The 60,948-nt window shown below is 32.2% G+C and overlaps 4 protein-coding genes across 4 annotated transcripts; all 4 read left to right on the forward strand.

Annotated features, from left to right (window-relative positions):
* Nucleotides 1–33,205: 33,205 nt before the first annotated feature.
* On the forward strand, nt 33,206–33,881 carry LOC107919540 (RNA-binding protein 12). The gene has a single exon (XM_016848984.2). The coding sequence runs from the start codon at nt 33,283–33,285 to the stop codon at nt 33,628–33,630; it is 348 nt and encodes a 115-aa protein (XP_016704473.2). The 5' UTR covers nt 33,206–33,282; the 3' UTR covers nt 33,631–33,881.
* Nucleotides 33,882–36,804: 2,923 nt separating this feature from the next.
* On the forward strand, nt 36,805–37,155 carry LOC107919677 (vegetative cell wall protein gp1). Its single transcript, XM_016849080.2, has one exon. It carries the CDS (start codon nt 36,805–36,807, stop codon nt 37,153–37,155), a length of 351 nt encoding a protein of 116 aa, XP_016704569.1.
* Nucleotides 37,156–40,697: 3,542 nt separating this feature from the next.
* Nucleotides 40,698–44,847, forward strand: LOC107920605 (pentatricopeptide repeat-containing protein At5g09450, mitochondrial). The gene is made up of 3 exons (XM_016850399.2): nt 40,698–40,885; nt 41,063–41,315; nt 43,703–44,847. Exons 1-3 carry the CDS (start codon nt 40,851–40,853, stop codon nt 44,594–44,596), a joined length of 1,182 nt encoding a protein of 393 aa, XP_016705888.1. The 5' UTR covers nt 40,698–40,850; the 3' UTR covers nt 44,597–44,847.
* A 2,739-nt stretch (nt 44,848–47,586) lies between these two features.
* LOC107918962 (uncharacterized) lies at nt 47,587–49,837 on the forward strand. Its single transcript, XM_016848522.2, has 2 exons — nt 47,587–48,804; nt 49,365–49,837. Exons 1-2 carry the CDS (start codon nt 47,698–47,700, stop codon nt 49,758–49,760), a joined length of 1,503 nt encoding a protein of 500 aa, XP_016704011.1. The 5' UTR covers nt 47,587–47,697; the 3' UTR covers nt 49,761–49,837.
* Nucleotides 49,838–60,948: the final 11,111 nt, after the last annotated feature.

Genomic DNA, 60,948 nt, shown 5'->3' on the forward strand with positions numbered 1-60,948 from the left:
TTTTTGTTTAATTCTGGTTAACGGAGTTTTTCCTAACACGTCACACAACCTTTTGACACGAAGTAGGATGACAACCCAAGAACCCTACCCCGGTTACTCAGTCAATCACGTTTTAAGCTGTAATCATAACCACAGAGGCATCAAAATTTATTATTATCATGAAACAAAATTTTAATTTGGAGGACTAGCAAAAACAATCAAGTGTCAAAAATAATTTTCGGCAGCTCCCTAACAGTCATGAATAGAAATTTAACATGCAATTGTATTAAGTGTCCTCTTTGCATTTAAATTTAATCGATTTTCCTATAAGCAAGATAGGGTTAACTCTATTAATCATAACTATTTTAGCCTAATAGAAATAAAACAGTGGAGATGAAATCAATCTATCAAAATCATAACTAGCTCAGTAGACAAGAATCATGCTCACAGGTCAAACAGTGGGCGATTTCTGGTTAAAGTCTTGAGCATGAAACGAGGTAGGATATACTATAAATAAATGTGGGCAAAAATGAGCACAAGGTAGCAGCAACAGTAACACAATAGTAAAATCAACAAATAAAATGACAGAAATAATGAGGAATGTCTCCCTCTGCTTAAAACACATTGCCCTCGATGTGAAAGAAAAAGGAAAACAGATATGTGAAAAAAAAGTTTTAGAAAAAATCCCCATGTAGACACTGTCGTTCATGCATAGCTGCAAGGAGGAGAAGGTTTGGCGTTGTATGGAGGAGAAGAACGAGGGAAAGCCGTTCGTTAACTAAGTTAACGTGTTGGGGCACTGAGAATCGACGCTGGTGGCTGTTGACGGCAAATGAGGGTTTGGCGACGGCACGGCTTCTTGTCCTAACCATGGTGGTGGGAAAAAATCGGTGGTAGGGATGAGGGAGAAGGGGAACGACGGTTGGAGGGTTATTTGAGTGAAAATGGGGAAAAGTTTAAGGTTTGAAGGTGTAGAAGAAAGGGTGTTTGGCTATAAGGTAGGTGTTTGGCTATAGGGTAGGTGTTTGGATGCATATTTTGGGTAAGTATAAAGCAGGGATGTGCTATTCCTACTTGGAATAGGGATAAACTAAGGGGTGTTTGTGAAAGCATGCCAATTTTTAAGTTTTTTCCCTGCCGATTTACCTAGACAGAAGAAAAGAAATTTATTAATATCCAAATAAAATAAAGTAATAAATAATAAAATAAAATAAAAATAAAGAAAAATAAAAATTGGGTTGCCTCCCAACAATCGCTTGTTTAACGTCATTAGCTTGATGCCCCAACTAGTATTGGGGTTGTTCCAGCTGAATTCTTTCGTTCGTATAGGCTTGGGAATTCTCATTTGTTACCACATCCACCATATTTGGGTTCAATTGTCCTTGCGCCTCTTGCTTTGGTTTCGCTTTTTCCTCTAAGAAAATCTTATGTGTGTCTGTCAAGGGGTTAATCCCTTTTAAGTCGGCAATAGTCTCATCATTCTCCAAAAATACGTATTTGAGATGCTCGGAAAGTGGTTTGAATTCCAGATTTGGTGCCTGCACAACTGAAGGTAGAAGTTTAGTGTTCATCGGAGACAACAATTCATTAACAGATTTAAAATCATCAAACATCATTTTAGGTTTATCTCTATGAGATGACTCAAAATTTTCTTCTACTAATGAGTCAATTATGTCGACATGGTTTACGTTCAAAATTTCACTAGGATGACTAATAGCACCATAAACGTTAAATTTTACGATCTCCCCATCAAACTCCATCGTGAGGGTTCCGCTACGTACGCCAATCTTAGTATTTGCAATACTAAGGAAAGGTTGCCCCAACAAGGTGTCTGAAGACCTAGGAGCAATATCCTCTTCTATTTTTATCACATAAAAGTTTGTAGAAAAGATAAGTTCATTGACTTTCACTAATACGTCCTTAAAGACTCCTTCGAGATGCATAATAGATTTATCTGCTAATTGAATGTTAACACCTGTTTTCATAAATGGAAAAAGGCATTACATTTATGGAAGCTCCGAAATCACACATAGCTTTTTTAATTCCTAAGTGACCTATTTTGCATGGTACTGCAAACATGCCCCTGTCTTTACATTTTGCTAGAATCTTTCGTTGCAACACCGCAGATACATTTCACCAACACTTACACTTTCATTTCCAGTCAATTTTCGATTGTTTGTGCAAAGCTCCTTAAGGAACTTGGCATATCGCGAAATTTGTTTGATGGCATCCAATAATGGTATGTTGATCTTGACATTTCTAAATGTTTCGAGGATCTCTTTTTCCTCCTTACCTCTTCAATGTTGGTTCAATAGTCCTGGAAACGGAGGTTGAATTAACGGCAATGGAGGTTTTGTTCGGACCAGTTCATCATTCTCCTACTTTTTCTAGGAAGAATCTTGACCAAGATTCCTGCCAGGATTTGGTTCGAGTACTTTTCCACTTCGCAATGTCACTACATTTGCGTGTTGTCTTGGGTTAGGTTTCGTTTGTGGTAGCAACTTTCCTTGTGAGTTCATTTTCTCAATGATGTGGTCAACTCTTTTATAGATGCCTCAGGTTTCTGTTGAAAATCCTTTGTTTCTTTTTGGAAATCAACAGTTTTTCGTTGTATCTGCTATTGGAAATGAAGCACATTAGCTACTAATTTATTGACCATGGTTTCTAGAGAGGTACCTGAATCTTGCGCTTGTTATGAAAATCGATTTTGGTATGGTTGGTTATATTGTAGGTTTGCCCCATAACTCAAGTTAGGATGGTCTTTCCATCCTGGGTTATCTGTATTTACATATGGGTCATATCGCCTTTGGGGCGGTCCAGGAAAGTTCCCCATAGTATGTTCGGGTATTGCATATAGTATTGCCTTTAGGCCATAGTATTGTCACACAAACTAGGGCATGCATCAGTTGTATGTTCGGGTATTGCACAAATTCTGCACAGTCGGGCTTGTCCTGTTTTTACTGCAAAAAGAGAATTTACAATATTAGTAAGTTTATCAACTTTATCTTTTAAAGTTGAATTACTTAGCTGGTGAACCCTTCTATTGGGTTCAAGATTGGCTCAGAATTATTAAGTATTTGCAGCCATCGTGGAGATCAAGTCCCTTGCCTGTTGGGGGGTCATGTTGACTACTGCCCCTCCACTAGCAGCATCTATTATATTCATTTCCATGGGCTTCAAGCCCTCATAGAAGTACTGGAGAAGAGACTGTTTTGTTATCCCATATTGTGGGCAACTTGTGCATAACTTCTTAAATCACTCCCAATAGTCATAAAGAGACTCCACATCTTTTTGCCTTATCCCAACAATTTCCCTCCTTAATTCAACTACGCGTGATGTTGGAAAAAATCTGTTGAGAAACAAACGGGAAAGATCAGTCCAAGTTGTAATAGACCCAGGGGGTAGATAAAATAACCACTCCCTAGTAGAGTCTGCTAGGGAAAAAGGGAAAGAATGTAATTTGATCTGATCCTTAGTTACGCCCTGAGGTTTCATACTAAGAAAAACCATATGTTTTAGATGTTTGTGGGGATTTTCATTTTGCAACCCCTGAAAGTCGGCAGTAACTGGATTAATCTTGACTTTAGTTCAAAATCAGTATCCATAGTAGGATATGCAATGCATAACAATAGTTGTTTTGCAGGAGCTTCAGCCATTTGCCGGATTGTTTGAGCCATAGGTTGATGTGCTAGATTCGGGTTTTCGTTAACCCTAGCATTAAGCATTTCTTCTGGTGGATCGACTCTTAGTCTTTCGTTCTCCAATGTTTGAGTAGGGTTTTTGTTAACCCTAAACTTAACTTCATTGCCTGCTTCTATTTCCGGCGGTGGGTTACTCTGAGTCCCTACCACCTTTGATTGCTTTTTACGTAGCCTTGTTTCCTTGTGATTAGCTTTCGCAGTCTTCTTTATTTCTGAATCAAACATAAGAATACCTAGAGCAGATTTGGTCATAAGAAACAAAATAAACAAGATTAGTATACTAGTCCCCAGTAACGGTGCCAAAATTTGATTCGTCGTTGAGAGCACCAAAAATAACCTATCCCTATAAAATAACGAAAAGAATAGTATAAGGGAAGTAGGGTCAAATCTTCAAGGACTAGATTTGCACAAATTCCTGTTCCTCAAGATCTCGGGCAGAGTCGTGCCCAAGAAAAATGGCGTACTTGGAAAAAAAAAATTAAAAGTTTGGATGAATTGAAATTGCGCAAATTGAAATTGAAATTATAAAAATAAACAGAGTTGAGAAAAGAGAGTTTTTGATGGAGAGATTCCAGCCTCCGGTTATCTTGATCCTTCTTGGGTTAAATCCTAGGCTTTTAGGTGATCTTTCTTGAACAGAATAAGCCAGTTATAGTGGAAGAGGACATCTACAACCACCAGCTCCACTTAGATTTTAGACTTATGATTTAGAGGAACTTGACTCTAGCCAACCGTCACTTTTGTGCGACCATCTTACACTAGATCATCATTTCTCAATGGTGAATGTCACGCCATTTTGTCTCTTGGGTTCAACAACCGCTGACACAATAAGCTAAAGAATCGACTGTGCAACCTTCCCAAAACATACAAAGGTCGCCTTTGCACAAGATGAAAAGATCACTTTTGTAAAGACATGGACGGAAGCGTCAGTCCCGTAATGCAGAGAAACGATGAATACTCGTTGAGAAGGCTAAGTGTGGATTCTAAGCCTTATGAACCTTTTTTGAGGAATCTTGACAACCTTTGGCTAGATGAATTTAGTGGCTCATGCTTTTTGGGAAAAAAACTTAATAAAAATAAAATTTTATTGAATAAATGAAAGGAACAAATGCTAGAGCTTTTTGGGAGAGGGAGTTTTTTTTTAACAGAAAAGATCGAGTACAATTTGTGTCACTCCACCCCCTATTTATAGTACTCAGAAAATCTAGTTTATTCGTATCTAAATTCTAAAACATAAATAAAGATAAAAGCTAAAATTAAATCTAAATAATAATATTAATAATAATTCTAATAAAATTCAAATTTAAATAGAGTCTTTTGTTCATAAATTTCTTCTTTGAACTTTTGCCTCCCAAGTCTGCCACACGTTGCATTTTTGGCACCACTTCTTTCCTATTTCGCATGCTGGCCTATTTTATCTTTAAATTCATGCTTTTTCCCCCAAATTTCCTTTTGCCTTCAATTTAGTCCCTACAAGATACAAAACCATAAATAGCTCAAATTAGTAGGGTCATACTCAAAATAAATATGTAATTAATACATAAAAATATGACATTCCAGAGTATTATCAGTCTTTCGCTGTCTCCGGATATAATGACCATCGTAATAAAGAGGGTGAGTACTCACAATTTGAAGAAAACAACAAGTTGTATAGCTAATTTGAAGTTGAATGTGAGAAGAATAATGATGATTTAATGATTTTTCTTTAAAATTGGAAGGTGTTGAGGTGTTTGGATAACTAAAAAATCACTAAGGATGAGTTAATTTTGAGAGAAAATATCAGATTTGAACTTGCGGAAAATTTTGAATGTAAAGGTAAATTGGAGGGAAGGGACGCCGGGTTTTTAAAGAAGCAAGGAAGATGAATAGTTATTTTTAAATTAAGGGAAAATTACCTTTTAAAGACTCTGTTTTCCCTTGTTTTTCAAATCAGTCCTTAGTCTAATTAAAACACATTTTTCTCAATTATTTTCAAACCGATCTATTTTAAGTTATTTTATAATCGATCACCTGATCCTAATTTTCACAACCTAATTTTAGACACAATAATTATTTAATAATTTATTATTACCATTGTTATTTAATTAATTATTTTATCCTATTTTAATCTCTATGATATTAAACCCAATTTTTTCACTCGAGCTTACAACCAATTACCCAATTCTACTAACCCGATTTTTGGGATGTGACAAGAAAATTAAAAGCTCATAATATCCTTTTGGATTAACTCCCGTATAGCTTGAGGAGGTTCAAAAAAAACCTGTAGATTGGTAAAATTTATACCAGCTTGCTTAGCCATGAAATCCGCAACTATATTATGGTCTCTAGGAATATGATGGATACAGACTTTCTAATTCCTTTTTAATAGTGTATGGATGACACGTATTTCCATAAGAGGGCTATCAATAAGTTTGCTAGACAAAATTAATTTCACCAAAAGATCATTATTAGATTCAAGTTCAACCTGTCGGTATCCCTTTTCCCAAGTCAGACGTAACCCTTCAAGCATACACCTCGCTTCTATCCTGAAAACTTCAATTTCTCCCCAATATCATCGAATAGCCACACAACCAATTACCATCCTCATCTCTAATGATTCCTCCAATTGTAGTCGAGTAAGAACTAAGCGAAACTACATCATTTGTATTGAGTTTAACCCATCCGCTCTTCGACACAGAAAATTTTAATTATATAATACTTATATTTATTATTTGATTTATATATAAAAATAAGTAAAAAAATTAATCCATGGAAAAGGTAGTTGATTGGTTTAATAATTTAGATTTAATTTAAGAATCAATTTATTAAACTCAACCTTCTATGAGATAATTTTTGAATTTATGATGAATTAACTTATTTTCTTATATTCTTAATTTATTTTTAGTATTTTTATTTTCTATTAATTTGAAGTATTTTACCATTAATATATAATTTGAAAATTGAGTTATAATTTTTTTATTAAAAATGGTTCACAAATTGAACTTAACAAAAGAAAACATTTTTATTTTATAAAAGATACAAGAGTCAATAACTCATTTCTTTTTTCAAATTGACTTTTTTTTTTCTCTAAGTTGAGTACAAAATTAACTTGATGAAAAAAAAAAGCAAATTAATTTACTGATCAACTTGTCGGAACTCAGAGTAGCTGAATCTTCAACTATATATAATTTTTATGGTTTAAAAGAGTAAAAAGTCCTCAAATTTTTTTTAAGGAAAAAATAATAAAATTCTTATTTTTTCTTTTTGCATTCAATTGGGTACTTTAACTATCAAAATGCATAAAAAAAAGGTCATTTGATTGTTAACTTTAACAATTAACCGTTAAAGTTAACTTTCTCTAATTTTTTTCAATTAAAGCCACCACGTTTCATAACCACGACGTGATATGTGACAGAGAAATGATAAAAAAATAAAAATCAATAAAAGTTATAAAAATTATAAAAATTGTTAAATTTTAATAAAATTATAAAAATATTTAAAATTAGAAAAAAATTATAAAACTCGTAAAAAAATATAAAAACTGTAAAATTTTATAAAAAGTGTAAAAAATTATAAAATATATAGAAATATAGAAAAAAGAATTTATAAAATTTTATAAAGTCGTAAAAAATTATAAGAAAATGTAAAGCAATATAAAATTCATGAAAAATAGTATAAAAATTATCGTTCCAAAAGAAGCATTTTATAAATTTTATTGATTTTTATTTTTTATCATTTTTTGCCACATGTCATGCTGTGTTGCGACAAATGATGGCTTTAACTGGAAAAAAAGGGGGTTGTTAACTTTAGGTCAACGGTTAAAGTTAATGGTTAAAGGTTTTTTTGATGCATTTTAGAATTTGTTATGATTTTTATAAAATTTTATAATTTTTAATAATTTTTTATTAAAATTTAATAATTTTTTATATTTTTTTATTTTTTATAATTTTTTTCCACATGCCACACCGTGGTTGTGACATGGGGTGGCTTTAATTGAAAAAAAATAGGGCAGTTAACCTTAACGGTCAACTGTTAAAGTTAATGGTTAAATGGACTTTTTGTTGCATTTTGACAGTTCAATACCCAATTGAGTGCAAAGAAAAAAAAGCAGGGGTTTAATTGTTTTTTTTGAAAAAGTTTGAGGGCATTTTTGATTCAGTTTGAAAATTTAATTATCCAATTAAGTGAAAAAGAACTGGAGCTTAATTGCGTTATTTGAAAAATTTTGGGAGCTTTTTTATTCTAAAAAATATGATGACTTGGATTAAGTTTTTATTTATTATATTCGGACAATTTTAATATGTTTCCTATCAATATATAATTTGAAACTTAATTACAATTTTATCCAAGATATTAAGGAAAACACTTTCATTTTATAAAAAAAAGATGAATTGAGGGGCACGAACCTCCGATTTAGCAAAGTTTCCCAAACATGTTATGTATGATACTAGTATTTTCAAAGTTGAAGGTGTAAATAAACTACACTGTACTTGTCAATTGAGATAGGTGAATTCAGTTTAAACGATTTTGACATCATTCCAAATTTTAATTGATTTTGTGTTTGAGCCTTTTGATTTTAGATAATTCAAATTTAGTAATCAAAAAGCTTTTATCTTAAAGTACTCTTCAACTATGAAACACTAAATTGTTACAAAAATAATTCCTTTTTACTCCCTTTAACTTCATTTTGATTTTTTACAAAACACTTTATGTTATACTATAAATATTATTACATGCGTACGCGTGTTGAAATTACGTATTTAGAACACAGATGCATGATTCAAAATAACATTCAATCAACAATGAAATGTATTGTTTGAAACCAATAAATAATAATTTATGAAATATATACGATATTAAAATAAAAATATTAGATTGAATTGTGAGTAAACCAAAATTTAAACATAAAAATTCAGCATATTAAGAATATTAAATGATACAATTGTTTATCATGATGTTTTCATCAACCCTAATTTGGTGTCAAGTTACTTTGTGACACAAACTCCATCAACATCATTATTAACACTAGAAACTCTATCACACGCGTATGTGTGTGGAAAGTACATATTTAGAACATAGATGCATGTTTAAAAATAACATCCAATAAATAATGAAATATATAATTTGAAACTAATTAATCATAATAACACATGAAATATGTACGATATTAAAAATAAAAAATTAGATTGAATTGTGAGTAAAACGAAATTTACACACATAAATATATCAGTTTAACAATACTAAATGTAACCCCACACCCAACCCAGTCGTCGAATCCAAATGCATAATATTGCATTTTGTTGCCAAAACATCACAAACTATCTCAGAACATTTCAAATAGTGACTTAGCATTTAAATATAATAAATCTCATACATTCTTGATTTTATATAAAAACATGTTTAATAAATGTAAATTGGTCTCATTAACTGTTTTGGGTTTATACGGAGACAAAAAATGAAGTCAGGTATCGTGTCCAACTCGATTTAATAAAATTTAGCGTTGTGCCTTGAGACATTGAAAGTCATGTCTCGAAACATGTTGTAATGACTTGATTTCAATCCATTGTTAGAAAAAAATACGGTTTTGAAGCTGGATTTCATTAATTGAGTTAGTGAAAATTTTAATCAAAGAGTTGCCATTATTAATGTAAGATTTTATTATTGGATGGTCGACTAATTAAATTGAGAAAGCCGTTAATTATAGTACAATGGACAAATTTCACTCAATAAAGACTAAAGTATTACAAAAAAATAAATATTTAACAATAAAATTTGTCATACTCTTATTTGTCATTTTACACATATAAACTTTCACCTATCAATTAAGTTTTACCAAACACGTTTAAATAAATAGTTAATAAAATCAGCTGATCAAATCAGTTAATAGAAAGAATTGGTCAAGTCAATTATTGCAATCAGCAATAAGTTATTAGTCAATTGCCAAAGATAATAGTTTAAAATTTTAGTTCTCATTTTATTCCATATTTAAAAGAAAAAAAAACACTTATTTTGAAAAAAAAAATGAGTTACAACTAAAAGAAAAAAAAACATGTGGCATAACTTTATTAGGCAGCTAGATTTTTAGTTGAAAGTCATTTTTTATAAAATAAAAGTGGGTTTTTTTAATTTGGATAAATTTTTAGTTAATTTTTCAAAACCATATTATTAATTCGAGAAATATGAAAAATAATATAATATAATATAATATAATATAATATAATATAATATAAATTATAAAAAATAAAAAATAACCTAAGTCATCATAATTTCTTTTATTCATAAAATAAAAATGAATAAATTGGATTAATAATGTAACATCCAAAAATCGGGTTAGAAGAAATGAGTTAGCGGAACCAAGAGTGGTTTCGCCTTGATTTTGAATTAGAATTTTGAAAGTTTTGTAAAACCAATTGATTTGATTTAGTGGTTAAGTGCTTTGAATGTGTGTTTAAAGTCTTATGTTCAAATCTCTCCTTTAGAATTTTTGTTATTTTTTTGTCTTAACCTATATCATTGATCATCTGGCATAAATTCTATTTTTGATCAACTGATCTTAAGAATGAGCTTGTTGGTTCAATAGTTAAGCTTCTATGTACCCTTTGGTCTTGTGTTCAAATTTTTGCGTAAGTAATAAGAAAATACTTTTATATTATTCCGTAAATTAGTTTAGTTTTTTTTTATTAACTTCCTTCTCCTATGTTCCAAAAAAAAAGTTTACCTCTCCTATTTATTTTTTTATTTTTGCTTTTCTTCTGAAAATTTCTTTCGTTTTGCTATCTGGCGTGGAATTGATCCCGTGCGGGCCTTGATCTTTTCTCTCGGTTCTGTTCTTAACGTCGGTAAAAGTTCAATTGGTTATATCACTAGTATGGTGGTTTTCTTGTTGGTTTCTGAGTTCTATAGTAAAGGACAATTCTTCCTTAAGAGTTTGTAATTGATTGTTTGAATCAGGAAAGGACCGAACAACGTCTAGCGTTCCTTCAACTATTTAAGAATCGCGTGTCTGTTGTCTGTTTGTCGGTAAGTTTAGTTTGGGGTTTTGTGTTGAAAGTTCTTTGACCTAGTTTTGGTTTGGATGCTAATTCAAATGATTTGATTCGAATTAATCATCTGATTCGGTCATTATAACATTGTTTTTAGGTTCGAGAATCATCTTTGTGGCTTCCATATCAAAACCGTACCAGGTGTGTAACAAAAACCCTACTTTCTACGTTTGGTGAAGGTTGGAAAGCATGGCTGTCAACGCCTATAACCGTGTGTCAGACCGTGTGGTAGGCCGTATAACTCGCTAATTGGAATTACAGACATACTGGCTAGAGACACGGGCGTGTGTCCAGGTCGTGTGAGAAGATCCTTGGGTCTTGAGTCACACGTTCAAGCCGTGTGAATCCACATGGGCGTGTGGGCCAAAAATCGTTATTTTTCCCTAGGATCATAAACGTCATTTGAATCGAACGTAGGCCTTCCCTAGGGTTTGTATTGTAACACCCCAAACCTAGCCTAGACGTTATGGCCGAATCTGGCGATGTCACATGGAATGGGATTTGAAGACAAGATTGTCAAGTTAAAACTGTTACAGTTAGTGAGCTTTTATTTAATTCGGAAAAAAATAAATACTAGTTGATTTGCTTTAAAACTTGTCTCTTAGCAGAAGCTTTTGTAACCAATTAATTTAGTGAAAATTGTTTCTATTTATGAAAACCTTAGTTTTTAGAAAAACCGTGTTTTGTTTAGTTGCAGTTTTAAAAAAAATCCTTAAAAATAGTATAAAGTCTCAAATTTAAAGCCAACTAGTCCATAGTCCAAAAGTTACATCAAAAACCCCAAATAAGTAATAAATTATAGACATTAACGGAAAAAAATCTAAAATTTATGTATGGCCACTGTCGAATCCTCCGCTGCACTGACCATCAAGTCTGGGGATTACCTGTACAGATTAAATAGAAAAAGGGTGAGTTTTCGCAAACTCAGTGTGTAATCCCCACAGAAAACATGCACACAGATATTCAACAGCATTCAATTAGATACAGTCTGGGGCCTGGGCCCATCAAATAATTAGTTTGGGCCTTGGCCCATGTTAGATACAGAATGCAGATACAGTAGATCAGAATCCTACCCACCAGCTTCTACATATCATCTCCGTCCAACCCCACACACGATGTGGGGATTAAATCAACCCACCCATCCCTACACACCATGTTGTTCCAAAATGCAGCACATAATCAGAAGGTTGCAGCTGGGCTGCCAGATAAGAGGCTTAATAGCCTTTCAGACACTTTCTCCAAATAACATCAACCCACCCCGATGCAATACAACATGCAAAATGTGTCATGCCATTGTGCAATTAATAGTACATACATTCAGATATCATAAGTCATACTCGGTATAAAAATCACTCGGACATATCACACATATAGGGGTCTAAGTAAAGCTTATCGACCTTACAGTAGGTCCATAGTCGACTTGGGCGACCCGTGCAACCTTACAGAACTTTTCAGAAAAATGGGCTCACACGCCCATGTGGCCTGCCCGTGTAGGCCACACGCCCGTGTGGCCCACTCGGCCCAAATTGGCCTTGGCCGCGTGATCCATTTTTAATGTAACCCATGCTAGCTAAATATTCATATATGTTTTCACTATTTACTTATATGTTCCTTCAAAGGTGTCTACTTGACTCACTGTTACTAAATTATTTATATCTTGAGTTAAAGAATTCCCAATTAAGGTCTGCTTGATGTCTTTGAAACTACACTCAAATAACTTTCTACCATAAAATTTTTAAAATTTTTGGTTTAGCCAATAAGTACAGTAAAATCTTCAATCTTACCCCTGTTCTGCTGTTTGACAGCTTCGACCTTTCTTTCCTAAAAATTAATTATCTCTTAGTACAAAATTTGGATGATAATACCATTTGTTTCTATTCAAAATAGACTCATTAATAATTTAAAAATGTAAATTTTAACCCCTAATTATTTTTATTCAATTTTTGATGATTTTCCAAAGTCAGAACAGGGGAACCCTAATTCATTCTCACATTGTCTCACAAAACTTATTATCTCTCACGATTTACAATTTCATTACTTACACTGTTTCTTCTATGAGAAACTAGATTCAATAATCTTTAATTCCATTTTTTTCATCCTCTAATTCGATTTTCACAATTTATGGTGATTTTTCAAATTTAGCCAACTTCTATTGTCCAAACAGCAAGCAATTTCAGCTTTTCACCGAATCCCATTTTCTGCGTTTCGGGTACACACCTGGTTTTTTTTATGCTAAAATAGTCCCCGAGCACTCCAAAGTCTATAGTTGAACAAATAACACTAATTTAATCTCACATAACGTGATTCCAAATCGAACTCATATCGAGGTTTTAACCCATAAGTGACTAAACCTTACCTTCAACCGACGAACAGTAATTCCCACACAAACTAAGACTCCGATTGGTGATTACGAGCCCTTGAATCCTCCCCCAATTGGCATAAACAAAACACTTCAGAAGAAAGTTAACAAACGGAGGCAAATCACTTATATAACACTTACCAAATGATCGAAGACAAACATGGAGTGACACGAGGCAGAGTGGGAAAAGAAAAGTCAAGAAGATGAAGGATGAAAGTGAGCAGAAATTCGGCAGCAATGAAGAGAAAAACGGCAAGAGGGTGGAAGGATTTTGGGGAAAGGAAAAAAAGAAAAAAAAAGATGAACAGAATATTTGATAACCACCCCAATCCCTTATTTCTCTCCATCAAACTCCCCACTAAATCCACTACTCAGATTTTTAGTCCATCTCAAACTCTCCTGGACACAAGAGCAAAAATAATTCCCATGCCAAGATTCGAACAAAGGACCTCCTTTACACCAACACTCCACTTATCCACCAGACCAGCAGGCTCATTCTGTTAATTATTTGCCAACTTTTACTTAAAAGCCTACTAACCAAGGATAGGGCTTATTTATAAAAATACCAAAATTTGCCCAAGTCCTGGCTTGAACTTGGGACTGCCCAAACACACCCAGAACACATAACCACTAAAGAAGATAGGTATTTTGTGCCACACATTCACAATACCCAAAATTAAAACTTTGGGGCGTTACATGTATGATCTGAAATAAGCTATAAAAATTGATATTTGATGAAATGTTGATGTATAATTCGTTATCTGGTCGTATGTCTGATATGATATAAGCTAAGTAAGTATGATATGTTAGCGTATAATATGCTTTTGTTGGGACATGTTTAAGGTATGTGATTTATTCAGGTATGATTTGTGCTTTGTTAATTTTGATGATTCGTTTTTGTGTATTGTGTTGGATGAAGACATGTGATATCTGAATATGTTATTGTGTATGATACTGATTCTGATATGTAACCATGCATGTGATTTCATGGCAAGTCTAATATGAATCATTAAGATGTGATCAATCTGTCTTGCAAAGTGTGGATTCCCATGCCTTCTGCTTCTGTTATTGTACGACAACACGTCCTACATACTTATCATTCTAATTCTAAATATGGATCTGCTTCAGTGGTTAAGTGTCTTGGGTGTGTGTATGAGGTCTTGGGTTCAAGCCCTACATTTGGAAAATTTTTGTTATTTTTTATCCTAGCCTTATCCTTGGTGGGTTGGGTTATATTTTATCTTTAGTTAACTCATATTAGAATGAGCCTGCTGGTTCGAGTGGTAAGGAGTTAGTTCGCTGGAGGTTCTATGTTCGATTCCCTGTGAGAGCATGGCTAATATTTTTGTTTTGGTTATGAGATGGAGGTTGGGTTGAAGTGAAATTCTGATGTGGTTAAGAGTTAGTGGGTTAGCGGGGGAGTGAGAGAAATTTTGGGGATATGTTGTCATATCTATTTTTTATTTTATTATTTTAATTTCCCAAAAATCTCTTTCTTTTTTTTGACGTTTTCTATTCCCGTATTTGCAAATTCTATTTCTTTTTGTTTTCCCTCAATTTTTCTCATCGCCCGTTAACTCCTATCATTGCTTTTTTAATTTCGTTGGTTCTCGCTCGATTAAGGTAAGTAGGGTTTCATCTATTGGAGTTTTCATTTTATGTAAGGTGGATTATATCCTTCCGTGTTGGCATATTTGTGTAATCGTGGAATCTAATTTTTTTTGCGATTATTTTTGTGTAGGAGAAGGCTATGAGCAGTTAGTTTTGCTCTATTTTCCTGAACGGTGTTAGTGGTGGTTTTCATCATTGGTAAGTAGAGTTTTTTTGTCAGATTTTTGTTGACGAATTCGTAAATTAACCGCTAAATCAGTGTTTGGTATTTTGTTCCTAGGTTTCGAAGGTCTCGAGATTTTTTTCTCATAAAAAATAAATCAGGTGTGCACCCTAAACACAGAAAATTGAGTTTCGGTGAAAGCCGAAAAAGCATTATGTCGATGCACATAGGCGTGTGTCTAGCCGTGTGGTTGGTAGTGTACGAAACATGGCTATGTGTTTGACGAAGGCGTGGTCGTGCACAGGACATAGCCGTGTGATGGCGTGAGTGTGGCCGCGTGGGCCACACAGGCTAGGCCAAGTAGGGAATGTAGGTTTGGGGCAAGGCCGTGTGGCCACACGGGCAAGGCCAATCTAGGCGTGTGGGTCCATAATTTTGAAATTTTCCCTAGGGTTGCACGGGTCGTTACGATCGACTCTAGGCCTATCGTAGGGTCGGTAAGGGCTAACCAAATCCTATTTTATGTACTATGATAATTTGATAGACTAATCTGAGTAGGATACTAAATGTATGTTTGACCGTACCGTTTAAGTATGCATGTTATCTGTATGCAAGCATTTTAAGCATGTTAAATCTATTATATATGTATCTGTATCTATATACTGTATCTGTGTTTGGGGTGGGTATTGTATATGTGGAGGAAGTGATCTGTATGGCGACACTTCGCCTATAGTCTAGTAGCTTGACTGCATATTATCTATAACATGTCGCATCGACACTACATAGTGTGTAGGGATGGGTGGGTGTTTTTAACCACACATAGTGTGATGAGATGGTCGCAGATGGTGTGTAGAGGATGGGGGTAGGACACTATATCTACTCTATTTATCTGATTCTGTTATCTGCATCTGTTAGAGACCTAAGTCTGAATTTGTATCTGTCTGTATATAAGGTTTCTGTGTATATTGCGTGCCTGCGTATCTTATAATATCTCGAAAATTACTACTGTAATACCCCAAAAATTACTACAGTAAGAAAGTAGGTATCCTTGATAGTAAAATAAGGAAATAAAGTGACAAAAAGGGAAATTTTGAGTTATGGCAACATTGGGAATTATATTATGACATATTAATTCAAGAAATGATTAAATCGTAAAAGTGAGAAAAGTTTTGTTGCCCAAGAGTAAGTACCCAAAATTTAAGGGGTTAAAGTGTTAATATGAAAAAGTTGAAGGACCAATAGTGTAAATATTTTAAGGGTGGAATTTTGAGGGACTAAATCACAATTTTACTAAATTAAGTGATGACTCAAGGATGGAATTTTTAAAGATTATAAAGGGCAAAATGGTCAATTAGAAGAGAGAGAAATCTAGAAGGCAATGATGATGTTGGTGATATTTTAAGTTAATTAATTAATTATTAGTTTATTAATATTTTAATTTGATTTTTAAATGATATTTTATTATTTTATTATTATTCTATTTAGTATATATATGGAAGGAAAGATGAAGAATCTTCATCTTCTTCTCATGCATCCAACGTATGAAGAGAAAAGAAAGAAAGAAACTTTCTTTTCTTTACAATTTGGTCCTTTCACCAAAAAATCACCATTTCCACTTAGAAATCAAAAGAATTTTCATAGCCATCAAGAGAGAAAGATAACAAGGAGACAATGGGGAGCTAGAAAATCAAGTTAGATTCAAGAAATAGAGGTTGGAGGAGAGAGAAAATCAAGTTAAAGATTGAAATCAATAGGACAATGTAAGAACATCAAGATTTCAATGTATTTTTAAGTTTGTTATTATTGAAAAAGCATGGAAATGATGTTATAGTAGAGTTTTCTTAAATGAAGTCTTATGTTCTTGATATATTAGTGAAGGGAAATAAGAGAAAGTGATGGAAAATATTATAGAGAAAATGAATAAGGAAGTTATAAACTCAGTAATCAACATTTTGCACTAAAACAGTTTTGGACAACAGCGGTAGGCTAACTTTGAAAGATCACCATAAATTATGAAAATATAATTATAGAATGAAAAAAATATTTAATTAAATCTTATTAAGTCTAGTTTCTCATAGAAGAAACGTGTAAGTAATGAAATTGTAAATCATGAGATATAATAAATTATGTGAGACAATGTCAGAATGAATTCGGGTTCCCCTATTCTGAATTTAGAAAATCATAAAAAATTGGAGAAAAATAATATGGGCTTAAATTTATATGTTTAAAATCCTGAATGAGTCTATTTTCAAGAGAAACAAACAGAAACATCATCCAAATTCTGTACGAGGATATAATTAATTTTTAGTGAAGAAGGGTCAGAACTGTCAGACAGCAGAATAGGGATGAATTTAAAGAATAAACTGTACTTATTGGCTAAACCAAAAATTCTAAAAATTTTATAGTAAGAAGATATGTGAGTCTAGTTTCAGAGAAAATTAAAATCTCTCAATTCGGAGTTACATATCTCAAGATATAAATAATTTTGTTACAATGACTCAAGTGGATAGCTTTGAATGAACAAATAAATAAATAGTGAAATTATAGATAATGTTACATAAAAGCATGTTATATACATTAAGGATGTGGAATGGAGAGGAGGAGGAGGAAAATATATGATTATTCAACTAGCATGAGTTTTCATTAAAAATGGCTAATTTGCGTGTTTTAGGTTCAGGGACTAAATCGAATAAAAGTAATATTTTAAGGGTAAATTTGTAAAAATATCAAAAAGTGACCAAATTGCATGAAATGAATTGTTTTATTATTTAAATTAATAAATTTAATGAAATATTAATTTATATCAAGATTGAGTGGAAATTCGAAGGAAAATAGAAAATTACCAAAATATCCCTGAATTTTGGTATTTCTGCAATTTAGTCTGGTAAGTTCGTGTAACTTGAATTATATTCTTAAATGATTGAAATATATATATTGGATTGAGAAATTGATTTGAATTGTGAACATGAGAAATTGTGAATTGAATGAAATGGAAATAAAGCTTTGAATTACATGAGTAAATATCAGGTCTCGTAAGCCCTATTTGTTATGAATATAATATTTCGAGGATATGTTGTAAAGAATTATAAAAGCACGTTAATAATTTAAAAGATTTAATTCGGATGAAATTTTGTAACTTGGTTTAATACGTATGCAAATGTATGTCTTCTAGTAATACCTCGTACCCTATTCCAGCGTCAAATACGGGTTAGGGATGTTACAATGTGACATCATCAGATTCGGTCATAACGTTTAGACCAGGTTTGGGGTGTTACATGTCTAATTCTGTTGGGTTACATACTAAGTTTATGGAAACTCAGATCTATTTGTTTGTTCTGTACAAGTAATCCATAGGCTTAGATGAATCGGTGCGACGGAGTCTCACGGTAACTACAAGGGTGTGAACTATGTTTAAATAATGGTTTTTTATTTAATTAAGGATTATTTCTGGGAGTTTTGTAATTATTGGACTCTCCGGACTGTTTGATTTTTATTTGGTTTTGGTTGTGTTTTGACTCTTTTACTGCGACGGTTGTTTAGGATCACGATTTTTCAAAAATAAAAGATTTTCTTAAAATACGAGCTGGATTTCCAAAAGATAATGATTTCTAAAACTTCCGCTATAAATTATGTTTTGGCAAAAGAATTAATTAAATAATGTTTTCAATAAAAGTTGTATAAACGAAAATAGGATATAAAACTGGGATGATTTATTGAACAACTATACAAAGCTTTATCGTAGTAACACTGATTTTAAAACCCTTCATCTTAACATTACCAGATTCTGCCATAACGTCTAGGTCGGGTTTGGGGTGTTACAAAGTTTGTGGCAGTTTATTGATCTGTATTTATCTGGTGGTTAATCTTCAATTTTTTTTGGCAGCTTGTCTGCAATTCTAGTGGCACAGTCCACAATTATTTATTAGTGTGATATGGTTGGATGAATTCTGGGGACTCTATTTTGGTGTGTCATGGAGTTGCGTAGAATTTTTTCTGAATAAAAATCTACATTCTGATTTTTTGAAAAACACTATATTAGCATAATAGTACATTCTCCTTCTGTTTATACGATCAATATGAAAATCTCTAATGATACTCTGCTTTGTTCCACTCTGGTTTTATAATCGTTATGAAAGTTTCTACGTTACTCTGACTTGTATATTGTTGTTTATTTAATCTCTATTGAGTTTTGTTATACAATGAGCTTTATAGCTCACCCCTTTGTTATATATTTGTCTGTTTAGGTAAAATCTCTGGCTTAGGATCGAACGACATGTGGGAGCTCAAATATTTTTTGCATTTGATGTATATATGGTGAATTTCGTAATCTATTTCTGAACTTGTTTTGGGTTTTTTTTAATTCATCAGTAATTGATATTTTCCATAGCGAAATGGTAAAATCACTTAAGTCAACAAAATGGATTTTGGCTTTCAAAACTAAAACTCCGAAAAAGTTTTTTTTGCTGATAATTAAAAGTTTTTTTTAATGACTGTTTGTGAAAGTCGCATTTGCCAAATACTTACTAAAACCAGTTTTCCAAATGAGTCATTGTAATTTCTCTAGATTCAGTCATAACTTCTAGGTCGAGCTTGAGGTGTTACATTTAGTTGTATCGAAGCCAAGTTTGCAAAACATGGGCTATGATTTTTGGGTTCAAAACTCTTCCAGAAAAATATTTTAAGTAAGTGGAATTTCTGACTGACTTTGAGATTTTAGGGTTATAAAAAGTGTGTGTTCAAATTTTGATTATTTTCGAGTCTATAAATAGAGAATTCGAGACTTCGGCACCGGTCATGTAAGTATCTCTACCTCAGCTATATTAAATGAACTAGCACAAACCATACTGCTATGGTTACTTTGTTTTAGTTAAAACTCTGGAAATTCTATGAAAATCTCTCTTAAAACTTTAGACTTAGGATTCTTAATAAACCTAAGCTAAGTCTTAAATTTCTGAAACTGAGGATTAGCATAATGAGTATGGGTGGTCATGATGCCTGAAGATGTGGTGGACATAGTCAAGTGACCCGAGTCGAGTTTTCTTCTCGTGGCAATGAGTCCAATCTGAAAAAAAATTACAAGTATGCTAAGACGCCCAAATCTGAGGCTGTAGTAAAGAATCTGGGGATGCTGTTGTGCCCCAAGATGTGTTTGAGGATTTGCAAAAGGTCAATGGAATCCAACTTGGATTTGTGGGTCAAGAGTCTGTGATTGAGCGACCTCAGCCAAATAAGAGGAGCGTTGTAAGCATGGATCGAATTCTGATTTGCGATCACTATAATAAGCGTGTCTCAGATGTGGATTCGTGGAGAACTGAGTTAGGGATTGCTCGCATTACTCTTTTACTTATGCAAGAATTAAATATAAGTCAAATATTCAGAGATAGAGAAAATGACAGAAATAGCAAATATTTCAAAAAAAGAGATTCGAACATATGACCTCAAACACACATTCAGAGCACTTAACCACTGAAGCAGATAACTTCACTTAACAAATTTTAACAAATCAAAAACTCAAATTTTAGGGTGTTACATCCTCTTTTAATTATATAATATTTATATTTATTATTTGATTTATATATAAAAAAATTAATCCATGGAAAAGTTAGTTGATTGGTTTAATAATTCAGATTTAAATTAAGAATCAATTTATCAAACTCAAACAGAGTTATCTCTATTGATTTTGTAAAATCAAAAGATAACATCACGGATCCGCTAACTAAAGGCTTAAATCGAGATCGTGTTGATAAAACATTGAAAGGAATTAAACTAAATCCCATGAAAATAAAAGGCACTATGTGAAGGGAAACCCTACCTAGTTGACTTGAGATCTCAAGATCTAGGTTCAAAGGGACAACCTAATTACATAGACCTTGTGAGGTCAATGTGGGGGTTCTTATCCCAAGTTCGTTCTTATGATGTAAACAATTACTAAAAATGGGATAGGTTAAGCAATGCTTTTAATGACCATTGTGTGTTTCGGTGAGCCGAACAACATAAGTCACCTATGTGAGAGTGAAGTGAGGTTGCTTCAAGGAGACTATTAGGGCATAGTTCTCTCAAACTCTTGCAGAATCAGGAGATGTTCATGGCTATGTGAACATAACCATGAGAACTAAAACCTTGCTAGGGAGGTAGTTGTGTGAGGTATATCATCGTTTACAAAAATGACAGAACAGGTTAAGGGCATCACGTCTACTAGTCAGCTAGTAAAGTAAATATACTTTCACAGGGGAAGGTTCAAGGGTGGATGCCTGCCTATCCTATACAACTATCGGTCATAGATTCTATCACCACATTGAGTCAATGTTTTTCCGTTAAAATTATCAATTTTCATTCATGTGGGGGATTATTGGAAAAATTGTAATTTTTGGAAATTTTGAGGCATATTCTCTATTGGTAAAGGTGGAGAGTTGAATCATAAAATTATGGTTTTATATTCTACTCCATGAGACCTTTACAACGGTATATCATACGCTCAAAATGGTTGAGTGATGAATAAGAAATTGATGCTCAAATTAAGCTACTTGGAAATATTTGTTGAGGAAAAGAAAAAGCTTAAATCCCACATTGGTTAAATACCAAGTGTGAGATGTGTATATATATGAGAACCCACTTGAAAGGTGATTGAATGACTAGGCTTGAAACCCTGTCTCGCGCGCAGGGGGTGCAGATCCAAACCCATTGGGTGGGGTGCACCTGCACGCCGTACTGCTTGAACATTTAATACTAGAAATGAATAAATTCGTTTGTTATCTCTTCATCATTTCGAAAAATTCCCATTTTTATTGTAATTGAATTTACATAATTTCATAACCAATCATGAATGATTGACCAGAGCATTGATACAAATAATATCCAAATACCAAAATCGTACCCTATAGAACTTTCGCAAAGCAAAAAACCCCTTAGGAAGATCAAAGAAAAACCATGTTCTTCTTTCGTTTCCGTAAAAAATTCTGAACCTAATTTTTTTCAAAAAAGCATGGATAGTACTTTTGTGTTTACGAGACAAAGTTTTAACACAAGAAAATCAAAGTATATATTTTATTTGATACAAACTTTTTTTTGAAGATCCATTGTTATAATGAGAAAGATTTCTGGATATATGCACAAATCGGTCAATAATATCAGAATCGGGGGAATCGGCCCATGTCGTCTTACTAATCGGATGCCCTAATGTGTTATAAAATTTCGCCTTAGAAAATTATCCAATGAGTGAAATAATTGGAATTCTTGTATCCAACGTCTTCACAACATTATCTATTAGAAATGAATTTTCTAGCATTTGACTCTGTACCACTGAAGGATTTAATCGCACACTTGAAAGATAGCCCAGAAAGTCGAGCAAATATTTAGATAATTGATTTATATGGACTCTTTCTGATTGAGACCATAGGTAAAAATAATATTGTCATAAATCGACAAAGTAATATTTCCACTTATTGATCAGAAGTGACGTATCCTTTGAGGCTAGAATTCACTTTCCTTGATACCTAATAAAATGTATGAAAGGGTCTTTGAACAACCATAGGTTGTTCTGAAAATCATTATAAAAGACTTCACCAAGATACTTTATTTTTCCATAGAAAAAAATTCGTTCAAGAAAGACTCCAGAAGATGTTGATAATAATGAGAAGATTGATTACAGAGAAAAAGGAAAATGGATTCGTATTCACATGTATGAGAATTATACAGGAACAAGAATAATATTGGATTAAAAATTGAAATAGATTTCTTTGGAGTAATAAAACTCTTCAAATTACAATACTCGTAGAGAGAGAACCGTAATAAATGCAAAGAAGAAGCATCTTTTACCCAGTAGCGAAGGGCTTGAACTAAGATTTCTAGATGGATGGGATGAGGTTATTAGTGCCTCTAACACATAATTTAAATGTGAGAAATTTTCCTCTAAAAAGAGAAATATTGAATGAATTGATTGTAAATTATGAGATTTTGCGGCTTCTGCCCCTTATGGGTAAGATATTAATCGTAAGGAAAATGGAATTTCCACAATGACTACAAATCTTGCCGCTATCATTTGAGAATACAAATTATTGTTGTGTCCAAAAACCAGATTTTGGTTAGAATCATTAGCAGAATTAATCAAACTATTCTGTTGATCCATTAGAAGAATTAAACATTTCACAATTAGTGAACTGAATTTATTACCATAACCCTAATTTTTTTAAAAAATCTTCGATTTATTTAAACCATGCTCATGAGCAAGTGCATAAATATACACCCGAAAAATAAGTGGGTATAGGAAATCATGTCAACGGGATCTATTTAGTTCTAAATATACTTGAAATTCCTCCATTTCAAATTCGATTTGAACCAAAGATAGGGGATCTATTTGGTTATTAAATGATACATAGTGCGATACAGTCAAAACAAGGTATTATAGTAAGTAAAGAATAGATACCTCGGAGATAGGCGGATTCATCAACGAATTCTCTATCCTATCTTTTGCCATCTAATTGATTTATGTTAATTATAGGATAAGAAGACGGTTAGAAATCCTTTATTTTTTTTCAACCCAATCGTTCTTTTGATTTTGGAAAAAAATATATTTTCTTTATCAATACCCGTACGACGTGGGCGACGCGAAATGTCTAGGCCAATCAAGCCCAAAATGGGTCTGTAGATATTTTAGCCCAACACGAAAATATTTTTTTCCCTCAGCAAATTACACAACATTTGATTCAAAAAGGACACGTATCCTAATTTTATTTGATTCTAATCAATTTGATTTGATTTTAATCAAATAGATTTAATTACTCCTTTAATGCAGATTTTGTATCCTTAATACATGGATATTTCCAAAATTCCTCCATATGAATGCCTGTAAAAGGCTAAGACTTCTTCAAAACTTTGTTGTTAAAAAACACTCTCTCACACCGAGTTTATTTTGCTATCCAAAATTCTACTCTTTTCCTCTCAATATTTTCCCAACATTTCGGTGATAGAAAAATGCAACGTTTGTTCATTGATTATTGCAGAGATGCTACTATTTCAATCATCGTGTTGTTGTATTGTGAGAGACAGTCGACCAACATTTCTCCAAGTACTATAGGAGCGACCGAATTTGTCTTAACGAAACTGTGTTAAACAGGCCTCAACATTTAATAAAACTATATTCTTCTTTTTGATTTCTAGTTTTTGTTACGTTATTTATTGGTTTTTTATATCTGACAATTTAAATATAAATTATTCAATTTATATTTTATTTTTATATAAATATTTGCTTATTTATATTTATATATTTTGTTCGCTAACGTGTTTTGTCCAACAATCTTAAGACATTGTTTTAATTATTTTACAATTCTTTAATTCGAGACAAACAAGACACCAAGGCGAAAAGAAAAAAATATTTTTTATTTGAAAATAAATATTAAAATTAAATAAAATCTGTTTCGGCATTTATTCTCGCCGTTCAACAGATTTTATTTCATATTTTATTTTGTTTCCAAACAAGTATTAAAATTAAATAAAACTCTATTTCGAGATTTATTCCCCCCGTTCAACAGATTTTATTCCATTTTTTTCTTTTGTTTCCAAATGAGTATTAAACTAAAATAAAATCTATTTCGGGGTTTATTCCTGTCGTTCAACAGATTTTATTCTATTTTTTTATTTTGTTTCCAAACAAGTATTAAAATTAAATAAAATCTATTTTGGGTTTTATTCCCGCCGTTCAACAGATTTTATTCCATTTTTTATTTTGTTGTCAAACGAGAAATTAAAATTAAATAAAATCTGTTTTGGGTTTTATTCTCGCCGTTAAATAGACTTTATTCCATTTTTTATTTTGTTGCCAAAAGAGAAATTAAAATTAAATAAAATATGTTTCAGGTTTTATTCTCGCTGTTCAATAGATTTTATTCCATTTTTTATTTTTTGCCAAACGAGAAATTAAAATTAAATAAAATTTGTTTCGGGTTTTATTCCCGCCTTTATTCCATTTTTTTATTTTTTTCTAAACGAGAAATTTAAATTAAATAAAATCTGTTCTGGGATTTAATCTCGCCGTTTAATAGAATTTATTCAATTTTAATTTTGTTTCTAAATTAGAATTAAATCGAATAATCTGTTTCGAGATTTATTCTCGTCGTTTAACAGATTTTATTAGATCTTGATTTGTTTCCAAACGAAGACTTAATCAAAGAATTCTGTTTCGGGATTTATTCCTGCCGTTTAACCAATTTTATTTTGATTTAATTAAATAATTTTGTTTCGGGATTTAAGCCTATCATTTAACAAAAGTGATTTTGTTTCAAAATTTTAATTTTTCCATTTAACAAATAAAAGGGAATTTTTTTTCTATTTATGGTGGCCTTAATTGTGGCTTTAAATTGTGAATGCTTAAATTGTAGCCTCAAAATTGTGACATCAAAGATAAAGAAATTTATCAATAGTGAATTAAAAAGACAATATGAGAGTGCATGTCTAGGATTGGTTCTTTGAAAGACTTGGTATTTAAGCGTGCTAAGTGCACGACCTCTCTTTTAGGGTTACCTACCTGGTGCATTGTTTTATTGTATTTTTATTAGACTGTATAAACTTTTATTTCAGGTTTTATTAGATTCTTGCTGCCTAACAAAAGTTGATAATTTTCTAATTCTAGTTTTATTTTTTAACAGAAAATGGAAACTCCCATCAATGTTGTGGAAGATATGGACTTATGTGCTGTGATTTTTAAGTCAACATGGTTGACTCAAATCTAAGAGAATGGTGGCTTGATACTGGTGCCACACGTCATATCTGTTGTGACAAAGACTTCTTTTCTGAGTTGGAACCTTGTGAAAATTAGGAGAAGCTCTATATGGGCAATGTTGCGACTTCCAAGATCAAGGGGAAGGGTATTGTGGTCTTAAAGATGACATTTGGCAAAAACTCAAGCTTCAAAATGTGTTGTATGTGCCTAGCATATGCAACAACCTTGTTTCTAGGACACTCATTAGTGTACACGACTTTAAAATGATCTTTGAATCCTAGAAGTTAATTTTGTCTAAAAGGGGAATGTCTGTGGGAAGGGTATATGTATTAAACTTAATGCAATATCTGTAAAAGCAAAACTATGAATAAGAATGTTACTTCTTCTTCTGTTTATATGCTTGAATCATTTAATTTATGACATGGTAGACTCGGACATGTTAATTATGATACTTTACGTACATTAATTAATTAACTTAGAGCACATTCCTTTGTTTTACATTAATTATAATCATAAATGTGAAACATGTGTTTAGGCAAAATTAACAAGGTCTTCATTTCAAATTGTATAAGAGCAAAGACGAAGCTATAGAAAAATATATTTTATATAAGCAGGAAGTTAAAAATCAACTTAATAAAAATATTAAAGATGGTGAGAAGTGATTGTGGTGGTGAATATGTTGAACCATTTGAATACTATACACAACATAACATTATTCAAAAAGTAACACCACCATACTCTCCTTAATCAAATGGAGTAGTCAAACGGAAAAATCAAACTTTAAAGGAAATGATGAACACCTTGCAAGGAAGTTCTAAGTTATCACAAGAAATGTGGAGGGAAGCTTTTCTATGAACTAATTACCTTTTAAATAAGGTACCCCACAAAAAAATGGACAAGACACCATATGAGTTAGGGAAAAGTAGAAAACCATCCTACAACCACTTGAAAGTGTAGGGGTGTCTTGCTAGAGTAATGTATAATGGTAAGTCGAGGCATATGCGTCGTCGACACAATACCATTAAACAACTTATCTCAAATGGAGTTATCTCTATTGATTTTGAGTAAAATCAAAAGATAACATTGCGGATCCGCTAACTAAAAGCTTAAATCGAGATCATGTTAATAAAACATCGAAAGGAATGAGACTAAAGCCCATGAAAATAAAATGCCCTATGTGAAGGAAAACCCTACCTAGTTGACTTGAGATCCCAAGATCTAGGTTCAAAGGGACAACCTAATTGCATAAACCTTATGAGGTCAATGTGGGGGTTCTTATCCTAAATCTGTTCCTATGATGTAAACAGTGGCTAAAAATGGGATTGGTTAAGCAATGCTTTTAATGACCATTATGTGTTTCGGTGAGCCAAACAACATAAGTCACCTATGTGAGAGTGAAGTGGGCTGCTCCAAGGAGACTATTGAGGGATATTTCTCTCAAAATCTTACAGAACCAGGAGATGTTCATGGCTATGTGAACATACCCATGAGAGCTAAAACCTTGCCAGAGAGGTAGTTGTGTGAGGTAAATCATCGTTTACACAAATGACAAAACAGTTCAAGGCCATCGCGTCTATTGGTCAGCTAGTAAAGTAAATATACTTTCACAAGGGAAAGTTCAAGGTTGATTCTTACCTATCCTATACAACTATCGATCATAGATTCTATCACCACATCGAGTCAATGTTTTTCCGTTAAAACTACCAATTTTCATTCATGTGAGGGATTGTTAGAAAAATTGTAATTTTTGGAAACTTTGAGGCATATTCTCGATTGATAAAGGTGGAGAGTTAAATCATGAAATTATGTTTTTATATTCTACTAGATGAGACCTTTACAATGGTATATCATACGCTTAAAATGGTTGAGTGATGAATGAGAAATTGATACTCAAAGTAAGCTACTTGAAAATATTTGTTGAGGAAAAGAAAAGCTTAGATCCCACATTGGTTAAATACCAAGTGTGAGATGTGTATATATATGAGAACCCATTTGAAGGGTGATTGGATGACTAAGCTTGAAACCTTGTATCGCGCGCAGAGGGTGTAGATCCAAACCCATCGGGGTTGGGGCGCACCAACATGACGTGGGCGACGTGAAATGTCCGGACCGGTCAGGCATGGGCCTACAAATATTTTAGCCCAACATGAAAATATTTTTTCCCTTAGCAAATTACACAAAATTTGATTCAAAAAGGACACATATCCTAATTTTATTTGATTCTAATCAATTTGATTTAATTGCTCATTTCATGCAGATTTTATATCCTTAATACATGGATATTTCCAAAATTCCTCCATATTGAATGCCTATAAAAGGCTAAGACTTCTTCAGAATTTTTTGCTGAAAAACACTCTCTCACAACGAGTTTATTTTGCTATCCAAAATTCTACTCTTTTCCTCTCAATATTTTCCCAACATTTCGGTGATAGAAAAATACAACGTTTGTTCGTTGATCACTGTAGAGGTGCTACTGCTTCGATCATCGTGTTGTTGTATCCTGGGAGATAGTCGACCAACGTTTCTCCAAGTATCGTAGGAACGGCAAAATCTATCTTAAGGAAACTGTGCTAAACATACCTCAACATTTAGTAAAACTTATTCTTCTTTTCGATTTCTGGTTTTTTTATGTTATTTATTTGTTTTTTTTTTGGTATCTAACAATTTAAATATAAATTATTTAATTTTTATTTTATTTTATATAAATATTTATTTATATTTATATATCTTGTTTGCTAATGTGTTTTGTCCAATAAACAATATTAAATGTAACACCCCACACCCAACCCAGTTGTCGGATCCAAATGAACGATATCAGATTACGTTGTCGAAACATTTCAGACTATCTCAAAACATTTCAAATATTGACTTAGGATTTAAATATAATAATTCTCATACATTCCTAATTTTATGCAAAAACATGTTTAATAAATGTCAATTGGTCTCATTTAACAATTTTGGGTTTATACGAGGACCAAAAATGAAGTGAGGACTCAAATTCAACTTGATTTAGTAAAATTTAGTGGTGCATCTCGAGACATTGAAAGCCATGTCTCGAAACATGTTGTAATGACTTGATTTCAGTTGATTGTCAGAAAAAACGGTTTCAAAGCCGGATTTCATTAATTGAGTTAGTGAAAATTTTAATCGAAGAGTTGGAATTATTAATATAAGATTTTATTATTGGATGGTTGAGTAATTAAATTGAGAAAGTCATTAATTATAGTACATTGGACAAATTTTTCGCTGGAGCGAAAAATCTTCTGGCACTATTCACTTGATGCGTATGCTCTAGCGGACTATTCTTTCACTGGAGAGGAAGGCTACCTTACTTGTATAAAGCTATATATGAAGGACTCAATTTAGCTTGGAAGAAAGGGTTTCACAAGGTTTACCGAAAGCGACAATGCATTGTTGATTGATATAATTGGGAATGGTTATGCAGCTGATAATAACCTTTCTAAACTTCGTTTAATACATGATTTATGCAAGCAAGACTGTCAACTTAAGTTTCGGCATGTCCTACGGGAGCATAATAGACTAGTAGATTGCATAGTCAAAGTTGTTCCTAGTGATCTTAATAGGTTATCAACTTTTGAAGACTCACCTGATCATGCTCAATTTTTGTTTGAAGAAGATGCTCATCGAGCAATGGTTAATATACGCTCCCATCATCCTCATTGTAGCTAGTTCCTTGAACTTGATTCTTTTCTACCAAAAAAAAAATTGAAAAGACTAAATTTCAAATATAAGAAAAATGGAAGAAGTGGAGCTATGTTTTACCTATTTAACTTAGTCTTTTAAAAATGACAATATAACAAAGCCTTATGTAAAAACCAGTGGAGTCAAAGGCGAGTAAAAAGAAATTATTATAACAATTTAGTGTTTCATGGTTGAAGAGTACTTGAAGATAAAAACTCTCCGATAATTAAGCAAGCTTTTTGGTAGTTCTAATTTCTAACTTCTTGCTTGCTTGTAGGCAGCCCAATGCTAATGGCAGTTTCAACTTGAGGCAAACTTTATAATTCTTACTCAACATTATTATTTAACGTAGAATCAGAAAATAATCTAGATTTGAAATGATTTGAACTCGATAAGTAATTTAAAATGATCCTATATGAAAATTTTAATTGTGAAACTCGAATTACTTAAAATCAAAAAACACAAACACAAAATTTATTCGAACTTGAAATGATCTAGAAAATTCTTTTAATCGAAATGACCTGATCCAGATTGATAAAAACAGTATACTCTAATTAATTTACACCAACTTTTAAGATATTAACATGGGTAAGGGAAACTTTGCTAACTTGGATATTTGTTGAAGTATACTATTTTACATATTATTAATTTAATTAAGAGGCTGTCTTGATTACATGAGGTAGCTTGTGTGCCAACCACAACTACTGCATTTCACCAATTTTAAACTCCAATATCCCAAGAGAAGGTGAGCTACCAAAACCTTCAATATTGATCAAATGGCTATAAAAACCCCAACACCATGCTTTGTTTTCCTCGCTCATAACTATTCAGATAAAGAAGTTTGTTTCATCTGCTTAATTAGTTTCAAAATCTCTCAACAAAAATGGTTATTTCATTTGCATTGCTTTAGCATTCTTGATGGCTTTGTCGTTTTCAAGCATTAACGTTGGCCAAGCTGCTCGTCACCTTCAGCAGCTGCCTCCAATGCCAACTTTGCCTACAGCAACACTTCCACCATTGCCATCTATCCCTAATCTCCCACAGCCAACCATACCAACAATGCCAGGCCTGGGGCGCTTCCACCACTTCTTACCATGCCTGCTTTTCCCACATGGCCTCCTCTGCGAAGCATGCCCACGGTCCCAACTACAATTCCCTCTATTCCTTTCCTTTCTCCACCACCTTCTCCTTCTACCCCTTAAAAATCCCTTTTGGCTTACGGGACCCAGTCCAGAGTCGGGACATGCTACTGTTCTCATCTCATATGGGATTGAAAGTGATACTTACGGACTCGAGTTTTTAATCAGCATATATAATTACTTATTTGTTTACTTTCTCTCTGAAGATTTGAGCCGTCTTTGTATGTTGATTTTTGGGAACTATTGTTTGCTTATTTTCACCACATATGGTATTTGTTTGTCTAAATGGGAGTTCCCATTATTTGGTGCACTTATTTATATATGATCGAAAATAATAAAACAGTAAATAAAAAAAATAAATTAATTATGATACAACCTTTTAATTTATTAATTCTTTTCCTACAACCAAATTTACAATTTTCAAAAATAGAGAGGAAGAATCTTTTTATTAGATAAAGACCTTGATGCTAACAGCGGCTTTGTCATTAGGCAGTAATTTATTGACAATTTTTTCATAGGAGTCAACCTATTGAGATCAACGATTACGTTGGTTTCAGTGAGAATCAACATAACAATGATAATAGTATTAGTTATTATAAGAGAATTGACTATTAAAAATATTAAATTGAAGTATATACATATATAACAAAATACAAATATAGATTATATTTAGGGTAAACTATAATTAAAAATTAAATTTATAAAATACACTATTATATTTAAGTTCAATGTTATATTAAATAATAATTAAATGAGGTAAATATTAAATTTAAACATAAACTTTGTTTCAATGTGCAATTTGATACATGAACTTTTATTTGGTACAATTACACACATGGAACTTGTATTGTTGTTCATATGTATATATGAAACTTAGATTTTGATCTAATTATACACTTTTGCAGAATATTTATTTTTATATTGGATTAATATAGTTATTTGTATATGTAATATCCAGTGTAAAATAATGATAACTCGATAATGTTGTTAATGATTTTAGAAAATTGAATCAAATCAAATTTTAATATATAAAATCGCACAAAATAAAAGTTCATGTATGACATCACATATTGAATCAAAGTTTATTTATGTTGAGTATAACTCATATTTCAGTCAAATTTGAGAGATAATTTCCAGTTAAACTCTGTTTATTTGTTTCAATCGAACTCCGATTAGTCTAGATTATTTTATTATTATTTGACTTACGAATTTAGCCTATAAATAGACTCTTTTACAACCTTGAAAAAATTACCCATTAAAGATTAAAACTCATAACACTTTTGGAGAATTTTGTGTTTACGTTTTGAGGGTTCTTTGTTTTCGAGTTTCGGGGTTTAGTTTTTATCTCCATCTTTTGTACTCTTCGTTCTTTTGCTATTATAGTAAAAGTATCTTTGCTTGTGGTTTTTAATCCTCTTTGGAGGGGTTTTTTCACGTCAAATTAGTGTATTCAATTTCTCAATCTTTTCTCAAATTTTACTTATTTGTTGCTTAATCGGGTTGATCCCTAACAAGTGGTATCAGAGCTAATTCAATTCTCGTAGATCAGCCTGTTCAAAGATGGCAGCAATAAGGTTTGACATTGAAAAGTTTGATGGTTTCACAAATTTTAATCTGTGGCAAGTTCGGATGATGGCAATTCTAGTTTAGACCAGCCTGAAAAAGGTCACTACCGGGAAAAAGCCTAAGAATTTAGATCAAACAATGAGAAGAGCTTGATGAAAAGGCCATATCTGCAATCCAGTTGTGTCTCGCGAATAGGGTATTGCAAGAGGTATTGATGGAGAAAGTCTCATCCGCTTTGTAGAAAATGTTAGAAACTTTTTATGCGACTAAGTCACTGCCTAACCATTTAGTGTTGAAATAACATCTATTTGCGTTTCGCATGAACAAATGTGAGCTTATTAGAGATCACATTAGTCAACTTATTACTCTTTTGAATGATTTAAAGATTGTTGAGGTTAAGGTTGACGGTGAAAATTAGGCTATGATATTACTATGCTCTTTACCCTCTTCATACAAGTCTTTCAGGGAGACCCTGATTTGTGGCAGAGGCAAACTCTCGTTCAAGGATGTGAAGGGTCATTTGTTGAGTAAAGACAAACTTGACAATAAGTTTGGTTCGGATAGCAATACAGATAGGCAAGCTTCTGTTTTGGTAGCATCAATGAAGCGAGACAAAAGATTAGTACACATTTAAATATATTTAATTGTGCTAATTTTAAAGTAAAGTTATTACTTAAATAGAACTCTAAGTCTAAAATATAGGGAAAAGAAAAAGGTTCTCAAAATTATAATTATAATTTACCATTATTAATTAGTGTAAAATAGAATTATTATTTGAATAGAATTTTAAACATTTTAATTATCATTTACTTAACATTAGGGTTAATTATGTTAATTAATTATTATTTTGAATAATATTACTTTGGACATAAAAGTAAAATTATATTATGCTGAATATGTTAAAAATATTTTAATTATTATTTAAAAAAATTTTATTATAATATTTGAATTGATAAGTTTTTATATTTTAGTTATATTTAATAATTTAAATAAAAATATTATTTTACCTCAATTGTCGTAATATTTAATAACGCATGCATGTGAAGTTCGAAGCTAATAGGTGAATTCATTACTTGATTAGCTTCCCTGCCAACCACAACTGCATTTCACCTGTTTTAAACTCCAGTATGCATGAGAAGATGACCTACCAAAACCTTTAATATTGACCAAGTTTCCTCCTTTTCAACCATGTATAATGATCAAATATTAACAACTGCTCCAATGCCTATATAAACCCCAACACCATGCTTCTCTTCCTCACTCATAACTATTCAGATAAAACACTTTGTTTCATTTGCTTAATTAGTTTCAAAATCTCTCCACAAAATGGGTTATTTCAATTGCATTGCTTTAGCATGCTTGATGGCTTTGTCGTTTTCAAGCATTGATGTTGGCCTAGCAGCTCGTCACCTTCAGCAGATGCCACCAATGCCAACATTGCCTACAACCACACTCCCACCATTGCCATCTATCCCTAATCTCCCGCAGCCAACAATGCCAAGGCCTGGGGCGCTTCCACCACTTCCTACCATGCCTGCTTTGCCTACTTTTCCTGCTATACCAACGGCCACACTGCCTCCTCTGCCAAGCATGCCTTCAATCCCAACAATCCCAACTGCAATTCCCTCAATTCCATTCCTCTCTCCACCACCTTCTCCTTCTTCTACTCCTTGAAATACCCATTTCTTCCCCTGTCCATTGACAGATAAAATGTGGCTACATATATACTGGATTTTGATTAAGGTGTTTTTAGTCGTCTTCGTCTTTTGATTTGAAGTATTGTTTGTTCTTCAACACAGATAGTATTTGTTTGTAGAAATGGGAGTTTCCCATTTTCCATAATCTATTGTACTTTGATTTGTTATTTGCTTGTTATGGGAGTATATTCATGAAATCTGCTTGATTAGCTCTTGCAATGTTCCTCAGATTAATCTATTTTAATTTATTTTTTCAATGTATTTCCTAGTTTATATTATATCTTCTGCCTATATTAACACCCAATATATGTATTTTAAACAAGGAAGAGTTGAGATAAAATACATTTCTTAATCCTCAACCAAATCAACATTCAAAGGTTTCAACCCTGAAATTGACGCCTTATGTAAGAATCAAATACAAAACTTCAAAACATTAAAATATGATTCTAGTTTTTCTATTTTTCGATACCTTTAGAATTTTATTTTTTTTAAAAATTAATCTTTCTATTTTTTTTAAAAAATACAAGTTGTCTTCCTAACACTATTAAACTTTTTCTATTAAATTCAAGTTTATTATAAAAGAGTATTAATAGGGTTAGCGATTGAATTTGGATTTTAAAATATAAAAGGTAAAAATAAATAAATTTTTAAAAAAATAAAAAATTAAATTTCGAATATAGGCTATTAAAAATGATTATATAACACAAAGCATTATACAAAAATTAAATTAGGCGAGTAAATAGAAATTATTATAACAATTTAGTGTTGAGTACTTTAAGACAAAAACTCTCCCAAGAAGCAAGCTTTTTGGTAGTTCTAATTTCCTATTTCTTGCTTGCTTGTAGACTGCCTAATGCTAATGGCAAGTTCAACTTGAGGCAGACCTCTTAATTTTTACCCAACATTATTATTTAACGCTTCAAAATTACTTAAATTTAAAATGATTTGAATCAAACAAATAATTTGAAATGATCTTACATGAAAATTTTGATTGCAAAATTCGAATTACCTAAAATAAAAAAACTCTAACACAACATTGATTCAAACTTAAAACGATCTAAAAAAATCTTTTAACCGAATTGACCTGATCCGGATTGATGCAAATTGTCTCAATTGACAAGTATTATGTGGTTAAACAAGTGAAAATATTATTATTTAACGATTGAAAATGAATCAAATTTGAAATGATTTGAATCAAACAAGTGATAAGTTATATAAGTAACATATTTTAATCTCATTCTTAATGCGTTTATAGATGATTAATTATGTAAATTAGTGAATTTGATGCTCCTAATCCTTTAAATTCATGTTTCTATACTTAGGAGAGCATTTGGGAGTGAAAGAAGCGAAAAATAAGCCAAAACCAGACAAACAGAGTTGTTTTCAGGAGCCACATGGCCTGGGCATTTCCACACGGGCAGGGCACTCATCCGTGTGTCCCACACGGGCTAGACACACGCCCATGTACCAGCCCGTGTCGATTTCGCACCCTGCTTCCGAAATACACAGAAAAACACAATTTTTAGGCTTTTTGAGAATTCTAAAGTCTATAAATACCAATTAGAAGAAGACATAAGGGGTTGATCAAGAAGATAGAAGAAAACACTGGAAGAATACCATCGAAATCAACTCGGAAGCAAATCTCCATCAAGATTGAAGATCTCCTTTTAATTTCTTTTGAAGTTTTATCGAGTTTTTTTATGTCTTGCGGTTATTCTGACTTTGAGATGTTTCCATTCAGGATTATGAACTAATTCCCTAGATACCTAGGGAGGATGATGAATCCTTTTATTTAATGTCTATTTTTACGCGATAAATACTTGAATCCTGTTCTCAATTATGTATGATTATTTCTTGTATTAATACTTTTTGGATATTAATTCATGTTTAATGTCCTTAATTCAATGGAGCAAAAGTCTGTTTAAAAGTAGATCTAGTATAATTGAGCGGAGTTGCATGCAATCCTAAAAATAGGACGACATAAATCTACCGGATTAGAGTCAAATCTAATAAGGGAATCCATAGATCGAGTTAATGCGACAATAGGGGTTTTAATTAGAAAGATATTTCAATTAATCAACCTAGAGTCAGTTGTTTTTACTCTCAAAAGAGATATTAACATAATTTAGGGATTTCTATGGATCAAAACACAAGTGAATAAATCGTTTAATTCAGATTGATAATAATAGGTGAAGTCTAGGTGGATTCTTTCTTGGGTATTGTCTATCTCATTGGTTAATATTCGATTATTTCCTTGATTCATTCTCTGTTGCGTTCATAGTTAAATTAGTTTAGTAAATTAAGATTAAAACACATCACTCCAAATTGTGGGCTACATAATAGAAAAATGATAATTACCAATACTTTTAGTCCTCGTGGATACGATATTCTCTACTTACCATAGATATACTATTGTTCGATAGGTGCCTTTGCCTTTGTCGTATTTATAGTTAGTTTAGTGACCATCAAGTTTTTGGACCTTTGCCGAGGACAAAAATATTAAGAACACTTTATTTTTATTAATTTAGCCATTTTTATTTTATTTTTATAATTTTGTTTTTAGTTTAATTTTTACTTTCTAATTTTTATTTTATTTGCTTTAGTTTATGACTAAAAAAATTCATCGAAACCATTAGTGTTTGATAGTGAAATTGAAAGTACAACTCATAAAAACCATAGAGAAGCAAGGCAGATTACATGAGGTTAACCGAATTGACCTGATCCGGATTGATGCAAATTATCTCAATTGACAAGTATTATGTGGTTAATTTACACCATCAATATTTAAAATATTAGTACCGGAAACTTAACTAACTTGGAGACTTGTTAGAGACTTGTTGAAGTGTACTATTTGACATATATTATTAATTTAATTAAGAGGCTGACTTGATTACATGAGGTAGCTTGTATGCCAACCACATCTACTGCATTTCACCAATTTTAAACTCCAATGTCCCATGAGAAGATGAGCTACCAAAACCTTCGACATTGACCAAGTTTTCTCTTTTCCATCCATATATGATCAAATATTACCAACTACTCCAATGCATTTATAAACCCCAATATCATGTTTTGTTTTCCTCGCTCATAACTATTCAAATAAAGAACTTTGTTTCATCTACGTAATTTGTTTCAAAATCTCTCAACAAAAATGGGTTATTTCAATTGCATTGCTTTAGCATTCTTGATGGCTTTGTCGTTGCCAAGCATTAACGTTGGCCAAGCTGCTCGTCACCTTCAGCAGCTGCCTCCAATGCCAACTTTGCCTACAGCAACACTCCCACCATTTCCATTTATCCTTAATACCCCACAGCCAACCATACCAACAATGCCAAGGCCTGGGGCGCTTCCACCACTTCCTACCATGCCTGCTTTGCCCTCATTGCCAAGTGTACCAAGGGCCACACTGCCACCTCTGCCAAGCATGCCCTCAATCCCAACTGCTATTCCCTTTATTCCTTTCCTCTCTCCACCACCTTCTCCTTCTCCTTCTACTCCTTGAATACCCCTTTGTTTTTTATCTGCTGCATAATGGATTTGGTTTAATATGTTTTTGGTCGTCCTTGTCTGTTGATTTTGAGGATTGCTTTTTTCCTTTTTCCACCACATTTATTTGTTTGTATAAATGGGAGTTCCCCGATCCCATTATTTGTTCTACTTCGATATTTTATTGCTTATTATGGGATTATATATATATATGTTCTTTCTATGAAGTAATTAATTATTGTATCTATTGTTAAAAGATTAAATAAAATCCATTATATAAAAATCAAATTGGAGGCGAGTAAAAAAGAAAAAAAAATCTTTGCTGTCTCTAGGCTAGACCTGTCCATGGGCCGGGCCGGGTTTGGAAAATTTTTTGGCCCGCCTCCTAGGCCCGGGTCCGGCTCAAAATATGGGCCTGAAATTTTACTCAGGTCCGGCCCGAGAAAAATATCATAAGCCCGAGCCCGGCCTGGCCCAGCCCATTTTTAAAATAAACATAAAAAAATTATTTTAAAATAAAAAAATAAAAAAATTATTTTAAAAGTACTTTAAAATTAAAAAATAAAAAAAAAATATATATTTATTATATTCGGGCCGGCCCGGGCCAAAAAAGTAGTGCCCGAGGCCCGGCCCATTTTTTAAACGGGCCTTATTTTTTGCCCAAACTCATATTTCGGGTCTATAGTTTTGCTCGAACCCTCCCATATTTTAGGCGGGCCGTCGGGTTTGGCCGGGCCGCCCGACCCATGGACAGGTCTACTCTAGAGTCTAGATGAGTGTTCATGGTGAGAGTGTTTTTTTTCCTAAAAACAATTGCCAATCAAAATTTCTTTTATCGATAACAACAATTTACAAAAGGAGATTTGAAAGGTCCCAAGCAGAGCACTTACACACAAAGATAATTCAAGCATAAAAAAACCATAATCAGGGGATCTCCAGAAGATTAAGAAATTATTTTATGCAACCATCCATTACGTTATTACATTATTTATGGTTCTCATTAATAAAAATTATTTGTCCTACCCTTTTTCCTTATATTCTTTATATTCATCGTAAAATAAAAATTTAGTCTTTATACTTTTACTTTAATTTTTTTTTTTAGATTTCAAAATTTAGGTTAAGTTTTGACATTGTTAGTTACATTGCTGACCGCTTCCGGACGTACTAATATTTAGAGTGTAAATACTGCAACTAAATATATGAAATTGAGGCGGTATCCACAAGTATATGGATCAGATTATAATATAATTTTACAACAAAATAAGTAAGTACTCTGAGGATCGATCGTACCTAAAGGAGACGAGTACTAGATTAAAGTTAACTTAAATGTAAATAGAAGTAATTAGTAGTTTAAATAAATTATATTACAATAAAACATAAATGAAGGATTTTGGGGGTTTTATACATAAAGAAATAAAAACTGCATAAATAAAAAGGACTTCGGAGAACTAATTTCTAAACTTAATCAAATGTAGACATGGGTGATTAGCTCGTTTCGATGATCATAACAAATTCCTATTTCAGGTTTCTATTCAATCAACTAGTCATTACCTTAGCAAGATCTCTCAATATTCCACTAAACTAACGAGTCGGCTAGAACTAGTTATCTCTCGACCTCAAGTCCAGACCGGTTCGGGGCTAAGGTGTTTACGAATAGACCATACCAATTTTGGGTTAATTCCCACCTAAATGGCTTCCTAGGGTCGTCAAGCCTATGGGTTAAGTTATTCCTCTCCTAAACAGTTGATCCACTAAGAAAATCTTACATAACAATTAGTCAATCACACTTCCATTTGCTAATCCCACATATGAGGATTAGTTCCTCACAGAATACATAAACATAATAAACTTGATAATAAATATTTGCATAAAAAACAAATCAATAATAAAGTTTAGAGAATCCTAATTGTATTTTATTAATGAAGTGCAGAGATCCTTAAACGTTTGATCGTATTTACAAATCAAGTCCTCCGAAGAACACAAATGAAAATAATTGGAAAAGAAATCTAAAGCCTAAAAGAAAAGAAAAACTAAAAACTAAATTATAGGGAAAAACTTATAATATGAAAACTGTCTCTAAACAAGTTTCTAATGAGCCTATTTATAGAATTAGGGTTGGTCGTCATCCTTAACCTGGGTTAGCTGACGTTTTCGTATTAATTTTCATTGTGCAGACCAAAATTCCCTTCGTATTAATATGAAAATCATTGAAACTTTGTTGTTACAACAAGCATACGTGCTGCAGCATGTTTACAAGCTGCATGCTCTTCAACAAAAAAATTATCACAGAGCATAGTTGGCCAATTTTCAATATCGACACATAAGGAAACGAGTGTAGATGATTCCTTGGAAGTAGTGAAAAGCTTGATGAAATGATCTTGCACTAAGTTCTCTATATCTCTTCTTTTAGTTATCCACTTTCCATTAACATCAAAAAGCCCCATGATTTTATTACAATTTATTCATTTCATTGCTTGTTGCACGTTTGTGAGCAATTAGGAAAATATTTCTTGCATCTTGCTTCCTTATTATGTGTATTGTTTTCTTCTTTTGCTGCTGATAAAACGCCAACCATCGATCTTAACTTGCCTCGTTTTCCAAACTCAAATATTCAATTTCTTTTATTTGAAATCTCCTTTGTGGATATAGAAAAAGCAACTTGGTTCCTCAAACCTTTTAAAGCCCCAAGTCCAAACTACACCCATTTTCTATCAACACCTTTGGTCTGAAGTGAAGTAGAAAATCATCTCGACGGTTTCTAAGATTTCTATGACTTTCCTAAATGTCGTTGTTCCCACTACCTTTAATGAGACATTGGTCGCTCTTATTCCCAAATCCAAAGAGGCAACCTCTTTTTCACAATTCCGCCTGATTACTCTAGGTAATACGATCTACAAGATTATCACATAAGTCATGGTTATGAAACTAAGGCCCCTTTTATATAGGATAATTTCTCCATTTCAGGGTAGTTTTGTTCCTGGAAGGCACTCCTCGAATAATGTCACTATTGTCTAAAAGATTATGCACTTGCTCAAAAAGATGAAAGGGAAAAATTGTGCTATGGTCATTAAGTTGGATCTTGAAAAAGTGTGTAATAAGCTGGAATGGAGTTTTCTCTTCTTTTTTGGTTTTTCGATTTTTTGGATAAATTTAATCATGAATGAAAAATAAATAAAAGCTTAGTTTAATATTGCTTCTCAAAAGCACTTTTGAGCTTAAAAGCATCTTATTTAGCAATATTTTTTTTATGTTAAAAGTGCTTTTTATACTAAAAGTGCTTTTTAGAAGTGATACTAAATTAGTCTGGAATAAAAATCACCAAAAAAGAAAGTCTAAATTTTGAGTTGACCATAAAATTCTTTTTGAAAAATTTTATAATATGATTCAATAAAAAAAACTGAAATATGTTTTTCTTAAGAATTTTGGTTTTGATTGTTTTTCCTGATTCTCATGTTAAAGTTAAGAGAGAGAAATTATTTTGTAGAGGAATTAATTTGTTCAATTTTGAAATTGATAATGTATATATATACACAAAGGTATAATTCAGCTGTCTAAGCTAGTCAGTGACCCGTTTAAGGCTGCGTACTGATCCGACCCGACCCATATGGACATGTTTATTAACTAAACACCCCTGCAGTAATCCTGGAGAATTCCTAAAAGGAACAAGTGGGGAAGAGAAGCTTAAGCTAAAAGAGCTCTTTATCAATTTCCATGGCGTCGCGTTCCCTCTTTCTTAGTCTCAGACGGTAACTATCTTCATTCTCATAAATTTCCATTTCAAAGAATTTGTTTTTTTTAAAAAGATAATTTTATTAAACTGGATCAAATACAATTCTTATTAGCTGTTGTTAAGTTAAAATCTTTTCATTTCTCAAACATCAATTTTCCCAAACTGTAAAATACATATATGTGTGTGTGTGCAGGAGAAGCAGCCAACGGTGCATGTCGAGGCTGTTGTCTTCGGGCTCCGTCAGCACCGAATACACGGACGATTATATAAATAATTCGGAAACCGATGATCTGAGAAGCCGCATTTTCCGGTTGCGCCTCCCGAAACGGAGCGCCACCACCGTTATAGAGAAATGGGTGGGTGAGGGCAACCGGGTTTCCTTCTCTGACCTCCGCCAAATTTCTAAAGACCTTAGAAAATCTCAGCGTTTCAAGCATGCTCTCGAGGTATATTTTTACTCAGTAATTGAAGTCAATTAGAATGAAATTAAGATTTGGGTGTTGTTGGGTTGGTTTGATTTGCCTAAAGAATCTAGAAATGCTTGCTTAGTTTAATAATCCTTGATGAAACTTTCCATCACTTTTGCGGCTTCAGAAAAATAATGCTTGAATCCTTAGATTTGATTAACCTTGATTGGGTCAATTGGATTCATAGCAATTAGACTTGTCAACTTGACCCGAATCCTACTCAATCAACTTGGAATCAAACTCAACCCAACTTAATTTGATCATAAGAAGTTTACAACCCAAACCTGAAAGGATCTGATTCCAAAACTGGCACGAACCTGAATGAACCGAACTCAAAATGACTCAAACCAATAACCCGGCCTAAAAACCTTGGCCTCCAACCTGAAAGATCCAATGGATCTTAACCCAAGGTTTACCTGAACCAATATTACGCAAAAATTTTAAAAACTTGAATTGACTCAATTTAAATTGACTTGATTCAAAATCAACTTGGCTTGCCCAATTGACATGTCTGATAGTAATCCATTGCTTAGGGGAATGGTCTGATTTGTTGCAAATGTTAAACAAATAATTAAAGAGATAATATGTGTGTGTGTGTGTGTGTGTGTATTTGTCAACAAATAGAGAATATCTTAGTATGTATGTTAGGTTAATCTTTTGTCTACAGAAGATTTTTGCAACACATTAGGGTTTGCCATTTGATTAGCTTGGATGTAGGGTGTAAATGAGACAGTGTTGTTATCAAACTATTCAAGTTTGACTAGAAAAAACTTGAATTTGATTTAGTAATTATCAAGTTGAGTTCAAGCTTTAGTAGCTCGAGTTATCAATCAAGCCAAATTCAAGCACCTTAATGCTCAATCCGAACAGCTCATGAGCCTAATCAAGCTTTTCATTTTAATATGTTTTACGTTATGAAATTACATTTTTACCCTTATTATATAGAAAGAGCTTAAGTACAAGCTCATATGAACTGGCTTAATCGATCTTGATTTCAATCTTGAGTATGAAAATTGATAAATGAGTTTAGTTGAGCTCAAACTCTAGTAGTTCTATTAAGTCTTGAGCCAAGCTCAAGCTTAGAAATATATGTTTGATCGAGCTCAAGCCAAGCATCGACCGTTGAATTTTGAGTCAAGCTCGAGCTTGAGCTTACCATTATTTGAGTTCGGTTTGATTCAATCCAATTACACCCCTACTTGGATGTTTAGCTATATAGCAACAGTGATCTTGTAATGTTAACTACGGATATATCATACATGTCTCGTCTTTTGTAGTAGATTTAAGTCTCTACTAAGGCTTGCTTGTAGAAGTGCACTATTTACCTCTTTCACTTTAGAGTTCATTCACTTCCTCTGATCCATTGAAATACGAAAACTTTCTTCTCGCTTGCGGTTTTTGTAAGTGTAATTTGATTACTATTATAGTGTCTCACAGTCACTTTATTATTTCACCTGTTCTTTGTTTCAGTTATAAGAGGGCATGTTGTGAAAGTTGGTTTTGATGAGAATTTTTATCGATACCAAGAATGATTTTCTTTTTTCGAGTGTGAGATATAAAAGTCCGATGTTATGGATGTAGGAAAGTCCCAAATCCCTTTTTCTTTCTGTTATAATAGTAGTCCTTTGTGAGTTGCACCTTGCAACATTAGGTTAGTCTCTTTTTCGTTTCCCCTTTCTAATATCAGAAACAAAGTTGGTCAAATTACAGGTTTTATTCCCTGTACTATACTTTTATTTGGATACATTGAAGAGGGTGTGTCTCAGGGCTCAATCCTTGGATGTAGGTTCCAACACCTAACACCTTAACCACTGCACTAGTGAGATGGCCAATCCGTGTACTGTAATTTGGAATAATTTTGTTCTCTTACTATTATTAATAGTATGCCTTAGTCCAAATCATTGACACCGTTTCTCATAAGTCAGCTGATGTATTTTATTTAAAAACCTGACAATCGAATTTCTTACATCATTTAAAAGATGAAATTTTGGTAACCAGAATAGTTATTTTTCATTAATTTGTCATAAAAAGAATTTTCTAGCTCAATCTCATGACTTGGACTCTTTTTTTCTTTAAAAATAATTTCACCTTAGCAGACTAATAAATTATTTTTAACGGTGAGAGCGATTTGCATCAAGACAACATTAATGATAGTAATAGTGGCAGGGTCAGGTTATGCCAAATTAAAGTACAATACTTCAATCTCCAAGTTGAGTATAGTGTTAGGCCAAAAACCATAATTTGACCAACAAAGCTTCATCTTGCATCTGTGTGGAAATGTTTGTGCCTTATAGTTCGTGTGGCTTTTGATTTCGCGGTTAGAATTGATTGTCAATTTTCTTTACCTTACCCATTCGAGCTTGCAGATATCAGAATGGATGGTTAGTCATGAAGAATACAAGTTATCAGACACTGACTATGCTATTCGTATTGACTTGATGACAAAAGTTTTTGGTATTGATGCTGCTGAACGCTATTTCGAAGATTTACCTCTGACTGCAAAGACAAGTGAAACTTACACTGCTCTTCTCCACTCTTATGCTGCCGCAAAATTGACTGAAAAGGCCGAAGAACTTTATGAGAGGATAAAGGGGTCAAAGCTCTCGTTCTCTGCCCTTCTCTACAACGAGATTATGACTCTGTACATGTCAGTTGGGCAGGTCGAGAAGGTTTCTTCCGTTGTAGAAGAACTGAAGAGACAGAAAGTTGAACCAGATATCTTTACTTACAATCTTTGGATAAGTTCATGTGCTGCAGCTCTAAACATTGATCAAGTTCAAAGGATTCTGAATGAAATGAGATGTGACTCCGGTTGCAATGATGATTGGCAGAGATATATCAACCTTGTAAATATTTATGTAACTGCCAGCTGTCTTACAAGTGCCGATTCGATCTCTCCTATCGAAATAGAGAAAGGCATCACACAAAGAGAATGGATAACGTACGACTTTCTTGTCATGCTGTATGCAGGCTTGGGGAACAAAGATAAAATTGATCAGATATGGAAATCTCTAAGAATGACGAAACAAAAAATGACAAGCAGAAACTACATATGCATTCTTTCATCGTATCTGATTCTTGGGCATATGAAGGAAGTGGGAGAAGTTTTTAATCAGTGGAAACAGTTGACAACCACAGAGTTCGATATATCTGCCTGTAACAGCATTTTGAGTGCATTTGAAGATGCCGGGTTGATGGAGAAAGCCAACGACTTACATATGCTTCTGATTAGTGGGAACTGCAGTCCCACAAACAAGTAGGAGCCTGTTGCAATTAAATGTGGGAACACCTCCATGGAAACTGTACTTGAGAGAGAAAAGAAATCGATTACTCGGTGTCGGTGATTGAATTGCAGTTACAAGAAATGGCTGACTGTTGGTACTGGTAATCGGTATTTTTACCCTTTTTCTGAATGTTGGTAGGATCTACTGATTCCTGAAATTTAAACTATTTGCTTTTGTTTTCCATGATTGATGGATGAATAGAAATACGTAGAGCTGCTGTTTGATTTGATCATATGTTTATATATTTTATGTAATGGGCATATCTTGCAGCAGCCTTGTTGATTTGATCATAAAGATTTCAAAAATTTTAACCCATCTAACTTGAACCCGAATTTTCTGAAATCCAAATGGATCCAAGTCTGGAACTAGCTTAGACTCAAAATTATACTAACACAAATAGAATAGGAAGTGGTTTGAAAATTTTTAACATGAAACAATTCTAAAATGATGTAAATCCCCCAGTTTGCTGGTCTATTGCAGGGTCCTATAGATAGATGATAAATATGGGTCAAGAGACTTTGTTTATTATTACTGTTGTTATTATAGATTTTTATAATATCTGTTCTTTTTGATACAATGAGTACTTAGAATTATTTATAATTCCTCTTCAACTCGGAGGATAATGTGTTTTAGCGTACTTAAACTCACGTCCTTCTCACCGGCAACGATACTAATGTCAATTGAACTAAAACTCAATTGGTTTATAATTATTATTTTCATCTTAATTGAAATTATAGTAAAATTTAGCTCTTTTTTTTTTAAATTTAAAAAGTTGTGTTAACAATCACGCTAAAAGGAGATTATGATTTGCAAAAAGCTATATAGAAAACTGTTGGTTTTTCCCTACTTGTGACCTACAAACAAGTTGAGACCGTCAAGTTAAACTAAACCCACAGAAAGAAGAAAAAGAAGATTCAATAAGAAAAAGAAGAAAAAAATCACAACAAAGATGGCAAATATTTCATAACTAGAGGTGCTGAAGTGTAATCTTGAAAAAATTCAAGTTCAAAAAATAATAAATGTGTATTTATTTAAATTTAATTATAAAAATATTACTATACAATTATTATTTTTATACTTTTTAAATAGTAAAACTAGCCACTTAAAAAAAATTAAAATCCAACCCAAGTGGCAGATGAATTGGAACGAGGCATCCAATCCAACCATGAACAAGTAAGCAAAACCCGATTATCAAGTTAAGCATTGATAAATGGAATTCACATTGAAGTTTGAAATGCTTTATATCCCATATATTTCAATGCAGTGTACATTGGAATCTTCTAATATTCTTCTTTACGCAATTACCTCTTCTTTTTAAGTATATTGTCTTCTACCTAGCTGGCTACTTCATAATAATAATCCCCATAGTGTAGGCTAAAATAAAAATAAAAATTAACACTAGTATTTATGAATGTGTATATATTTTAAAAAAATTAATAATGTTAAACTTACTTTATTAAATCAATAAATTTTCTTATTTAATAAGATTGTTGTCACTTATCATTCGTGTTTTCGCAAACCTAGAATTAAAGATTAAGTTGTCTAATGGAATCCCCTACTTCTAAACCCATCAATAATATAATAAAAAATGATTAAAACATGCTCTAAGTCTCTGTATTTTTTTAAAAAATTTGAAATTTAATCACCCAAAAATTTTATTTTCAACAATGTCGTTCTTCTATTTTTCATATTTCGAAATTTAGATCCAATTGTTAATACTGTTAAATTTTTTCATTAAATTTGTTAGTGTGACATTTTGAAATAAAAACAAATACTCTCTTAATAGCCATGTAACTAAAAAATTGATGTTATACTAAACTAGCATTTAACGAAATAAATTTAATGACTTAAATTTTAAATTCTGAAAAACAGATAAACCAAATTTCTAAAATTAAAAACATATGAATTAAATTATAAATATATGAAAAGTTTACCTTAAGAAATATATTGGAGCTTTACCTTAATTTCCATAATCCTCAATATATAAAGTGGGGTTGCAATATTAAGCACTAAACTTGCATTTCCTATGCTTTCTTTTAATTAATTATTATTTTTATTTGCAACCAAACTTAAAATACAAATCACTGAACGTGAAGTGAACATTAAATTAAATAAAATGTTAGCTTTTTCCTCTCTTACTTTCTGCCTTAAATTCTGGAATTTATTTTGCTTTCTATATAATTTTTTTTCCTCCTTTGGTGAAGCCATTTTTCAACTTTATGGGTCAAAATAGGCCCACTCTACATTTAATGGAAAGAGGGTAAAATTTTTTTATTGCATTTTGATCCTTCTAAAATTAGTATTCATGAGGTTAGAGTTAATTAAATGGTGTAGTATTATTACTTTAAAATATCATGCCATTCTTAAACAACGTAATATTTAATTCAACTTATTGTAGTTTAATTCGAATCATTATATTTAATCTATAAAAAATTATAATTGTTTTAAATTAATGTCACTTTATTTAATAAATTCTAGTCTCATAATATTAATGTTGTTTCAATTGTTACAAAAATGATTAATTTGGTTGTTTTTCTAACCTACAAAGATGTTTATACAATAAATTATGAGATTTTATCAATTTTGAAATCGATGGACTACGATGTATCACCGTATCTTGATATTAAAAGAAACATTTACCAATTTCTTAAATTCGTTTATGAAATCCTATAAAATAAGTATTTTTTTTCTTAAGTGGGTTTCAACATTAAGCATAATTGACTGCCTTCTTGTAATAATTTAATCGCCAGCAAACTTAAAATGCAAATTAGTAGCGCCTTAAAATCTGGACCTACTTTTACACTTTATATAAGTCAAATAGATAACATGCTAAGAGATACATTACTTTATAAGTGGAAAATAGTTTCCCACTTTTTGAATTTCCATTTCATTTCCAATTCCTCCCCTTTTTTCTCTTTTAAGTTTGTATATATAAAATAAATTTCAATTATAATATGGCATATATATTTTGAGAACTATGAATGTTGATATTTTTGTCAAAGTGAGAGAAACGTTCCCAATATTTCATTTCAAATAATCAAACTATGTGAGAGAAACCCCATATTTACCCCATAGCCATGAACAATTACTCTCCTGCATTCCATAGACATAAGAGCTTGAAACAAGAGAAGAACATCATGTTGCCATTCTCTTGTTACTCTCCCAAGCTATCCCTTTACATCCTCGCGACATGTGTAATCCTTTTAATGTTGTTACAGATCCGATCCCTCCACACGGTTCTTCCCACTTCCTCATCTCCTTTACCTTCACTTTCACCTTCAGCTTCTTGGTCTCTCTTCCAACAATGGCAAAACTTGGTTCTCAACCGGACCTTGGCCGCCGCCTCGCCTGTAAACTGCACCCAAAACCCGGATTCCATGAACCAAAAGCTTCGAGATTCCATCACGTTCCTCCCGTTGAAAGACCTGCGTTTCTCGAACCAGCCCCTTGATGGTCACACATGGTTCATGAGTTCCATGTACGACACACGCGAGGAAGGTGAGGTCCAATACCAACAGTTCCCTTCAGAACCGTCCAAAGGCCGGTTCCTTTGCCTTAAAGGCCGCGACACACACGACGGTTCATGGAACTACTACGCCTTGGCATGGCCCGAAGCGCTTCTTACAAACGCCACCCTAATGAAGGGCCTCACTTTCGTGTCTTACAACCATTACAACTACGACAACATATGGCATGGTCTGTCGGCTGTCATGCCTTTTGTCGCATGGCATAGGAAAAACAGCTGTGAAAAACCAACGAGATGGGTGCTTTACCACTGGGGTGAACTTAGGTTCAAGATGGGGACATGGTTGAACTTGTTAATGGAGGCTACGTTTGGCCAAGCTCCTTACATTGAAGAGTTTAATGATGTTGATGATGATCAACCTGTTTGCTTCGAAAAGGCTGTTGTGATGAGGCACAATGAAGGAGGGATGTCGAGGGAGAGAAGGATGGAAGTTTATGATCTGATGAGGTGTAAGGCTAGGGTTTACTGTAATGTGAGCCTTGATAGAAGCGATAGCGATGAAAGACCAGACATTGGGATGACTTTGCTAATGAGGAGTGGAGCAAGGTCTTTCAGGAACGAGACGGCAGTGATTGGGGTGTTTGAGAAAGAATGCAAAAAGGTGAAGGGTTGCCGGTTAATGGTGGCTTACTCCAATAATCTCACCTTTTGTCAACAGGTAATGGCAATTTTTATTTTAATCGACTTGAATTAAATTTCTACACTTTTCAACACTAATTTCTTCGTCTACTATTCAAATCTACAACTTTTAGGTTAATCAGCATTTTGTTAGCATTTGTGCGTTACACGTGAACACCAAAACCCCCCTTAAATAAAGCTATAGTGGGATGTTGAGATTGATGACATGCTAATCCCACTCACTAACGTATAAAACAGATATGTGGGCTACTTTTAAATTGAGTGAATTCCAATTTTTGAAATTGAATAAATTATTTTATCAATAAATAACAACATTTCAAAGCAAAGTTTACAAAGATTTCAAATTAGTCCCAATATTCTAAAATCTCCGACAATATCTTCCATGCAACTTAAAAGTATTGTTTGATTCAACACATTAAATTTCACAGATTTATCCGCAATACTTATATCCCAAAATCAACTCTAATACACAATTCGTGACTCCTCTTTCAGATCATAACAGCTGATATTTAATTTAGAAGTTAATTACATTAAAAAATTTTGGTAACTGAATTTACATGTGTGATGATGAAATTGCAGGTGAAGCAAATGAGTTTAACAGATATTCTAATATCACCCCATGGTGCCCAACTGACCAACATGTTCCTAATGGACCGAAACAGCAGCGTTATGGAGTTTTACCCCAAAGGCTGGCTAAAGCTTGCCGGCGTCGGCCAATATGTGTACCATTGGATAGCTAGCTGGTCCGGGATGAGGCACCGAGGCGAATGGCGAGATCCCAACGGGGAAAGCTGCCCTTACTCCGACGAAGATCACCGGTGTATGTCGTTCTACAAGAATGGCCTAATTGGCTACAATGAGACCCATTTTGCGGAGTGGGCTAGAAATGTTCTAAATGATGTTCAAACAAAGAGATTTGAAGAAGAGGGTACCAAAAATGGGACAGCTTCTATGAAAACTTGTGATTGCAATTAATCTGGTTTTTTGTTTTTTGTTTTTTCTGGTCTTTTGAGGGGCATAATTAATACCCAAAAAAAAATCCTTTCATTTTCAATTTTTAATTTTCATTTATAGGGGTTCTTGTAAGAACAATGATCCCCATTCATATGCAATAGTATTTTATTTTAATTTATTCTATACTGTTATTTCAACTATTGGTAGAGTGGTAAAGAACAGGTCTAAATTGGATCCTTGAACAACCCCTATCTTATTTTCTTTTTTTTTTTTTAAAGATTTGTCTCTTAATTCTTTGGATTTTCGGAGTAACCTCATTATCAAACTCCAATTGACGAAGGAAAAACTACAAGTTAAGCGGGTTCAATAACATTGGTAAGTTTGACTTACACACATGAATGACAGATGATTTGTGTATTGAAATCGAGTTTGAAATCAAATCAAGAAAGAGTGAGAAAATTATTTTCTAGTCCCTCTATTATATTGAATTTTGAAATTTAATCTTTTTAATTTATTAGTACGTATAAATTTATAACAATCATTTAACTAACATGTAAATTTATTATTAATTATGGTTGATTAAATTTCACATTATTTTGATTAATAATAAAAAGAAAGAATTATATTGCTCTTTTCTTTATACAAAGCATACTATTACCTCTAACCCCTCTCCACCGTTAAATTAAAGGAAAAATTAGAATTTAAACTCACAATCTCTAAATTATTATAACAAAAATTGTGCGAATTGAACTAACATTTAATCCACGAATTACATTGCTAGTAAGTTGTTTTATCAATTTCGACTTACCAATAATATTTAAAAATAAAAAATTAAATTATACCAAGCGATTAAATCTTTGATTTTTAACATCTCCTTTAATCATCGTGCAGACAAAACAAACTATAAATTGGGCCCTCCAAAATTTGTGGACCCTGCTAGAAAAACAAAACAATCTGTCAGGCTGTTAACTTTTGAATCAAATTATGGATTTCTGTCTTTATATTATACTTAATGTTAAAATATGCTCTAACATTGATAAAATTACCATGGAGTTATAGTTGGATTCTACTTTCTCTCTTTTATTAAAAAGGTTTCTGTAAATTAAAAAAAATTACAAATTAATTTTTTTTTTAAATTTTCATTCATATGTGTTGTTAAGTGGTTATTTAGATTTTTCATAAAAATTTATGTAAGTGACATAGAATTAAAAAAATGAGTAGGATTAGGTAAAAGTACCGTGGAGGCTCCTGTATTAAGAGCTGGATTACATTATGCTCTCTCTACTTGAAAATTGAGTAAATTAGTCCTTGTATATTAAATCAATAAGCAAACTGATCATTTTGTTAAAAATTCCATTTGTTTCCATTTTTAAATGATGATATAACTGACAGAGAAATTAAATAGTGACACGTGGTAAGCCACATGTACCTCATGCTAATGTGGCACATTCTGTCACATCAAAAAATATTTAAAAAATTTAAAAACCTAAAAAATAAATAAATTTAAATAACTTTGTAAAAATCACATCCAAGAGGAACCTAGACAAATGGTTGTTTATGTTCATACCAGACGTGATTTTTTTAAAAAAAATATTTATAAAAAATGTAAAATTTATAAGGAATTAATTTTTTGAATTATTTAAAATTATTTTAGAAAATATCAAAAATGAACTTGACAGTTATTTATCCAAGTTCAAATGAAATTTGTGCTTTCTACCATTGAAGGGGATGATGAGCCAAACAAAGCATCGATAAAGTTTGGTTTTATCTTGAGTTCTGTCGAAGCCAAGAGGGTCAGAGAGAATGAAAAAAAGGCAATGAAGTATTTCTTATATTGTGGCCTGCATAGGATGCGAGACTATCCAAAGCAATCTAAGCTTTCTGTGATCAGTAAGGAAAAAGAAACAGAACAAGAGAGTGAGGCTTTAAAGTTTGGATTAATGATACTCAATTCTACGAAAGCAAATAGGGATTGCAAGCAGAAAGAGTTGATGTTTGTGGACACCAACATTGCAGATTGAAGGAGGTGTGCTCTTGTTTATAATTGTAGAAAACTGTAGGTAAACTTGATATCTCAGTTAGCAAATTGACTAAGAAGATCAAGACTGTAAATTCCAAAAAGACCCTAATTGGGGAGTAGCATAATGAGTTGAGCTACAAATCAATCAGTGGAAAAACAAGGAAGAATTCGAGGTAATTTATTTAGATGATTATGAATTTGTTCTTGGCTTGAATTTTCTTGGAAAGATTAATGCTCTATTGGTTCATTTTTTCGATTATATATGTATCTTGGATACTCAGTAGCAACAATACATTATGCTGGCGAGTCGATACATGAGGGGTGGAACCAAGGTATTGTTAGCAATCCAACTAGCCAAGAATGTTTCATGTGGTGGGAACATTAACTTGGTATATCTGAGTGCTATGAAGACTCCTTCAAAAATGCTAGAGGTGTAGAAAATTGATATAACCTACCACCTATGAGAGCGGTGGGTTGTGCATTAGACTTTGTGGAAAAATTAGTATTGCAAATTGGGCAACTAAACAGAGTAAATGCTATGAGCGAGGTACATCTCAAACACTTATCTAGTGTTTTACATTATGACTTACCGTTGGCTTGGCAAAGACATAAGAGCCCTTTCAATGTTATAAAGCGGGTAAGCCGAGGGGCTTACAAACCAAGATTAGCAACAATACTCAAGGTTAACACAGTATTCAATGTGGGTGTGTCAAAGCCGATTTGCAAGGATCAAAGGTATCCCAATCGAGGTAAGTCACAATAGGGCTGAGTAAGAGCAATGAACTCTTGTGAATGAGATATACAAAAGAGAGAAACAATTCAAGTTAGAAGATGACAAAGAAATAAGTCAAGGCAAATGTTTCAAGGGTCAGAACTACTTGATATAGAAACTAGTTGAGAATCAGTCGAGGAAATGAGACGATTCTAAAACAAGTTAAACCAATCTCATCCCGAGGACGCGATGAGGGCATCGTGAGAATGGGTGGGGGAGAATGTCAAAGGCCATAGATCAAAGCCCGTGATGAATACATACATAGCATCCTATAGAGGTCAACTGATTAAATGGGTTCATTTGACCCAATTGAACTAGCCTGATTCGTGGAAGACATGGAGAAGCTCATCTACTAGAAGCCATGATGGCTCAATAAAACACTCTAGTTAAACTAGAGTTACTATGGTGAATATTGTAAACCCTGAGGGATAAATATTGTATAGATTTTAAGTCCCTTAAGACTCTCATATTATAGATAGGCACTAATCTCAACAGTTGATGTAATTCAATTTGTACTGTTGGATCTAAGGGAGCTTGATTATAAATAAAGGTCATTCCCCTCATTTGTAATCACATCATCCATTTATTTCATTCAAATTTATTGAATATATTTGAAAGCATTTATTCAAACACTTGGTGTGCTATGATTTTTTTGTGGCTTTTCTGTTTAATTTAAGCTCATTAGTATTTTGTGTTTGCTTTCACTTTCTTCCAATACCTTAGAGAATTTCCTCTAAGAATTCTCATTTTTAAGAGATGAGCTAACTCAGGTGGATTTGAAGCAAAGGAATCGCCTAACGTAACACCCCGTTTTTAGTGAAATCTAAACAGTGGTTTCGGGACCACAAATTTGAGCCCGGAAGAAAATTTATTTTAAAATTATTTTATGGTCTATTGTATGATAGAAATATCGTAAAAAATTTTGTTAAGAAAATTTTACCGATTACATGTTTAATTGATAAAATGACCAAATTGCATAAAATGTAAAAATTGAGTTTTAGTAGCTATAGTATCAAATAGCTATAGAATTCAAAATTGGAGGTCCTTATATGGAAAATAGACCGTTAAGAGGAGTTAGTAGATAAGTATGATGATTCATCCATGGAAAATTAAATAAATAAAATGACTAAATTGGAAAGATGAAATAATAAAAGATGATATTTTAATTAAATAAGAAAATATCATCATTTTATATCATCTTTTCCAAATTAAAGACATGGAGACCCTCGTTATAGGTGTTGAGATCAAGCAAACTATTTTGGCTTAATTAGGTATGTATTCCTTGTCTCGTTTTCAATATTTTTATGTTTCTGATATCGTAATAGCTTAATCTAGCTATCTCAAGGATTAATTTGTAAAGTTATCAAAGTATTAGGGTTTTTCCATGAATGAATATGTATGGATTATGAAGTTTTATGGTATAAAATGAAAGGTTGTTGATAGATAAACAATTTTGGTAAAGTGAATTTTAATGAAATTGTGATTTAGGAACTAAACTGAAAAGATGTAAAATTCACGAAAATTTTTTGAATTTTATGAAATACATGGGCTATCATTTTGACATATGAAATTTTGCTAGGCTAGAAATAAGGATTAAATTGCATGAATTTCATTTTTTGAGCCTAAGGACAAAATTATAATTAAATGAAAGTATAGGGCAAATGGTAATTTTTCCAAAGGTGTGAATTGAATTGAATTGAATATGAATTGATATTTAATTCATTTATATAGATTCAGATAGACCAAATATGGAGTTAGAACGAGGAAAAGAGAAGGTATCAGATTAGTAGATTACAAATAAACGAACACTTGTCGAGGTAAGTTCGTGTAACTAAATTTTATATATTTAAATGTTTGAATGGAATGTTGTATATGTGAATTGTAAATTCCATATATATATGAAATTGATCACACATCCAACAATGCTAGACAAATATTAAGTCCCGTTTGAATAAATGAAATTCGATGGATACAAGATTCCCGAATTGGTTGTGGTCCTGCATGTGTTGCAGACACACCACAGCTTAAAAGAGTGTACTGTTATTAGCTTTCATGAGCATCCCGGTATTTGGCTCTCACGAGCTTCTCGTTATATGGTTATTGCGAGCTTCCTGTTAATAGCTCTTCGGAGCATCCCGATTGGTTGTGATCCTATATGTGTTGTGGACACACCGCAACTCTTATGAGTGTCCCGATATATGGCTCTTCGGAGCTTCCTGATTAAAGGTTCTTTCATGAACTTATCGATTAATGGCTCTCCTGAGCTTCCCGATACTGGCTCACTTAAACCTTCCCGTTATTGGCTCGTATGAGCTTCCCGTTAATGGCTCTCCGGAGCTTCCCGTTACATGGCTCACATAAGCTTCCCATTACATGGCTCACATGAGCTTCCTGTTATATGGCTCGAAAGAGGGCTTCCTATTTATGTGTTCGTATGAGCATTCCCGAATACGAATTGCCGGGTTATAGTTTCATACACTTTATATGTATTACCCGTGTATCCATCGAATAATGAACGGTTTGATGGGAAAAGTTCTGATATGAAGTAACATGAGTTCAAAGTGAACTATTAGCTGTGTATATCTAAATTATATAGAAATGATATTATTTGATATATGTTGAAATATGATATGTCTAATATAAGAATGTGAAGCATGTTAAATGACTTAGTTCACCCATGATTATGATTTATTACATGTGATTACTTGGCTAATGTGATATGGATATATGTTAGGCTATGGCCAAGTTGGGTTGGAATATATTTGTATGCTTACCTTATGTGTGAAATAATGGTAAGTTAAATTACATGTTATATGAACTTACTAAGTATTAAATGCTTACTCTGTTTTATTTCCTCTGTTCTATAGTAATTTAGAAGCTCGTTGGGTTGGAGGCTTGTTTAAGATATCCTCACACTATCTATCAGCTTATGTCGGTATATATAGTAATTACATTTTGGTTATAACGACATGTATAGGTTAAATTTAACCAATGTTGGCATGTAAATGTTTTGGTTGAAACTAGCCATTGACATGACTTGTGATTGGTATATTTTGATATGTGTATAAGGCCTTATCATAATTGATGTGTTTTGGTATGTTTGAATGACGAATAGTTAATTGGCATATTGAGACATGGTTTGATTTGGTATATTTAATACAAATAAGCTTATATATATAATTGATCAATTTGGTAAGATTGGATACTTGGATATATGAGATAATATGTTATATTTAATACATGAATTTGGCTTGTTTTGGTTGCTTGGTTATGGCTTATGAATGTGCTATTTGATGTGTTAGGTTGATGCCAAATTTGGGTGAGAAATGTGGCCTTGGAAATGACTTATTTTCGTCCACACAGGCAGAGACACGGGCGTGTGTCTCGGCCATGTGTGACGCACGGGCTTGTGGTTTGGCCGTGTGTCCCTTGCATATTAAAAATTTCAAAACAGAATGCTCAAAATTGATCACACGGCCTGGAACACGGGCGTGTGGCTTGGCCGTATGACCCCAGTACCTATTTAATGCAAGTTATTATGCTCACACAACCTAGCACACGGGCGTGTGACTTGGCCGTGTGATCTAAGTCAGAAAGTTACATGCGTATGGACACGGGCTGGGACACGGGTGTGTACTCCCTGCACCTTGGAAAAATTTTGATATTTTGTAAAAAATTCTCTGAGTTCTCGATTTAGTCCTGACTTGATTCGAAGGTGTAATTTTGGGCTTCGAGGGCTCATATAAGGGACAATATGATTGATTTATGTTTTTTTTTATATGAATGTGAAGTGATATGAAATGTCTGTATTTGATCTGTAAATTCTAGTAATGATCTATAACCTTATTCTGGCGACGAATATGGGTTAGGGGTGTTACACCTAAGGCCGCGCGGATTGCCAAACTAAAGTTCTAGCCCCATGACACTAGGAGGTAGATTGCATTTTGCCCTCTCTACTTAAAAAAGGGGCAAATTAACCCATGTATGTTCGAAAAAAGTGCAAATTGGACATTTCGTTGAAAATTCCATCCATATGTGTTGTTAATTGATGATTTGGCTTTCTTCAATTTTTTTTTATATAAGTGACCTGGAAATATATGATGAGTAGGATTAGGTAAAAGTACCATGAAGGTCCCTGTATTAGGAGTTGGGTTGCATTTTACCCCCTCTACTCAAAAAATGGGCAAATTTGTCTCTATACGCCAGATCAAATAGCAAACTGGTCTTTATCTTATAATTTCTAGCAATTTCTACTGTTAAATATTGATGCAGCTGATGAAGTAACCAGACACTAACTTGTGGCATGTCGCGTTCATCTCATGCTAATGTGACAAAATCTTAAACTATAAAAAAATATAAAAATTACAATTATTTAAAAACCACATCTAGGATGAATCTGTACAAATGTTTTTCTTGGTTTATTTCATCCTGGACATGGTTTTTTAAAAAATTATAAAAACTATAGAAAATTTAAATATTATTAAGAATTATAAAAATTTCTAAAATTATTAAAAATGAACAAATTATTAAAAAAAAGTCCAGAATGATATTGGAGAATGGTTGTCCAAGCTCAAATGAACTTAAAGAATCATTTGTCCAGATTCACTCTAAAGTGGTTTGTTAAATAATTATAGGAAATTGGTTAAAGTTTTTGAGAATTATAAGAAATTATAAATAAATTTTAAAATTTTTAAAAATTATATATACACATATATTATGTTTGAAGATTTCAAATATACCCATACATGTATCTTCTTAAATGAGTTGATATTTTTAGTTAATAAGTTGAAGTCCAACTTTATTAATTTCTTATAATTTTAAATAAAATTTAAATATTTTTCAATAATTATGTATAATTTTTATCATTATTTAAGAAATAAATCCAGAATAATCCTAGGTAAATGGTTGTCTAAGCTCATTTGAACTAGGAGAAATGATTGTCAAAGTTCATTTTGAACATTGTTTTTAATAATTTATAAATAATTTTTTTAAAAAAAATAATTCATTATGAATTTTAATAACTTAAAATAATTTTCTATGATTGTTTGATAATTATCTAAAAAAAACCCGTGTCCAAGATGAACATGGACAATAACTTGTCTAGGTTCATTCAGGGTGTGATTTTTTTAAATAATTATTTCAAATTATTTATTATTTATTTTAAATATTTTTTATGTGAAAAAATGTGCCACATCAGCATGAGGTACAAGTGGCACAGTAAGTATTGCTATCTAGTTCCTTTATCAGTCACGTCATCACTTAAAGTGGAAATTGATAAAATTTTTAACAGAATGACCAGTTTTTTCATTATCTAATGTACATGAACAGATTTGCTCATTTTTTTTAGTAGAGGAGGACAAAATGCAATTCGACTCGTAATATAGGGTCTTTCATAGTACTTTTACCTAATCCTACTCATCCTTTAATTCTAAGTCACTTACATAAAAAAAGAATTAGAAAAATTCAAGTCATCACTTAACAACGTATATGTAAGGAATTCTTAATAGAAGGGTCAATTTTTGCACTTTTATTTTTTCTAGTGTACAAGGGTTAATTCGGCCAGGTTTTAGTAGAGGGGGCAAAATGTAATTCACCTCCTAGTGTAAGGGCCTCTATAGTACTTTTACCTCTATGATCCTGTATTTCTCATACATTTAAATTTTTTTTCTTTTTCTTTTTATTTTGAGAAATTTAGTCCTCCTATTTTTTATCTAAAAATATAAGTCAATTTGTTAATACCGTTAATTTATTTGTTAAATTTAGGTCCATTATAACTTCAATTTTGTTATATGGTTATCAAACAAATACTTTTCTATTTCAAAATGTCACACCATTAAATTTAAGAGAATTTTAGCAGTGTTAACAACTACCCTAAATTTTCTTAAATCTAAAAAATAGAGTGACTAAATTCTTAAAAATAAAAATAATATGATAATTAAATTCTAAATGTAAAAAGAATAAGTGGATTTGGAGCATATTTTAAACCTACACTTAATTTAGGTATTTAGTGTGTCTATATACATATATATTAATTTAACATAATTTAATCATCCTATTATTATTAAAGAATTTTTTTAATTGATGTGAAATTCTTTTTATAAAAATAATAAATCATTATCTTAAAAAAACATGAGATTCACCTATAAAAGTTTAAATAATAAATTAATAAAAATAATTATTTTTGATAATAGTATTTTTATTTTTATACAACCGTTAAACTCAAATAAATCATCCAAACTTTTAAATTGGGCACTACACAACCTCTAAATTGCTACAATAATAATGATAATGATGTCACCTGAATTAATACTTTATAGTTATAATTTTTTAATGATTTAAGTTAAAAATAATAGTGTTAATATTATAATTAAATTATGTGAAATTAAAATATAAAACTTAAATTAAAAATAACGATATTATCAAAATTTGCGGCATTATTCTTTTGAGTTTGAAAATTGTGTTAAAAATGTCAAACAAGTCTTTCGTATAGTTGGCAAAGGTAGAGTTTTAGATTTTGAATGGCAAACAAGTTATTTTAGTTTTTTATTTAATTTTTATATCTTTTAGCCCTTAATTTTGTACTATTTGTTAAATCACCTTAAAATGGATAGAATAGTTGACATTTGTTAACTTTGCTGACGTGTGGCATACACTTGAATTGCTATATGAGCAATTAATTTTTTAAAATTTAAAAATTCAAAATTTTTTAAATTATTAAAAGTATCAAAAAGTATAAAAATATTTTATAATTTTTAAAAAATTAATTAATTGCTAACGTGGCATACATGTGGACTGCGGCGTGGATGCCACATAAGCATACTTAACAAATGTTAATTTTTCAATCTATTTTGAGGAGATTTGACAAGCAATGCAAGTTCAATGTTTAAAATAAGCGAAAAATTAAATGGAGGATTAAAATGGTTTTTTTAAAGATTGAAGGCCAAATAAGTTATCATACCAATTATTTATCACTATATTATTGGCTAGTTGATGTAGGGATGGCAATGGAGTGGAGCAGGGACAAATATTTCTAAATACACTACCGATCCACAATTGGTACGTTCTACTCCACCACCTGTCCGCTCCACTATGGATGTATAATCTTGAAAATCACTACCATCTACATGGATGTTGGATCCATCCATCTTTGTCCTACCTCGCTCTGCTTTAATTTAAAATTTTCTAATTACCTTTAATATTTTTAATCTTTTTAAAGTCAAGTAAATATTTAAACATAATTCTTCAAAAAAATATTTAAACATAAAATATATGGTTTTTCTATATTACGCTATTACATTTTTATCATTTTAATAGTTTATATATACAAAGATAAAATGATAATTTTACATAGTGAAGTGGGTCGGGTGAGATAAACAATTACAGTAACCGCTCAATGCTTTCTATACAAAAGAAAACATTCACCCCTCCCCTCATTTACTTTTTAAATAAAAAAATCCACTCCAAATCAAAATCTATGAGATGATTTGAATTTTGTCTATCCCTAAATCAACCACTCCTTTTATCATATCTTTTCTGAAAGCACGACTCCTTTTATTGTTAATCATTGAGTTAAACAAAATTGAATGTATAATATTTTTAGTTTTATACTAAATTTGTTCTATACGTGTATGAACCTCTTGCTTATTCAATTCGTTCGTGAAATTAATCAATTATTTATTTATAAATTTATAGTATTAATAGAATCTCTAATTTAATTAGTGTTACGGGTTAATCGGATACTAACTCGGTTAAGAAATTATGAAAATGTTCTTCCGTAATTAAAATGAGTCATATTATTCAAGGGCATTTTAGTTTTTTCATTTTAACAAAAACCAAGAAAAATATGCATATAGTGAGATTTCAACCCGTGCCAATTAAATTAGTAAAACCTTAAGTTTACCACTTAACTAAAGTATTATTTTGATTTTTTTATACATTTTTTAATATGCACAATTTATTATCTTCCCCAATTGTATATCTATACTATTAATAAAGTTATTGATTGAGTTAGTGTCAACCTCAACCGGGTCACTAGCTCAATTAGAAAGTTAAAAGAATATCCTTTAATAATTAAAATAAGTAATATTATTCAAGGGTATTTGAGTATTTTCACTTTAAAAAACTAATAAAAACATGCATATAACGAGATTTTAACCCATACCAATTGCATTAGTAAAACCTTTAATTTACCACTTAGCTAAAGTTTTATTGTAATATTTTAACATATTTTTTATTTTATTATGCAGATTTTATTACGTGCATCAGTTGTGTATGTTAATGATGCAACAAATTAACTCAAAACAAACTCAAGATTGATGACAACACCATAATAAACAATTTAGTCTATTTTTTTTCATTTTAATAACGTACATATTTCATGTGTTATTATTAATTAGTTTCAAATAATACGTTTCATT

The sequence above is a fragment of the Gossypium hirsutum genome, chromosome D13 (genome assembly GCF_007990345.1).
Source record: "Gossypium hirsutum isolate 1008001.06 chromosome D13, Gossypium_hirsutum_v2.1, whole genome shotgun sequence".
NCBI lineage: Eukaryota > Viridiplantae > Streptophyta > Magnoliopsida > Malvales > Malvaceae > Gossypium > Gossypium hirsutum.

Bases quoted from the DNA above. Each gene is read 5' to 3' on its own strand.
- LOC107919540 (XM_016848984.2), top strand. From the start codon at position 33,283: ATGGGTTATTTCAATTGCATTGCTTTAGCATGCTTGATGGCTTTGTCG.
- LOC107919677 (XM_016849080.2), top strand. From the start codon at position 36,805: ATGGGTTATTTCAATTGCATTGCTTTAGCATTCTTGATGGCTTTGTCG.
- LOC107920605 (XM_016850399.2), top strand. From the start codon at position 40,851: ATGGCGTCGCGTTCCCTCTTTCTTAGTCTCAGACG. The intron at 40,886-41,062 runs GTAACTATCTTC...GTGTGTGTGCAG, and splicing joins CTCTTTCTTAGTCTCAGACG to GAGAAGCAGCCAACGGTGCA. The intron at 41,316-43,702 runs GTATATTTTTAC...TCGAGCTTGCAG, and splicing joins GTTTCAAGCATGCTCTCGAG to ATATCAGAATGGATGGTTAG.
- LOC107918962 (XM_016848522.2), top strand. From the start codon at position 47,698: ATGAACAATTACTCTCCTGCATTCCATAGACATAAGAGCTTGAAACAA. The intron at 48,805-49,364 runs GTAATGGCAATT...ATGAAATTGCAG, and splicing joins ATCTCACCTTTTGTCAACAG to GTGAAGCAAATGAGTTTAAC.